This window comes from Amblyomma mixtum, chromosome 3 (assembly GCF_055824585.1).
Source record: "Amblyomma mixtum isolate Tamu chromosome 3, ASM5582458v1, whole genome shotgun sequence".
In the NCBI taxonomy this organism is placed as follows: Eukaryota; Metazoa; Arthropoda; class Arachnida; order Ixodida; family Ixodidae; genus Amblyomma; species Amblyomma mixtum.
The window spans coordinates 290,954,857-291,026,945 of record NC_143014.1 but is presented as its reverse complement, the minus strand read 5'-3'; the positions used below and the strand labels follow the sequence as shown (position 1 = coordinate 291,026,945).

At 46.1% G+C, this 72,089-nt stretch overlaps 1 protein-coding gene across 1 annotated transcript; it reads left to right on the top strand.

Annotated features, from left to right (window-relative positions):
* Positions 1-57,654: 57,654 nt before the first annotated feature.
* Positions 57,655-67,125, top strand: LOC149355147 (uncharacterized). The gene is made up of 3 exons (XM_089576073.1): positions 57,655-57,940; positions 61,358-61,518; positions 67,069-67,125. Exons 1-3 carry the CDS (start codon positions 57,655-57,657, stop codon positions 67,123-67,125), a joined length of 504 nt encoding a protein of 167 aa, XP_089432199.1.
* Positions 67,126-72,089: the final 4,964 nt, after the last annotated feature.

Sequence of the window (72,089 nt, the reverse complement as noted above, 5' to 3'; positions counted from 1 at the left end):
CTGCTCAGAGACAGTCATCACTAAATGCACTGCTTATGACTTTCAGCGAATAATTCTGTACTTATAAACGAGGTAGCGAGCTATTTTTTTTCTTTTCGGAAGGAAGCTCCACATAGCACTCTCTACAACTCTTTGGTATTGGGAAAAAGTGTGCGTCGTTTTATTCAATGCGGAACTGTCGCAAACAAATATACATATAGGTCAAAAAATATTATCAATTATTGTCCAAAAATATGCGTAAACGTGGGACGCGCTTAGCCAGAAAAACAACTAAAATGCGCTGATCTCAAGCCAAAGTTGTATTTCGAGAAGAAACAAACGCTCACAATAAACGGAAACGTTCACAGTAGTGACTGGTTGGGCAAAGGGAGAAAAGAGATACATACATGTCTGACATTAACTGGTGCATCCTACAGTTATCGGATCGTAAAGACGCTTTAGGGAAAGCGTTTTGAAGGAGAATTGAGTGTGATGGCCTTTTTCGTGAGAAGGGCGCGATAAATTAACTCTCAAGCAGGGAAGTAAGTTGACCTGTTCTAGGCTTACATGTTATGTGAGAAAGCCCTGTAGTCAAATCTTTTGATGCGCTGCCTGGTGAGGGTGATGATTACAGTTGGTCGCACTTAGAAGTAGGAGTCTGAATATAGAATTTTTATTTGTTGGAATTTGGCCACTGAATTTTCGGTGTTTAGTTTAGAACAAAACATTCTTTTTTTAGGGAATATTGTTTCTCATGAAAGAATTACCAGATTTTTGTTTTGTTTATGGAGCAGCCCTGTGCGCTCGAAAGAAACACGTAGCATACTTTGCCTTGTTTCTTATCAAGGGCAATTCATGTAGCAGGAATTAATGCGCAGATGGTCGTGTTGGACCAATAGCTGCGGTATAAAATACCATAGTCGTAAAATAAAAGTGACAGCATGGAAGGTAAGGTAAGCAAACAAGCGAGAAAAAAAAATCGAGCGGCAGCAAGAGGTGAGCAGCGCAAATGAAGACTTGCTTTTTAGGCAAGTGGAACCAGGCTTCTTTCTCTAGTCGCCTTCATGTCGATATAGCTGTGTCTAATTTAGATAAATGCAAGTGTATTGGTTTCTTTTCCAGCATTTTATTCCTTGGTTGTGAGGACTTCAGTAGTAGATTGGTAAAGAAACGAACGCTCTAGCTAAGAAGTTGATTAGGATGACCCGTTTTTACACATAAAGCGAAAATAGAGTTCTAGAAGACGGTAAGGACGGACACTTCGCTGTCGTCGGGACGAGAGCCGCCAGTTCCGTATTAGCGTTCACTTTAAACATCAGGACAAAACATTGAGACCAGCCAGCAATCATTGTGTAAGGTATCGAACGGCGCAGAATCTGCCCTGAGTGATCACAATCCTTCCAGAGATCTGGCCTTGTCTCACGAGCGCACTGGCGACAACCTTAGTCTCTTGAAAAAATAAATGCCAGGATATACGTAGGATATACGTAGCGTGAGGGGAAGTGGACACCTGAACCAGAGGGAAGTTGCATAACTGCCCTCTTGGAACAGTGGACACCTAAACCTTGCTTTAATCTAAGTGGCGGTAGTGGCAGGCGTGCGCTGCATGCGTTGGTACTGACAAAGTTGTGCCAGAAATGCGTTTTACACTCCTATTTTTTCAAGAAAAGGAAATCAGGAAGTGGACACCTGAATCGTGCTTATAGGTACATGGGGTGATGAGAGAGAGATGTGGGTTGCAGGCATTGACAAGGTTTTGCCAGAAACGCGGCGCTGAAGCCATAGGCTGTCGGCGTTCATTCTGTTCATTGGCGTTGGCGTTGCAAACGTGTTATGCTCCGATCATTTATGGAAAGGAAGGGAAGCGCGCGCGGCGAGGCACGCCAGCTGTGCGTCGTGACGTCACTTGCCCTCGCGCATGCGCAGCACGGCTCTCCAGGAGCTATGCGAAACTGCTCAACCTCGGCCAGTGTAGCTCACGCTACAAAACAACCTCATGTCGCCGGTGGGATCTGTACCCACTACCTCCGAATTTCGCGTCCGGCTAAATTTTGCGTAATTGTCACAAAAAGCTAGTATAACAATTAGAGATGCTGCCTGACAGACATGCTCCTCTATTTTTGGTTATGTTTTCTGAAGAACGGAAGCAGCGAACCGAACATCTTAAGCTCACTGCCCGCGGTATCCTGCATGGAAAAAGGCGGGACACATTGCAGGAGAAGAAGACCATAGAGCACTACGTCTCATGTTTCCAGCTGAAAGAGGAGTGGGACCGCTACCGCAACGCCCACCTCTCTCGGCCGCTGACACGCCTTCACCAGGACCTGGAGCGGAGGACCCGCGCTGCAACCACACTTGGCGGCGACCAGCTCCGCAGCAAGGGCTCAAAGGGGACTGGCCAATCAGGTCGAAACAAAGACACGCCATCTGCCTTCAGCTGAATGCCAACTCGGACAAGCGTCGTGTGAACGAGCTGCTGCTACACTCTATAGTTCCTTGTGAGTGTGGGATCAGAAAAAAAGCGTCCAGCTTGTTCGCTGCTCTCTCATTACTTCGCGCTACGCTCTTACACTGCATGCTACTTTCAGGGGAGCGCTAGAGGGGATGCCGGCTGTTGCCTGGAAGCCTGAAAGCAGCGGCTATCATGTGGAAAGCACTGCAACAGAACTTAGTTATCGCGGCTACAGTGATGCAGTAGTTTCTATCAGGGTTCAGATCACGGATTAAGATGCCAATCAACCTCTGAATCCTAAAATGCGCCGCCTTGCTCTTATATGCGAAACGCTAGCAGAACAGATTGGAAACGAATTTAGAAGAGCCTCTTCGGTGCGTTTTGCCATCGTTACCGCCGCTTCTACACTCTGAGCGGAAACGTATGAAAAGGTGTAAAGAGTACATCCTGTTGTGCATTAACTCACTGGCATAGTCATTGCTTCTTAAGACTTAACGCGTAGGGTGCTAACTGCTAGTCAGCTGAAAATCATCCTGTATGCTGCAACCACTTGTTCGACGCCGGCAATGTGCGGGTGCATCTGTCCTTACAAAGAGAGGAATGGCTCAAAAGAATGTGATGATATGCTCTTGCTTGAAAGAGTAGGGCGCTGCCTCTTGAGTTGTCAGAGATCGATTCCATCCAGCCTCTTACATTTTCTATACAGGTCTACTGTGTCTGCCTTTTATTACATTGAATTAATCCAGTTCTTCTGCGCCTTGACCTGTCATTTAAAGCGCTCTATTTCTCCATCCCGGTTTCCTGCAGACACAGCAGTTAGCTTTCTAGGCCGTTTCCGCCTCTGCCATCCCACTCTCTTCTGTAGAAGTATTTCAAATACCTTAGCAGCCCATGTCCTCCTGTACTGACTCATTTGTGGTTTTGCGACGGGCGCCTAGTGATAATCTGTCAAATTCTCTCTGATTTATTTCTAGCCGCGGCCCTTAGGCACCAAACCGAATTGATGAAAGTAAGCTCTGGCACGATTATTGCTTTTCAAACGCCTTTTAGTACTTCATATCTGCTATACCCACTCAACGCTCTCTGTTTATTATCACGGCATCTCTTCTGCTTTTGTAAGGAATAGACTTCTCATGAATCTCCGTGCACATCTGTTCATCGTGAACCCATACCTGGAGATATATTTATTCTGCATTCCTGTGTATCTTATTGCCATGTACTGCAAGCACCTGATTTGTGGAATCGTTAAATGTCCCCAAAGGAGCCTTAATAGCGGTAAAAATCAAGCATAGCACTTCTCCACAATTATTAACCAGATTCTTTAAATTTGTCTGGTTATCAGCAAGAGTACAATATCGTCCGCATACGTAATACCAGGGAGCCTGGGCTTTGCGACCGTTCTGCATAATTTGCACAAGAAATCATACCCTAACTTAATTACCTATAACCATTTTTACTTATTTATCATATCAATCATAAATAACAGCGATAATAGGCTTAAACTAAGCCTTAGTCCTCGTGTGGCTTCATTTTTGACGCACTTCTGGCATTTCTATTTATAGATAAAATTCATTCCACTCTCTAGCTTGCATTCGGGCATAAACTTATTAACGTGGAAGCGTTAAGGGTCTCCTGTCGCAGAAGTGCCTGCGTCGTTTTTCCGTGAGCGAAAAATGATCATGGAAAGAACGATTGGATTGGAAAACATTTATTCCGTCAAAAATGCAGATGCGGACGGTCCGCGCTAGATGGCCACCAAACCATGGTTGGCGGTGACCTGAGCGGCCCACTCGGTGGCCAAGGCTTAAATGCCCGGGTCCGAGCTGACCAGCACGGCCTCCCATCGCTCAACAGAAGGAATTCGTACTAGATCCTCCGGTGGAGCTTCTTCTTTACATTGCCATAGTATGTGGTCATACGTGGCTGTTTCGCCACAGAACCTGCACTCGGGGATATAGTCATCCGGGTACATTTTTGATAATAGCTAGGGGGTAAGAAAGGACCTTGTTTGGAGTCTCCTCCAGGTGGTCTCTTGTGCCTTATCCAACGTTTTGTGAGGTGGTGGAAATTTGTGTCTTTCCAATTTGTAATGAGTTGTAATATTATGAAAAGATGTCAACGCCTCCTTGGAGTAATCCATGGATACGGACGACCCACCGACTCGGTTGACGAAACCGCGAGCCATGTTGTGAGCCGCCTCGTTTCCCGGATTCCCCGAGTGAGCCGGCACCCAAATAACCTCAATTTCTTTGCAAGGTTCCCTGGTCAGTTTAAGTATTCGCTGTGCCGCATTCGAGATTCTGCCCGCCGCAAAACTACGGACGGCCAATTTGGAATCCGAGAAGATCGTTTCCGCCTCAGTGGTAGCTATGGCTAGCGCCACAGCCGCCTCTTCCGCTGTTTCCGAAGATTTTGTAACTACCGACCCCGAGGCCCGCAGCCGCCCGCGTGCGTCCAACACCGCCAGTGCGAACGCTCCGTTTTATGTGTATTGTGCCGCGTCTACGTAGACAGCTTCTGCGTGCGTTTCGTATTTTTGTGCAGAGCAAGTGCCCTAGATTTCCGCCTTCCTTCGTGGTGGGAAGGGTGCATATTCTTTGGTAGTGGTTTGATCCTCAGTCCCTTCCTAATGAGTTTGGGTATCTGTGTTTTCTCGTCCGCGGATGGAGGTTCCACGCCTATGCCTAGGCGCTCTAGTATGGTTCTGCCTGCCTTGGTGCGCTTAAGTCTTTCTGTTTGCATCGTGAGATGGGCCTCCTTGAGCTCCTCCAGAGTGTTATGTATTCCTAATCCCAAGAGTCGCTCTGTCGACCTGAAGTTCGGCAGTCCCAAGGCTGCCTTGTACGCTTGCCTAATTATCGCCTCGGCTTTGCCTTTCTCCGCGGCATCTAGGTATGGTAGTGCATACACCATCCTGCTCAGAACAAATGCCTGCACTATTCTACAGAGGTCTCTTTTTTTGACTCCCCTTTTGTGGTTGGCGATCCTTCTGATTAACCTAATTGACATATTAACTAATAATAAAACTCAGGAATAGATCAAATAATGTTCGAATTGACGCCAGATTTCTAATGCAGGCTTCTGTAACCAAAGGAAAGTTATTGAGCTGACAAGTAAATGTGGTTAGCTTGGATTTGGGTGGGAATCAAATTCGACTTTCGGACGGCGAGCCACGTGCGCACTACCTATAAGCAACGAAGACTCGTTGGCTCAAGATAAATAAAGGTGGCCTTAGTTAATGCATCACAGTTTTTAACCTTCTAAACCGCCATAGAGAAATGTTTGGTTTGCATCACTGCGGCTTAACGCCCCAAAGCAACTAAGGCTATGGGGACGCCGTAGTGAAGGGCTCCGGAAATTTTGACCATCTGGGGTTCTTTAACGTGCACTGACACCGCACAGTACGCGGGCCTCTAGAATTTCGCCTTCATCGAAATTCGGCCACCGCGGCCGGGATCGAACCCGCGTCTTTCGGGTCAGCAGCCAAGCGCCGTAACCACTGAGCCACCGCGGCAGGGCCACAGAGACATTTAAATGAGAGATTATGAGTATGCTAATTACGATATAGGCCCGTGTGTGAGTGTTGCGCACGCGATGCGAATGGGTCCCGATGCGCTATCGCGTTGCTAACTTTTTTTTATATATGGCTGTTTGCTGGGCGGAATAGAAATTTCTGTATTTAGCCTTCCTGGAAAAAACATCCATAGTCTGCATTTCATAGACCCAGCATTATACGCCGAAAGATGTACCTGGTGCCAGGCCAGCCCTACACTGTTGCACATTTCGTGGGGAGGGGATGTGGGGACGAACCAAGCAATCTGCAGACACAGAACACGTCTTTTGAGTGGTCGTAGGCGCTGCCTGCCTGCGATAACCAAGAGGACTGACGAGCCCTCATTCAAAAGGTGCGCAGGGGAGCCCAAGCCAGATAAACCCTGGAATAAGCAACCTACCCGTAACCTTAAGCAACTCCTTTTTGTTTAATGACATTTTTCCTCCTCCTCCTTCTCCAGTGCTTTCAACAACGCTTCCTAGCAGTTTAAACCAAATACATTTCGTTTATCCCCCCGGTGGTGCATTCAGAAATATTTTCTTAATGCGTTGCGTCTCCACTCCGGGAGATTGCTTACCATCGCTTCTAAACGATTCAGCTAGAGCTGATGTAATGTATTTCACTGCACAATACATGTTGTGCAATGTTTCTTAAGAACGGATAAAAAAAAGCCCACTTCAACTGGCCCATTACCTTAAATGTAGCAGTGGTTAGTTTCAATCTAGCCACTTTGGTATCATTTTAAAGTTCTTCTCTGTCGAAGCCAATGTACAGCAGACTCGCGAAAATACTAGCGGCTCTAGCGGCATCAATATCTCTTTGGCGCGCAACCATGCCAAGAACCAAGAACGTGCCTTCCTAGCAGTCCAGAAAGACATGCTAGCTTTCTACAAGTGAAATGTTGTAAAACCGAATTCAGAAGTAGTGGTTTTTCTGCAGCTTCCAAAAAAATTTGGCCCGTTCATGTACAGCCAGGTCACAATGAACGGCGAATACGCATATGCCGTACTTGACTACATTGCCGCTAGATAGCACTCTCCAACGGGAGTGTGAATATATAACTTGGTAAACCCTTTACACAAAAATATGGATGACGCCACTTGTGCACTGCAGGTAAATGCATAAAGGCAAACCGCTTGGACTGTTATGTGCTGTTCGCTTCACATCCAGGCCAGACAGTCCATTTACTCCGCTTCTCTTGTGTTGTTTGGTGTATAAATAGAGAGGTAAGTGCAAAGGAAAGAATAATGGCAGTTTCCTCATATATCTTTCATGACACTTAAATATTCATTAGAAAACCTATTACGTAAGAAAGCACAGAATGCAATGCATTCCCTTTAATAGCCATATACAACTCCTAACGTGTTGCATGATGCTGTAACTGCCAGAACTGTATGGCGGGCCGAATACATGGCCTATATGTGCAGCATGCAAGATGTTCGCATAGATCACTCGCGTTTTATCGCATGTATTACTTTACTCGTTGAAAATATGACTGATTTAATGTCACGAGCTTCTGCAGCTAGCAGAGCATATGTGAGAGTCTGCAGACAAAATATGAATAAAAAGTGCCGCTTTGTATCTACTATAGAAACGGGAGCATTTTTGACACCTGGGAGTATTCGGTAGATGTCTACTAACTGCAGCTAGGTAGCCATAATTTAAAACATTGCAGCGAGGACTAATGAGAATAAATAGACACATACCTTGGACTCTCTGGATTACAGGGAAAATATCCGGTCATTGTTATTCCTGTCCATACAGCGGGGAACTGGCAGTGCATCTTGTATCCCCTAAAATATCACCTGTTAAGTTGGTTTAATCCAGACGCATTGTTGCGTTCTTGGGTTGTGTAGATCTGAGTGGATAGCTTCAAAGAAAACTTTAGGGCCCTTCTCGGAGAAGAAGGGCATTTGAAGAGGCCTTCAGTGAGCGGCAGCAGACCAATATGGGAAGAAACTAGTGCATGTGACCGGTTTCTAAGTTGCAGAGTGCACGCCCCTGAATTAGCTAGCTGTTTATACAATGACAAAAACAAAGGCGTGGCACTGCTAACGATTCTGTCCGCTGCAGCAATCGTAGCGACAGCCAGTATCAGGCCCTTGCTGAAAGAGCCGAAGCGCTGAGATGCCAGCACGTATAACCTCTTCTTCATATGCTGGGCTAAAGTTGAGGAGTCTGGAACCGTTGATGGCGCCACTTGCTTCTGGCTACGTTAGCCGCATGGCAGGACAGAAATTTGGGCACGTTGATGTTACTCCTGGGTAGCTTTGGATCCCCTTAGAGAACTATCGTTGCTAAAGTTTTCAGGGCAAAGACCATGCTGCTGAAGTGAGGTTGAACATACTTCCTGAATTTCCTGAATTTCTTCATTCAAATAGCAGAAAACACAAATTGCAACACGTACTGTGCCGACGTAAGGATCCTTGCACATTCCGTTAATAGTAGGCAGCTTTGATCTGGGAAATTTTGAGAAACTTAAATTAAGGAAACTGTACTTAATATTGACGTTCGGAAATTACAGGCAGTTCTTAGGTTTAAAGCATTTCTGCATATTTAACAGTGGTATAGCATATCGAATGTAGGTGCAACTGCAAGCTGTTCTTTACAGTCATATCATAGACAGTTGGTCGAAATACTCACAAAGTCGTCGTATTTAATCACTGAGTTCTTTTTGCTCGTTAATTCTCTTCTTCATTCTTCGCCACAACATTATTTGCTCCCCACGTCGACTGCTCATAAAGTGGTATTCTCCAACAGATTGTTTTCTGCTGCTAGTATAGGTTAGGTTAGGTTAGGTTAGGTTAGGTTAGGTTAGGTTAGGTTAGATCTTTCGTCCCCTTTTTTTGCTACTTAACTTTTAGGAAGTAGATAATTTTTTTCTTGCTTACTACATTGAAGGAATAGTAAAGCAGAACTGGGCAAAATATCCCAATTTTCTTTGTATTGCCACAAATATTCCTACAAAAGCCCACGGAATGCTGAAAAGACACCGTAAGAAGAAGTGGTTTTCCGCTTTGTACCTCAAAAGAAACGTTTCCTAAATGGCGCTGTTGGGCATTCATTTTCTCCTAGCTCGTCACCCAGGCCATGGGAACGTGGTGTCTTCAGCTGGATCGGCCAGTCTCGAAGGATGCCAGCAGGCAGCCTGGCTGCACTCCGAGGCGTCCTGTGCTCTGGAGAGGCTGCTGAAGGGAACCCGCTTGGTTCTCGCCCCTGGACTGCGTGTTGAGTGCGCTGCTGGTGAATGGCTTCACGACCAGAAAACGCACTTCCTAGGCTGTACATTGCTCCCTGGCAGTGACGGTCATGACAGGGGCAGCTGAAACATCAGCGGCGTCTGAACACCCTCGCTGGCTGCTGCTGGAGCTGGGCACGAGCAGGGAGCTGCTCCGACATTTTATTCTGCATTAGAATTTTTATTCATTTAGTTATCATCAGCATATATAAGACACTGAATGACCGCAAAATAAAATGCAAAATTATTAAGCGACCATGACGCGAATGGACTCTTTGATGGTAAAGAATGGTTCGGGAAGCTGGTTTTACACGATGCCTGTTCGGAGGATGGAAAAGGCGTTACACAGCTTCTTCCCGTCAGACTGATGGTCCGTAATTTCAAGGCGTGGTCAGAATGCATAACAGGGCAGCTCAAGATAAAGAGGGCTATCGCTAAATTGTTGGAGAAGAACAAAACATGTTTGTTTACGGCTCATGAATGATCGTGCTGGTATGGCGTTGTTGTTGTCCTCAAGATAATGGTGCGTACCCACTGCGAGCGTTAAGTGTCAGATCTGTGTTGCTTTTGTGTTCGTCTTCGTCTTTTCGCACTGCCTTTCCTGGGAATGCAAACAGATGAAGTACAATTCAAAACCTCACATAAAATTCAACTGCGGAATCAAGTCTTCCGGTCACTGTTATGTTTTACGTTGCACAGGAATAATGAGAGCAACCTCAAAAAGAGAAATGAATGTGACCCTATTCGAAAGTTCGTTAATGATGCCTGCCCAAGGTCCGTGCACGGAGTGTTCGCTCTGTGTTGGAACTGGAACGGAGAATTGTTGACCGACATAATGTTGCTAGGGACGAAATTTTACAACGTCATTCCATTTTGACGTAATGATACTCGTGTAGAGTGTCTAGTGTGAACTCATTACCTTGCGCGCAAGCCTTCGCAGATTACATTACTTTTTTTATCAGGGCTGTTATTGTTGCTCGAGCTTTGCGCACACACGAATGTGTTGAAAAGAGTGAAATTCCGTGGTGTCAGTCACTCAGTCACTTCAAGAATTATTTTAAATGAGAAGGGGCTTCCGCCGTAAATTAGGCTTGCAGAAGATTTAACAACGAATTCAAGGATATGAATAGTTGATTCAGAATCCTTAAACGATTCGTATTGTTTTAGCCGAGCAAATAGCTTCTGCTTAAGCATTTTTTTAAAGCAATACCAAGTTGAACGATACGTAAAGTGCGAGCCAAATTGTTCCAAGGGAAGTGAAACCCGAGAAATACAGAATTCAAACAAGAAGCAATAAATATATGGCTGTAAAGCATAAGCCATGGGACAATACGAAAACTGAGAAAGAGAGTAAATGCACCAGTTGACAACCATGCTTGTGGCTCCGTTAAGATAGTTCTCGAACCTGTATGCTGCTTTCATAGGGAAACAGCCCTTGAGAAAAGAGGCAACTGGTTTCTTGTTCTCAATCGAATACTAAACCCAGCAAAATTGGACTTATCTGATTTACCACCGCCGCAACCATCTTTATCGATTCGTGAAACTCGCATTCTTCGCCGAATACAGTTTAGTCTCCTACATACACCAGCCAAACTGTATACCTATACGGGTACACTTCCACACCTCAGTTCCCAAACTGTCCACACACACACGCAGACATAGAACACTGCCTTACACAGTGCCACACAGCCTTCCAGTCTCATGCCTATTCTTTTCCCCACCCCCACCGTAGCCCATCTGGCTCGTCTCCCTGGATCTGAAGCTGCAATGTGCCCTCGTCGCCTCGGCCCAGGACCTATTGAACGCCTAATAGAAAGGATGTTCGAATAAAAGTGTCACACCACCACCACCACCAACCGAACCTCACTATAACGCTCATCCAAACGTCACCTTTTCCAAACCGTCCACTAATTCCAAAACTGTTGTTTTATCCTCTGTCAAAATTATTAAGCATGAAATGCTTCAGAGTTGTCGTTGTGTCGGTCGCCATTCGATAACGTCGATGTGTGAGGAGATGAAGTGGGAACAGTGGGTGGTACCGTTGGTATACAGATTCTGTACCATCTTATTGGTGTAGAATGCTCGGAGTTATATCTAAAGATTCCCCGCGTTGCGGAGCATGATATTAAAATCGAAACAAAGCGTAGCGTATCATGGTAGAGAGGCCACCAGCCACACGGCTGGCTGAAAGACACTCCACGCTTTGGCTGACTGCTCCTTTTTCGAAGATGAGTTAAAAAAAAATAACGGAAGCCGAGACGTTTCATTCAATTTAATAGCGAAGTAGGGCAGATTGCTTTCTAGTGCACGCTTAAGTGCTCCCCTTGAATGTTTTTCATTGTCTCGATTCGTGGGCATTGTCCTTCGTTCGCGGTGGCATCTAACTGTGCATAAGAGCAAGTTTATTGTCTTCAGCGGCGAAGACCAGGGTTGAAGCTAAGGAGACAACAGTCGCTTCCCGGTCTTTTGGCTAAGATCAGAGCACAGTCTCCTGACTAATGTCTACTGATTTAATCAACTGATTCATCAAAATTCACTGACAATGATGGCCTGAAGGCCAGGGTTATGATATTTGGGTGATATTTCGCATGCCGAACTCCAAAACGAAGTTCAACACGGCACCGAGATTGCGCTTGTTTTCGATACTGGGGAGCGTCCATTCATCGTGTGCCTGAATGTGGAGGGCAGAGGTGTAACAGGCGCGGAGGCTCGCCATTCCAGTGCAGATCCGGATGAGGTGCCGTGAATCGGCGTTGCAGTCAGCAAGGCAACTGGGACAGCCGGTCCTTGTCGGCGCCGTCGACTCATGATGTGCGGTGTGCAAGCGCACTCTAATCTTCTCCGATGGCTGAGCTTCTCAGCAGACCTCCTCCTGTGTCCTTTATGAGCAATCAACAAGCCTAATGGTTTCTTGTCGCCTGTAAGGGAAGTCAACTACGAAAGAATAGCTTCGCTGAGCTAAATAACCTCTCGCCTATATATTATGCACCAAACTCTTTGCCGATTAGGGATTTTCATGATCTCCAAAGCAGCGCTACAAATCATGCCGTGTTGAAGAAAACCAACACCTATCGAGTTTCCCAGGACATTGCGTACCCACATTAATTAGCTACTGCCGCAGGTTACTATATAAGACTTCAGTGGAGACCAGCTTACTGTGGCTTTCGAGCCAAAGAAAAAGCAAATGAGAGGCCCATAAAGGTCTACAGCACCAGAATGTACAGGGGGATTTTCTTCACAAAATCCGATGTGTCCCAACAGGGCAACAATATCAGGAGTAGGAGAGGATTTTCTTCACAAATACGGACCCGTCCCAAATGGATGTTTAACTGTGGTCCGTAATGGGGTTTAACGTACCAAACCGACTATGACTCTGAGGGGCGGTGTAATGGTGGGAATAATTTTGACCACAAGAGGTTCTGTAACTTGCATTGGCATCTTACAGTACCAGGTCAGGGTCACATCTACACCGGCCGACCTCTACATTTTCCTTTCATTAAATTACTTTCTGCCTCCTTCTCTTTCTTCGCCTCCATCGAAATGTTCCCACCGCGGCCGGGATCCAACCCCGCGTTTTTTGGGTCACCATCCGAGCCTATGAGGAATCGCGTCTGGAACTCGCGGTCAGACCATTACCCATTTCTCTGTTCATTTGACCCACATCTAAAATCTTGACTACCATCCAGTTTTCGACACCATCTGGAAACTATCACCGTCATCGTCTGAACACCGCATTTACAAACAGCTTGCGGTGGCGTTTCCGAAAACTGAATGGTCCGCACTGCGACAACTGCGGCTCAATAGAAACAGTACAACATATTCTGTTTGAATGTCCAGCGTATGTCGACGAACGTGCGCACATAAACACTGCGTGGAAAAACTCACCCGAGCGCCTGAGTGGGCTGTGTGTTAGGTCTCTTAACCTGCTTGCTGCTTGATGCAGCGGAGAAGTGCAATAAAGATTTTGTTTGTCTACTTAGATGACGTTTGCTTAATCGAAAATCTCTAATTATTCGTAAATCTCACCATTATGCGCTCTTCAGATTCATGCGCTAAACTTTGTCATCCCCTTTCTCGGAGATTACATTTCACTATGTAGTATCTCCTTGGATTACTTTAAAGGGAGACTGAAGCACTTTTTTTGAAAATCAGGCTGGCAGCGTAGTCCTATAGGTTTTCATGTTGTATACTGGAATATGGCATCCAAATAAGGCAAAAACAAGCGCGAATTGCCTTTTTTAGAAGAAATATGCAGCCTGTGCCGCGGGGCACGCCGTGCGAGCCCCGCCGTGCGAGCCTTGCTGAGCACGCCTCAGGTGGTCTGGCCGCACCTAAGCTGAGGAGAGCGACACATGCTTGAGCCTCTATAAGGTTTCTGCATGGGCTAAGTGTGCATGTTTCTACTTTCAGAAGAGGCGCTTCTTGGGAATGGTGACACGCTGCTCATGCGCGAGAAAATCGAAGGAACTGTGTCATAGTTCAGCTGCGCCTTTTCGACAGAAATCTCCAGAGATCACATTAGGGACAAGCTCTGCATGTAGCCGCTCTTACGAAAGTGCTTCGAGCAGAGTAGGCTTGCTTTGGCCGGCTTGAATTCATCGTCGCAGCAGCGAGCGCTTGCGCTGCGAGCTTATGATCTTGCGGAAAACAGTGGAAGACGACACAGTCGCGGCCGCAGTTGTTCGTGGACACGAACGCAGAGTAGTACCTCGTGTTGAATCTGATTTTCAAGGTCGGCTGACATGCTTTGTACGTCACAACGCATGCAGCACGAGAAACAACGAGCGCTGAAAAGTCGCTAGGGTGCGCCGAAGCATCCCCGGCTCCTCAACGTGACGTCACGTTGGCCGACATGGACGAGGTTTCCCTCTCCGCTGTTCTCCTCTGCAGCGCTCGCGCGGGGGGTGGAGATTTAAACATCGCGTTTTTAATTGGTGACTGCACCACTGTTTTAGCCAACATCGAAAAAATAATTTCACAGACGTGATCAGCAATGACAGTACTTCAAAATCCTAAAAAATTTGCTCATTCGAAAACCGCCTCAGTATCCCTTTAATATCTCCGTAAATATCATCATTATGAGCTCTTCATGGTGTGAACATTCACATCCCCTTTTTAGGACACTGCACTTCGCCGCTTGATTTCTCGTGCCATTACTCGTTCATAAAACTCAGGCCAAATTCAATACCCATTCATTCTATGTTCGTTTCATCACATTTTCCTTATTCGAGGCCCGTGTACTGTGCGATGTCAGTGCACGTTAAAGAACCCCAGGTGGTGGAAATTTCCGGAGCCCTCCACTACGGCGTCTCTCATAGCCTTAGTCGCTTTGGGACGTTAAACCCCGTAACCAAACCAACCAAGATTTTCCTTATTTTTCCTTATTTTACTTGATTACTTAATAAACTTCTGCTCCTCCTCCTTTCCATCTTTCTATCCTCAGTTTCCTTGCACACGCGCAGAAGTACGTCAGCGATTTTTTTTCTGCCGGCTATAATCTCTCCTTGTGGGTAATGACCGTCGGTCTCTATTTCAGGCTGCATTGACTCGCGCGTTGTCAGCTAGAATCTGGGCCGGGGCGAGGGAGGGCGAGGACCAATGAACGGATAGTAGGGGTGATGTCTCATGTTGATTGCAGGGGATGGCGGAGTGAGGTATAATGACGGGGGAAAGGGAAAAGCAAGAACTTTGATATGGCCATTGCTTGATCGATTGAATGCTTTGAGAGTATACTTGATTGCCTTATTCGTTGAGACTCATCAAATATTATTTGCCCAATTCGTTTGCATCTGACTCTATAGTAACTACAAGATTTAAGCGTTTCTCTTTTTTTCACGAATGTGTTGAAACTCTGATGTCCATACACCGCCACCTCATCTCTACAAAGTCAACGGTCAGATAAATGAGTTTGTGACATTCTTGTACCGGAAAAGCACTGCTATCGTATCACTCTGCAGCGCATAACTTTCATCACCACGTAAAGCACATGTTCCAGAGTAGCACCTCGACGATCCGTGCGCCTACATTCACGGCAAGCATAGTGAATAGTTAAGGCCTTTACTCCATTCGGATGTTATGTGGCTCCACAAGGTAAATTTGTGTGAACGAAAGTTCCTTGGTATCCACGTCGTACAGGATACTGCAGCTATACAACATTGTCGTTATTTGTCGGTTTTCTCCGCACGCCTGTCACGAGGGTCTTCAGCCTTGTTGCGTCGTCGATCGTCCGCTACATCGGTTGGAGTACAAGGAACCGGCTCCATCCGTGTCGCAGATCCAAGTCTAGGCACGAGAGGTGAACGACGCTCCTGATCGCGCTGTGCCCCTATCAACTTTTTTTTCTTGTCTTCCGGATCTTTCCTCCTACCTCTCCCCTTTCTGCCTCCTTCACATATGCGCAGAGCTCCTCCGCATACCCCCACCTGTCTTCATGTCCCTCTCTGGCTCCCTCCGTCCTTCTCCCCCCGTTCGTAAAACACTTCCTCTCAACCTGGCTCCCGGTTTTCCTCCCGTCCACTAGCCTGCATTTTGCTTATAGACAGCTCTCGCCACATTCTCTCACAGCGACCATTCTACTGCTGTAAAGCATTATTAATTAGGGTGGTCCGATTTGGACGGGCTCACGTCGAGGCGGCGCCGGTGGTCTTCCTCTGGTGGTGCGCCAGCGGCCTATAGTACATAGAGAGTAGTCCGGTCCCAGGTTCCTTGTGCTCGATATGCGGGGGTACAAGAAACGCGTACCGAGACCTGGGAGGTCTCCGCAGGTAACTGAGGCTATGTGCCTGTGAAGTCTCGTAAGATCGGGCGTTGAGCAACTTGATTATCTTTTACTGTCGGTGTTGATGTGGTTGGTAGTATTGGTTGCGTGTTGCATAGGTGGGTCTGGTGCCAGATAAAGCGCGCTGAAACAGCAGCCAACTTCGCCGGTGTCTAAGCGCGCTTGCGCGTGCGCAGCAGACAATACAGCAGACGATGCCGCTGTGCACAGCGTTTCTATTGGCTGCGCCAGGGGCCGAAGTTTCCCAGTAGACCTTGCGATAGCTTGTGACTTCCGGCGCAGTTTTTTGCGTTCAGCTGGGATAGCGAGGGCGCCTCGTGAGTTTTCCTTCCTCCATGTCGATGGTAGACCAGTGCATGCGACCACTGTGGCTAGTGACGTTCAGTGGAGAGCTCTCCCGACAGAAGGTAGTAGATGCAAACGTGGAGCCACTGTAGTCGTCCTGGTATAAGGCAGCTTCAGTATAAATGCGCAGTCCGATGCGTTGTCATGTGTGGCGCGTACCTGACGGTGAAGGTGGCCTCTGCCAAGTCTATTGGTGTTGGTTGGGAAGGGTTTGGGTTCAGATATCCGAGTGTGTCTCCCCCACTGAGTTACATGAACACTGCTGGCTGCCAACAGATGGCGCTAGATTGTGATACATCATAGAGTCACTGGAATAACTTTCAGAGCAGTAGTATTAGTTGCGGTTTAATAAAATGTTAATTAAAAGGAAGGAAAAGGCTTTTTCTAGCCCCGGCATCTGCCATCGCTACTGGAAGCACCTGAGCTAGGGCTGCGGAACCAAAGGGATAGCAGGCAGTGTGGAGGAATAAAATGAAAGAGGTGAGGGACATACAGAGAGGATAGAGGGGAGAGAGGTACTGTATACAAGCATTCAATATACAAGATAACCGCAAAGCCGCTCTCCCCTCAGACGGTTCTGGAAGGTATATGGCATCCTCTGCATGACACTCGCTGCGTGACAATTACGTCTTTGGTGTCCCGTGTACCTGCCTTTGTAACGTTAGTACTAAAATACAAAACAATCTTCGGCAGAGTCAGCAGAGGCAGGTTTAGTGATGTTGTGAACGAACACTTAGAAGGAACTGGAAGCAATGAATTCTGTAACTCGTCTAAGGGGCAACTTGTGCATGTATGCAGACCCTAGGGAGAAAGCCCACAGGCTTTGGACGGCTGCCGGTCTATACATTTGCCATCAAGCTCTGGTGCTCGTTGTTCCGGCAACATGGGACCATTCTAAGCCCTGCGGAGCGGGGAAAGGAATGCGGTACTCTAAGATTACATCAATCAATGTCATCAATACATCAATCAATATCAAAGACTCTGCTGCGGTTGGTGATTACTCTATGTTGGTGGGGATTAGATTTTCTCTTTTGGCCGGGAGAGCTTGCGCAACTCGAACAATACAAAGGGTCGGTCGATGCATAAATCGTCATCATCATCATCATCATGCTGATCGAAAACTGAGTCAAAGTATTCACCTAGAATCACGATCAGCATCATGGGGAAAGCAGGGCTTCTAATTAACTGCATTTATATACCATAAAAGGATTCATTACGAGAAATTACGCAACACGACAACAAAGGCTGCTCACACTGTGCATTAGGTAAAAACAGACACTCCTATTATGGGGCAGCGGAACTAATGGTGTCGGAACGAAAAATGGCATGTGCATGCGACGGCACCTGCACTAATGAAAATTCATCCATTGTAAAGTATGTGTGTTTTATAGTTATGTATATCGGATCCCACCGGCGGCAGTGGTTGTTTTTTCTTCTGCTTTTCTAATCAATTAGCTTTAAGCGATGACATGTTCAGTAATATTCTAAATTGATCAACACCACAAAATAAATAAATTAATTTAAAAGAAATCCCCTGTGCCCCTTGGTTTCTGTGGCTGTTGGCTTCTTTCATATTTCTAACGAGCCCCTCATTCCCCTTCCCTTGTTTGCTTAATTGCTTAGCGAGGGCCTCGGTTCTGGCAGCCTTGACTCCATAGGAAGCATAAGAGGGTTCTCACGCAGCTTCCACCCTCTCCGTTCGATGACGTTCTACGTCACTACCTGCGGTTACTCAGGACGTTCTACGTCCGCCGCTTATGAACGTGGGTGGCGCTGATGAACACTCTCAAGGTTAGGTTACTTGTAAACATAAATATCCCCGAAAGCAGAAGATTTGACAGCCGTCGCCGTAGCTCAGAGGTAGAGCACCGGACGCGTAATTCGGAGGTCGTGGGTTCGGATCCCACCGGCGGCAGTGGTTGTTTTTTCTTCTGCTTTTCTAATCAATTAGCTTTAAGCGATGACATGTTCAGTAATATTCTAAATTGATCAACACCACAAAATAAATAAATTAATTTGAAAGAAATCCCCTGTGCCCCTTGGTTTCTGTGGCTGTTGGCTTCTTTCATATTTATAACGAGCCCCTCATACCCCTTCCCTTGTTTGCTTAATTGCTTAGCGAGGGCCTCGGTTCTGGCAGCCTTGACTCCATAGGAAGCATAAGAGGGTTCTCACGCAGCTTCCACCCTCTCCGTTCGATGACGTTCTACGTCACTACCTGCGGTTACTCAGGACGTTCTACGTCCGCCGCTTATGAACGTGGGTGGCGCTGATGAACACTCTCAAGGTTAGGTTACTTGTAAACATAAATATCCCCGAAAGCAGAAGATTTGACAGCCGTCGCCGTAGCTCAGAGGTAGAGCACCGGACGCGTAATTCGGAGGTCGTGGGTTCGGATCCCACCGGCGGCAGTGGTTGTTTTTTCTTCTGCTTTTCTAATCAATTAGCTTTAAGCGATGACATGTTCAGTAATATTCTAAATTGATCAACACCACAAAATAAATAAATTAATTTGAAAGAAATCTCCTGTGCCCCTTGGTTTCTGTGGCTGTTGGCTTCTTTCATATTTATAACGAGCCCCTCATTCCCCTTCCCTTGTTTGCTTAATTGCTTAGCGAGGGCCTCGGTTCTGGCAGCCTTGACTCCATAGGAAGCATAAGAGGGTTCTCACGCAGCTTCCACCCTCTCCGTTCGATGACGTTCTACGTCACTACCTGCGGTTACTCAGGACGTTCTACGTCCGCCGCTTATGAACGTGGGTGGCGCTGATGAACACTCTCAAGGTTAGGTTACTTGTAAACATAAATATCCCCGAAAGCAGAAGATTTGACAGCCGTCGCCGTAGCTCAGAGGTAGAGCACCGGACGCGTAATTCGGAGGTCGTGGGTTCGGATCCCACCAGCGGCAGTGGTTGTTTTTTCTTCTGCTTTTCTAATCAATTAGCTTTAAGCGATGACATGTTCAGTAATATTCTAAATTGATCAACACCACAAAATAAATAAATTAATTTGAAAGAAATCCCCTGTGCCCCTTGGTTTCTGTGGCTGTTGGCTTCTTTCATATTTATAACGAGCCCCTCATACCCCTTCCCTTGTTTGCTTAATTGCTTAGCGAGGGCCTCGGTTCTGGCAGCCTTGACTCCATAGGAAGCATAAGAGGGTTCTCACGCAGCTTCCACCCTCTCCGTTCGATGACGTTCTACGTCACTACCTGCGGTTACTCAGGACGTTCTACGTCCGCCGCTTATGAACGTGGGTGGCGCTGATGAACACTCTCAAGGTTAGGTTACTTGTAAACATAAATATCCCCGAAAGCAGAAGATTTGACAGCCGTCGCCGTAGCTCAGAGGTAGAGCACCGGACACGTAATTCGGAGGTCGTGGGTTCGGATCCCACCGGCGGCAGTGGTTGTTTTTTCTTCTGCTTTTCTAATCAATTAGCTTTAAGCGATGACATGTTCAGTAATATTCTAAATTGATCAACACCACAAAATAAATAAATTAATTTAAAAGAAATCCCCTGTGCCCCTTGGTTTCTGTGGCTGTTGGCTTCTTTCATATGTATATATATATATATATATATATATATATATATATATATATATATATATATATATATATATATATATATATATATATATATATATATATATACATATATATATACACATACACCTGGTGTCCCAGCTAAATGTAACCAACCTTTTAAAAAAGACGAAGTGTCCTAATCCAGTGAAACCAACTAAGGGTTGTTCAGAGTCGCATGGCCTAGTCTCGAGTATTTTTTCATTCTTCAAAGTTAATTAGTTAGTTAAGCTTAATTAGCTAACTTTTTATTTATTGACTTCAGGAAAAAAGTGTCAATAAAATGTTGTAGATCGCCTCGAAAAACCGCTAGTAGTGCTGTTTCCATCACGGTACGATTTACGTAGCTTCATTTATCAGCCTTAAAGGAAGTTATCACGTGACCAGCTGCTCGCTCGCATCTCTGCCCTAATGTGAACCCAGAGTCTCATCGAGGAGAGGACTTCAGGAAAACAGGATTTTATTCTCTAAGGTGCATCTTGGGATGTTGAAGTGGCACGGTTGTCACGTGGAAGCTTTTTTTATTGTCCGAATCACGGTTAAAGGCCGGTAAGAAAACTACTTTACGTAAATAGTACGTTTCTGCAAATGTTTCAGTCAGCTGTTTTTCAAAGCGATCTACAACTTTTCCATTGACACTTTGTTCATCAAGTCAATAATTAAAAAGTTAGCTAATTAAGCTAAACTAACTACCTAACCTTGAAAAACGAATAAAAAGCTTGGTTACATTTAGCTGGGACACCTGGTGTATATATATATATATATATATATATATATATATATATATATATATATATATATATATATACAGTCTAGCCGGTTTATAACGAAGCCACTTATAGCGAAATAGCGGTTATAACGAAAGGATTTCAATTTCTCATTCCCATTTTTGCATTTTCAATACATTTTGGGCCGGTTTTAACGAAGTAAATAAGAGCGCGTCAGCGGATATAACGAAGAGATTTAATACCAACCGAAAAATAATCTGCCAATCAACACATTTTTGCGTCCTTGAGGAGATTTTTTCCGCGAAAATAAGAGCAAAATTCGGCTGACGGCGTCCTTTCGTGGCGTCGTCTGCTCTCCTGCGGAGCGAAAGGTTGCTTCACTGCATCGCATGGCACGCCGGTCTCGTGTTGCGCCTAGTGCACTGCACGGGCTCGGGCCAGCCCAAAAGCCCGGGCTCGGCCCGGCCCGCGGGCCGGGCCGGGCCGGGACATGATTTGTTTTGCCGGGCCTGGGCCGGGCCCGGGCCTGAAGTTGCGGGCCGGGCCGGGCTCGGGCTTGAAGCTGCGGACCCGAGTCGGGCTTGGGTCCGTACTGAAACGGCTGGTGTCCGACTATTCATTCACTATTGCAGAGTGAAGTACAGAACTGCGGCATTGGAGCAGCGGCACGGATGAGCTATGGGTTATAGTACGCTGTGAAAAAAAAAGGCTAAGCTTTATTCATTGACTTATTTATTAAGGCGGAAGCCTTTAATGTCTCATCGTTGTAAGCAGCAGCTGTCGACAGAAAATGTCACGCTTTTCAATTGGTGGAAACGGTCGTGACGTCACAGTGCGCGAATTTCAAACGGGGCCAATTGTACTTTGGCTAGTAACCATGCAACCAATTGAAGGGATCGTATAGTGATGCTCCAAGTAAGTGGGAATGAGCTCTGTTAATTACTTAATTACCCAATTAGCCTAATTAGCTTTACTAGTCAGGCCATATAAATAAATAAAACCGATTAAGAAATTGGTCGAGCTCAGGAATCGAACCCCGGTCTTCGGCGTGAGAGACGAGCATGCTATCCACTCCGCCATGCTAGCTCGATGGTTTGGAACGAACAAAGGCGCGTCTAGTGAATACGGTGTCTTCACTCACTCTCATCCTCCTCCATTCCTTTCCGGCGAGGTTTAGGTGCCCACCGACAAGTGAGAGACAGATACATTTCCTTTCCTCAAAAACCAATTTACCGACGAGCGAGGCGTAGAACCGAAAGGGCGATGGCGTCCTATGGACTCCTTGGTAGCGTTGCAAGACGCTGTCGCGTTCCGCTCTTAGGGGCGAAGCTTAACACCTTAACCACACATCAGTGACCACACTTTAGGTCAAAAAGTGCCCCCCTGAATTTTGTGAGACAGTTACTGCGTAATTTCCTTTCCTGAAATACAACTTTCATTTTCTTCATTACGGCTCCTCTTTATCTTCTTTCACTCCCACTTCCTCCCTTCCTCTACGGTGCGGTTCAGGTGTCCACCGAGATGACAGAGAATTACTGCGCCATTTCCTTTCCTCAAAAAGCGTTGCGTTCAAAGGGCAAGGCATCGCGCCGAACGGGTGGTGGCGTTCCGTGGACTCCCTGGCAGCGCTACAACGCGCTGTCGCGTTCCACTCCTAAAGGCGAAGCTTAAGCGTCATTAATTAGCAGTTGATTAATATTCAGGCATTAATTAGTAATTAACCATTGATTAGTGATTTGTCATCACTTAGTAATTAGTACTCAATTATATGTGACGCCACCAGTGCCACAGAAACAGCGAAGGTGGTGCGGAAAACGCTTCCGCCTCTACCCACTTTAGACAGTCAAAGTGCCGCCTGAATTTTTTTTCCTTAATTCCACGCCGCGGTGGTTCAGTGGTCAAGGCGCTTGATTACTGAGCCGTGGAACCAGGGTTTGCACCAAGCCTCGGCGGCCACATTTTTATTTAGGCGGCAAGCATGACAGCCATGTACAGTCGCCGTCAAAAGTAAATGGAAGGTGACTTTGTCAAAAAAATTTAATTTCTTTAAATCTAAAGCATAATGGTCCATGTCTGTTGGTGCACAGTGCAATTCGCACAATCACAATTAGTCTGCACATATGTCTTCAAGGATGCATGAATTGAGCGGGCAATGGTTAATTTTTTTCGTTAATATTGCCTTCCATTTACTTTTGACGGCACCTGTACTTTGCAGTATCATTGCTCGTTGAAGAAACCCAGGTGGTCGACATGATCCGGAGCCCTCTGCTTCGGTGTCTCTCACAGCCTGACTCCCCTTGGGCCCTTAAGCTCCAAAAACACAGCTTTCATTTCATAGCTACATTTTTCTGATGTGAGAAAATTCACAAACTAAAGCGCGTTTCGTTTTCTTTTTGATCAGCTGATCGGAACGTCTCGTAAATGAAATAGCTGCAAAAGCTCGCGAGAATTTGTAAATCTCATCTCATAACCACATCTATTCCTCCTCGCTTCTTCAGCCTGGTTTTCATGAAAAGTGTTTTCCCCTGTAAGTTATCACGTGGTTAGCGCGTTATCTTCTGCTCCACCAGTAAGAGTAAAATTCAGCCGGTCTTAATTGGCCATTGATCGTTCGTCATCCCAAAACATACCTATACACTATTAGAAATGCATTCGGGAGGAACATATTAGTTTAGGACGCTTATAGTCTTCAAAACACACACCGTGAAATACTCAAGCCTTTTAGCTTTTCGTTTCTGCTGAAAGGCGACCAGTTCGGCTATAAGTTCAACCTGTGAGATCGCGTTCACTAAAAAAATTTCATCCGACTGCTTGCTAGGCATCTTTAATGTTTATACTTCCGGGCGGCAAAGTATAACTCATTAAAATCATGGGGGAATGCAAAGTAGTCTATTACGCGCGTATGCAGCCCTTTTTATTTGGCTCTCGGAACTTCCGAGTTTATCTTTGCGCACCTACACGAGATCACTGTCCAAAAGACGGTCCTGACGAGCACTACTCTTAATCACTTCCTTCTGGGTTAAAAAGAACCAACTTTTTGCAAGCCAAGCTGTGGTTTCAGAACCTTTGTCGGCGAGTTTCTTATCGGTCTAGTAGCAGTCTACTTGCTCAGAGTAAGCAGTAAATCTCAAGCATTACTGTGAAACGGGCCGGGCCGGGCCCGGGCTGGGCTTCACTCCGGGATTCGCGGGCCGGGCCGGGCTCTCTAGAGCGATAATTTAGCGGGCCTGGGCCGGGCCAGGGCCTGAAGCCGTGGGCTTGGGCCGGGCTCGGGCTTCAGGTCTCGGGCCCGGGCCGGGCTTGGGCCTCAGATATAGGCCCGTGCAGTGCTCTAGTTGCGCCGTCCTTGAACGGCGTCACGGCGTAGAGCGGTAGAGCACGCCGCGCAGGGGAAAAATGTAAAAAAGAACAGAGACGATTTTTTTTTTCGATGACGTCGCAGAGAGCGGCCGTCTTGGCCAATCGCGGTTCTCTATTTCTCCTAGGCAGTCGGCGCCACGGCTGGACTGCAGTCTGCAGGAGGTGTGGCAGCGCGCGCTTTGTTTTATGTCGGTGCCGCGGTGCGCAAGGCAGGGAGAAAGCGCGGCAGCATTGTGCATGTTGGAAGCGTGGCTCAATTTTATCGTTATTGCGGATCGTTGTATGCTGTTTATAAGAACAAAGTTATTCGACTTGATCTAGCTGGTGAACGGACAACTAAGCGCAGTGTCGCACTGTTCCAGGTTGGGAGCACGGCGAACGCTACTGAGATCGCGCGTGACGCCATTGTCACTTGTTTTCTGCCCGCATTGACGCCCGCATTGACGCCATCACGGTTTCCTGTCTTGTTCCGCTTCTTTTTATATTTCGTGACCGCTTCGCCTCAGCGAAGTCCGCACTCGCGAAACGTGTCCAGGGGACGCTGGACGACTTCTTTCAGCGGCAATAAATTGGTATGCCGATGTTTGCATTTGTTTTCGCAGTCCGCATATTACGAAATAGCGGATATAGCGAAGTGATTTCCGATTCCCGCCGACTTCGTTATAACCGGGCTAGACTGTGTATATATATATATATATATATATATATATATATATATATATATATATATATATATATATATATATATATATATATATATATATATACACATACATATAAACAAAGTGAGAGGTATTGGGCGGGGTGGTTAAAAACTAAAAGTGTGCTTAATATGCAGGGTGACTTTTAGCTATATTTAGAGATGTTTACTTTAGAAATAGTGAGAGATAGGTCGGTGTGGACTGTGCAGATCGGTTTTACAGCATGGTTTACGTCACTCGGCAAACCTAAACATAGAAATCAAAATTTATTGACAAATAGTTATTCAGAATGAAATGAGCAACTTTTAAATTCTGCCTTTAGGGTGCAAGAGTATATTGATAGCCGTCAACTTAATGCCGTCTACATCGGAGGTGGTCCAGTTTTTAAATTTTCTGAATCGGAATTCTGGTTCGAATTATCGAGCGTCAAAAATACTCTCTTCAAGTGCGATTGAGTTGTCTCTCCCGTGTTTCGCACTTATAAAATGGCATTGCTCGTATTTCTAATACTTCAAGTAGAGATGTAGTGTGCATTTTTCTCAATTTTCAAAAATTTCCTGTCATTTCGGCGATGATATCAGGCCCAGCGACGTCATTTAATATACGTTAAACGCGAGACATCAACTGAACGAGCTTTGAAAACGAGCCGATTTGGAGCATTTAAAATTAGGGCTCACCGTCAATTAGACAGCTTTATGTTTTGCAGTATAATCTTGCTCCCTTGAAGCAAAAATGGAAAAAGTTGGTTACTTATCAGCAATTTATATGCCTCTTAATTGAGAACAACACCATAAATAATGTCCGATTTGTTGTACAATCTTCATGCACAGACCACACCAAAGTATCTCTCACGGTTTTAAAATAAATATTTGCAAAGAATAAGTAAAAGCTCTCGGTAAAATAAACGCTGACTTGAAAAAAAAAAAAACAACAACGAAACTTCAAGATCTCCCGTCTTCCCCCGAGACGGGCAAGTGAAATCAATAGGTTATTATCAAGGATATCAAATAACTTCCTGCCGTACACGCACGCTTTGCGCACTAAATGAAATTTTATGCGTATCCTTTGTTAAAATAAACAACTTTTATTTTTTCTTGCACCTGACATTGATTGAATATTATTTCGGCCGTTCTAGTGTTCTATGTTGCAGCTTACCAGAGACCATTCAATTTTGGTCCATCTTGCCGTGTTTTGGCCACCTTTCTGCAAACGGAGCGCTGGCGCGAGGAATCGTCCCACGACTACGAAGAAGTCGCGCGTGCTGAGCGCTGCCACAACCAGCTCGCGCTGCCATCTCAGCCTGCTCCTCCGTCGCCACAGAACGGCCCTAGCAGTCCAAACGCAACACTGCCGTTTTTTCATCGCAGTTTCGGCCTAGTCCGCGGTGCATACCACGCTTCCGGCGCTCTCCGTGTACGGGGAGAGCATCACCCTGTCTTCGGCCCCCGCCGCGTGGCACCATCGCACCACACCAAGTCTGCCGGCTGGGACGACTACGGACACGGTGGCCCTAGCGTCCTCTGCTGTCCCTACAGTCGCATGCGACGGCGTTCTACTCAATCTGCCATCGCCAGCAGCCATATAAGGTAGGGGTGACACCGCGCCTGCTTTGTGGTCTCCTGCCAATACGACAAGCCTTATGCTGCGCCCCGTTTCCAGGCCGTGACTGTGAAACATGGTCTCGGTGCGTGGAATTCGGATCTCCTCCTACCACACGCGGCCTCAACGGGAGTCGCTTCCCGGCGAGCTTGAGCGGCAGCCATCTGACGTGCCTCGGGATGATCCTGACGGGGTCGTTGCAGGGATCGGTCCTGTCTTGGGGCATCAGCAGCTGCGTGCTGCCCTTACAGCCGCTGCCAGGGGTGGCACGCAGTGGCTCATGCTACCCTGTGACCGCATGGTTGACTGCCAGCTGGAAGGCCACGGAGGATACGGGTGCGGCTTCTGTAGCCAGAACACAGGTAAGCAACCTCTGGACAGCTGCTGAGAGATAGTCGTCACTAAAACCACTGCTTATGTATTTCAACGAATAATTCTGCACTTATACACGAGGCAATGTGCTATTTTTTTCTTTCTGGAAGGAAGCGCAACATAGCACTCCCTACATCTCCTAGGTATTGGGAAAAAGTGTGCGTCGTTTTATTCCGTGTGAAATTCTCGTAAACAAATAAACTGTTAGCTCAAAAAGATTATCTGTTATTGCCCAAATGTATGCGTAAACGAGCTATCCGCTTACCGATAAACAACTAAATGCGCAGATCTCCAGCCAAAGTTGTATTTGGAGAGGAAAAAAAAAGTTCACAACTATTTGAAACATTTACTGCAGTGACTGGTTGGGCCAAGGGTGAAAACAGGTACCTAGACGACTGACATTAACCAGAGCATCCTACAGTTCTTGGATTGTAACAGCGCTTTAGAGAAGGCGTTTTCAAGCAGATTTTAACTGAGCGTGAGTGCCTTTTTCGCCAGAAGTAGGGCGCGATAAATTAATCGTACTGTAGGAAAATAGAGATTTTCTGAGCTTACATATTATGCGGAAGCACCCTGTGGTCATATCTGCACCGTGCGCTGGCTGATGATGATGGTTACAGTACGCCTCAATTGCAAGTAGGAGCTGGAATGTGAGGTGTTTTTTGTGTGGAAAATTCGGCGGCGATTTTTCGATATTTAGTTCAGAAGAAAACTATTTTTTCTAGGGAAGATTGTTTGTCATGAAAGAATTACCGTACTTTTATTTCCTGTGGTATGTGGCGCCCTGAGCGCCCACAAGAACCCATAGCTTACTTTTACTTGTTTCTTAGCAAGGGCAGTACGTGAACAAGTAATTAATGCACAAATGGTCGTGTTGGACCAGCAGTTGAAATATGAATATACACATTCGAGTCGTACCAGCTTGGAATCCATACTAAAGGTGCTAATATCGACACCCTTTCCGCAGCAGCCCGCCACATTGAGCGAAGTGACTTCTTCAGCTCCTTTGTGGAACTCCTCCGGCAGCAGGAAGAGGTGAAGGACCTCAGGGCTGTTGAAGAGGCCTTCGTTGCCTGTCATGAAAATGACATTGCATGGAATTGAGCTGGACGTGCTGTTTGCGCGGCTGGCGCTGAAAGACATCCCGTAGGACCAAGACCTACGGGACGTGAACATCCTCAAGAACCTGGACCATAAGTGTGTGCGGAGCCTCAACGGCTTCCACTGTCATGTGGCAAATCGACATTGAAAAGAAATTAAAAACGATGATCGCACCATACTTCTTGAGCGCTGTTGCACTTTTATTGGCTGCACACCGACTTTTACGAAGTGAAGATGCCGAGCAGAAGCAGGGTGCAAACCACTGGAGAGACAATCGAAGCATACTATATCAAGAATGCTGGGCCACGCTGTGTTAGCGATGCCTCAATTGCCTTCTGTAAAGCGGAAAAAAATTTCTTCAGCGGGTTTTGCAGTACTGTTGCTGCACGTGTACTTGTACCTGTACGGTTTGCGCCAGCGCATGCCTGTGAGCATACATAAGCTGTGTGTTTTGCTCCGGAAAAAAAAAGATGAGAGTCAGCGTTGTGTTCGTCCTTTCCGGCCTTCCTTTTTGTCTTCTTTGACCTGGAGCCGTTGCGCTTTTATTCTAGGAGTTTGTCCCAAGTGGCTATTTTTCGTGGCTGAGCTTCAATCATAGCGGAGGCGATTTATGAATCTGCCTGGTGTCACGTGACCCTCTGACGCTTTCGCGGTGGCAAGTACTCGATTCCTTTCACTCGCAGCTTCGTGACGGCGCTCCTCCTTGGCACCTCTGTCACCAGAAGCCGGGAAAGCAGACCATTTATTTCTAAACCCAATAGGCTGTCCGAAAATGAACTCGTAAAGCATTTGAGACAATTCAGAGAAAATAATTCCTGGACTTCGAACAATAATACTCATCAAGCAGCCGCGCTTATTTTCCCATCTTGGAATAACATGCTGATGGGTAAGGAAACGAACGCTCAGGCTGCAAATAATTGATTATCCTGGCCAGTTTGTGCCCTGAAGCGAAAATAGAGTCCTATGCGATAATATGGACGGGCAGTAGGCAGTAATCGGAACGGGAACCCCAGTCTCTGTAGTACCGTTCACAGGCCAAGGGCATGTTACCACCGGCCGACCTCTCCTCCATTTCCTCTCATTTATAATTCCTTTCTCTCTCTCTCTCTCTCTCTCTCTCGTTCCCTTTAAAGATGACAAAAAAGTGAGACAAGCCAGGCATTAATGTGTAAGATATCGAACGGCGCAGCTTCTTTCATGCGTGATCACAGCCTTACTTGAGAGATCTGGCCCCATCTCACGAACGGTATGGTGACAACTCTTTTCTCGTGAACAAAACAAAGTGGTAACATTGCATACCTGGGTCAGCAAGCGCAACACAATGAAAAAACACGCGCAACAAGATTTCTAATCGTGTCTCTACTGGACTTTTTATTGAGCCACGGCCTAAAAAAACCGTCAGGTTGCAGATGGGTGACACCAACGTCATATATTTCACAGCTGTATGGCACTCCGACTGTTTCTTCAAATTTTTTTCTGCTTGCTTATTAGGTGATATTTATGCAAAATTTGTGATATTCATTTCAGTCCCAAGGGCATTTCTGATCACTTTAGATGGTCGGAGTTCGGGAACACCCAATTCATATTATTGCAGAAACAGACCTCCTGGCTGGTCCTTTTTTTGTTGGATTTAATTCAAACGTGCTAATTATGTGAAAAAGAATAAACTTGACCTTGGTCTTGCGCTTCTCTACTGCACCGTTCTCAACTGTGCGTTAAAAAACGAGGGATGAGTGCTGACCGCGTCTGAGTAAGCGGCAGCTCCCCACCTTCTGGAGGAGATTCAATCGCACATCGTTAAACGGTCACACTTTCTATGCGTCTTTTAAAGTTTATTTTGAACTTTCTTCAACACGGTGAGCACGCATACTTGGGTCGTCCAAAATGTGGTATAGAGCGCTACACTACGGTAGGGCAAAAGCGTAGCCATTGGTTTCTTTTATTATTCTGGGGGATTTCTTCAAAAATGCCGAGAGAAGGGCCACGCAGAAGATACGTTGCGACAATAAACTATACTGTGATACAACTTAAGGAAACGGCAGTTGCGAACACTGAGCCATGGACCACGGTATTAATCCATTGGCCGATCGTAAGAGTCAAACAGGCCAGCTTGTGATTAGCTTTTATTTAGGTATACAAGAAATGTTTCAAGAGTGAACTACTTTTTCGTCGACGAGAAATTCTGGGCGGTGGTCCTGAATGTGGGCGGAACTTCACTGCAGTCTCAAGTTGTATCCGACTATGGATCGGCTTTATGCCAACCTCCTCTAGAACTTAATATACCGAGCTTGGGTCTGCAGTGAATATTAAAAATATTGCATAATTATTCCTAACCAATATTTAAAAAAGTCCCAGTTAGCTGTACTGCAGCAAGCATTATGACGTTTTTTCACCCATCTTCGGTGTACCACTCCGTGCTAAGCCTTGGCTCATGTTCCGCGAAACAATCTGTATGCATTCAGCAGGCAAGGGAAGTGAGAAGAGGGGCTCGCTACGACGTACATGACGGAAGAAAACAGTCATTCGAAACCAAGTAGCATAGGGGATGTCGTCATTTTATTTTAATTCATGGCTTTCACCGATGGGAGATAAATAAAAGCAGAAGAATAAACAACCACATCTCGCCGGAGGGATCCGAAGCCATGAGCTCTGAATTTAGCGTCCTGGGAAATTCGGCGAAATTGTCATAAAAAGTTAGTATAACAATGACTAATGCTGCCTGACAGACATGCTCTCCCTACTGCGTTTTGTTCACGTTTTGTTGTGCAATCGTCATGCGCAGACTACGCCGAAGTATCTCTCACGGTGTTGAAAATAACTATTTAAAAAGAATAAAAAAAAGTACTCGGTATAACGTGCGCTCACTTAAAAAAAATGAAACCCCAAGACCTTGCGTCGTCACCCGAGACAGGCAAGTGAAATCAAGAGGTGATTATCAATGATATTGAATAATTTCCTACATTACACGTATGTTCTCTGCACTAAATAAAATTTGTTGCGCATGTCGTGTTACATTCAATAACGTTAATTTTTTTCTTGCACCCGACTTTGATTGAATATTATTTCGGCCGTTCTGTGTTCTACGTTGCTGCTTACCTCAAACCATTGAACTTTGGGCCATCTCTCCATGTTTTGACTACTTTTTGAGATCGTCCCGCGACCACGAAGAGGTCGCGCGTGCTGAGCGCCGCCACGACCAGCTCGCGCTATGACCTCAGCGTGCAGCGTGCATCTACGCTCTTGCTGCCTCCGCCGCTACAGAACGGCCCTAGCCGTCCAAAAACAGCATTTTAGTTTTTTCATTCAAGTTTTGGCCCAGTCCGCTGTGCATAATACGCTTCCTGCGCTCTCCCTGGAAGGGTACAGCATCAGCCTGTCTTCGGCCCCCGCTGCGTTGCACCATCGCACCTCACTGAGCCTGCCGACTGCGAGGACTACGAAGACGGAGGCTCTAGCGTCCTGTGCTGTCCCTATAGTCGCCTGCCGACGGCGTTCAACTCGACCTGCCATCGCCAGCAGCCATATAAGGTACGGGTGACATCGCGCCTGCTTTTTGGTCTCCTGCCAGTACGGCAAGCCTTATGCTGCGCCCTGTTTCCAGGCCGTGGAAGTAAAACATGGTCACGGTGCTTGGAATTCGGACCTTATCCGACCACACGTGCCGGCAGCGAGTGGGTCTTCCGGGCGGGCTTGAGCGGCGGCCATGTGACGTCCCTCGCGGTGATCCTGACGGGGTCATTGCGGCGGTCGGCCCATTCTTGGAGCATCAGCAGCTGCGTGCTACGCATACTGCCGCAGCCAGGGGTGGCACGCAATGGCTCATGCTACCCGGTGGCCACACGGTTTTCTGGCAGATGGAAGACCACGGAGGACACGGGTGCGGCTTCTGTAGACAGGAGCCAGGTAAGCAACATCTGGACACCGGTTCAGAGATAGTCATCTCTAAAAACACTGCTTATGTCTTTCAACTAATAATTTTATGGTTATAAACGAGGTAGTGCGCTATGTTTTTTTCTGCAAGGAAGCGCCACATAGCACTCCCTACATATCATTGGTGAAGAAGGGTGTGTCGTTTTATTCGGTGTCGAGCTGTTTGAAACAAATAATCAGTTAGGTAAAAAAAAGATTATTAATTAGTGTCCAAATATATGCGTGGAAGAGGTGTCCACTTAGCCATATAAAAACTAAAATGCGCTGATCTCTAGTCAAATTTGTATTTTGAGAAGAAAAAATTGCTCACAATCAAAAGGAAACATTCACAGCAGTGCCTGGTTGGGCAAAGGGCGAAAAGGGAAACCTACATGACTGACGTTAACTGGGCATCCTACAGTTATTGAATCGTAACGGCGCTTTAGAGGAAGTGTTTTGAAGTAGAATTTAACTGATCGTGAAGGCCTTTGTCGCGAGAAGGGCGCGATAAATTAACTGTGTTAAGCAGGGAAGTAAGTTGACATGTTCTAAGCTTACATGTTATGTGAGAGAGCCCTGTTGTCATATCTTTATGATGCGCTGCGTGATGATGATGATGGTAGTTGGTCTAACTTACAACTAGTAGCCGGAATTTAGGGTTTTATTTCTGAGAATTTGGCCGCTGAATTTTTGATGTTTTGTTCAGAGCAAAACTTTCTTGTTTTTAGGGAATATTGTTTCGCATGAAAGATTTAGGGTTTTTTTTTGTTTAAGCAACAGCCCTGTGCGCTCGAAAGGAACGCATAGCTTACTTTGGCTTTTTTTTTATCAAGGGCAATTCACGTGGAAGGAATTAATGTGCAGGTGATCATGTTGGACCAATAAGCTGCCGTATGAAATACTACAGTCGTAAAATAGAAGTGACAGCATGGAAGGTAAGGTAAGGAAACAAGCTAGAAAAAAAAATCGAGCGGCAGCAACAGGTGAGCAGAGCAAACATAGACATGCCTTGCTTAGGAAAGTGGAACGAGACTTCTTTTCTAGTCGCCTTCATGTCAATATAGCTGTATCTAAATTCCATTAATGGAAGTGTATTTGTTTTTTTTCCAGCATTTTATTCATTGCTTCTAAGGCCTTCATTGGTAGATTGGTAAAGAAACGAACGCTCTAGCTGGAAGGTTGATTAGGATGACCCGTTTTTGCCCATGAAGTGAAAATATAGTTCTAGGAGACGGTAAGGACGGACACTCAGCTGTCATCGGGACGAGAGCCGCCAGTGTGCGTATTTCCGTTCACTTTAAACTTCAGGACAAAACTTTGAGACCAGCCAGGAATCATTGTGTAAGGTATCGAACGGCGCAGAATCTGTCATGAGTGATCACAATCCTTCCAGAGATCTGGCCTTGTCTCACGAGCGCACTGGTGACAACCCTAGTCTCATGAAAAAATAAAGTGATAAGATAACGTACGTTGGTTAGTAAGCAGAACACATGGAGAAAAGCACGGGCCACAACCTTTCTGGCGGCGTATATAGAGGGCGTTTTATTGAGCCACGGCCTAAAAAAAGCGTTAGGTCGCAGATGGATGAACCCAACAACATATTGTTCGCCGCTTTATGGCACTCAGACAATTTCTTCTATTTTTTCTAATTGTTTTTTGAGCTGATCGATATCAATTTTGTAATTTTTGATATTCATTTTATTCTCAAGCGCATTTCTTTTAGCTTTACAGGGTCGGGGCTCGGGAACACCCATTTCATTTTATTGTAGATACGCACCTCCTGGCTGGTTCTTTTTATTTTGCAGCATTTAATTAAAACGGATGAAATATGAAAAAAGAAACTACCGGACCTTTATTTTGCGCTACTGTACCGCACCGCGCTCAACTGTACGTTGTACGAACGACGGGTGGTCGCTGACCGCGTCGGAGTGAGCGTCCGCTCCTCACCTCTTGGTGGACTTTCGACCACTTATCGTTGAACGGTGGCATATTTTCCATGAGGCTACTGGTGTACTTTCAGGGCGATGTTGAAAGTTGAGCCGGCCGCTCTCTTCGACACGGTCAGCACGCATACATCGCTCGTCCAAAACGTGGTAGACAGCGATACAGTACCGTAGAACAAGAACGCAGCCATTGGTTTCTTCTATTATTTTGGGGTATTTCTTTAAATGCGGGAAGAAGGACCACGCAGAAGATACGTTGCTATAGAAGACGAGATCTGTTGAATCTGAACCTTCTAGAGCTGAATAAACTGAGCTTGGGCCTTCATTGAACATTAAAAATATGCCACAATTATTCTTGACCAACATTTAAAAAAAAACACCGTGTTCACTGTGCTTTGACAAATAATATGACGTTGGTTTCACCAATCTCCTGTGTGCCAGTCTGTTTTAAGATTTTGCTCATGTTCTGTGAAACAATCTGTATGTATTCAGCAGAGAAGGGAAGGCCAGAAAGAGGAGCTCGTCATGACAATTATGACGGAAGCCAACAGTTACCGAAACAAGGGGACGTAGGGGATGTTTTTATTTTTTTAGTTCATTTTTGTCTTCAATGGGAGATTAAAAAAACAAACGAAATAAGCGAACGAAAAAAACTGACAGTGGCTTAGCTCTGCTGTGCCAGGATATACGCAGCGTGAGGGGAAGTCGAGGTGTCCACATTTCGGTGGACACCTGAACCAGAGGGAAGTTGCATAACTGCCCTCTTGGAACAGTGGACACCTCAACCGTGCTTTAAGCTAAGTGGCGGTAGTGACAGGAGTGCGCTGCATGCGTTGGTATTGACAAAGTTGTTCCAGAAACGCGTTTTACGCTCCCATTATTTCAAGCAAAGGAAGTCAGAAAGTGGACTCCTGAATCATGCTTATAGGTACGTGGGGTGATGAGAGAGAGATGTGGGCTGCAGGTATTGACAACGTTGTGCCAGAAACGCGGCGCTGAAGCCATTGGCTGTCGGCGTTCATTCTGTTGATTGGCGTTGGCGTTGTAAACGTGTTACACTCCGATCATTTTTAAGGAAAGGAAGGCCAGCGCGCGCGGCGAGGCACTCCAGCTGTACGTAGTGACGTAACTTGACCTCGCGCATGCGCAGCACGGCTCTCCTGGAGCCACGCGAAAGTGCTGATCTTCGGCCAGTGTAGCTCACGTTACAGAACAACCACATGTCGCCGGTGGGATCTGAACCCATGACCTCTGTATTTCGCGTTGGGCTAAATTTTGCGAAATTGCCACAGAAAGCTAGTGTAACAATGACAGATACTGCCTCACAGACATGCTCCTCTATTTTTGGTTATGTTTTGTGAAGAACGGAAGCAGTGAACCGAAAATCCCAAGCTCACTGCCCGTGGTATCCTTCATGGAAAAACGCGGGACACATTGCAGGAGAAGAAGACCATAGAGCACTACGTTTCATGTTTCCAGCTGAAAGAGGAGTGGGGCCACTACTGCAACGCCCACGTCTCTCGGCCGCTGACACGCCTTCACCAGGACCTGGAGCGGAGGACCCGCGCTGCAACCACACTTGGCGGCGACCAGCTCCGCAGCAAGGGCTCAAAGGGGACTGGCCAATCAGGTCGAAACAAAGACACGCCAGCTGCCTCCAGCTGAATGCCAACTCGGACAAGCGTCGTGAGAACGAGCTGCTGCTACACTCTATAGTTCCTCGTGAGTGTGGGATCAGAAAAAAAGCGTCCAGCTTGTTCGCTGCTATCTCATCGTTCTGCACTACGCTCTTACACTGCGTGCTACTTTCAGGAGAGCGCTAGAGGGGATGCCGGCTGTTGCCTGGAAGCCTGAAAGCAGCAGCTCTCATGTGGAAAGCACTGCAACTGAACTCCGTGGTCGTGGCTACAGTCATGCAGTCTTTACTGTCAGGGTTTAAATCACAGATATAGGTGCCAATCAACCTCTGAACCCTAAAATGCACCGCCTTGCACTTATATGCGGAACGCTAGCAGATCAGATTGGAAAGGAATTTAGCAGCGCCTCTTTGGTGCGTTTTGCCATCGTTACCGCCGCTTCTACATTCTGAGCGGAAACGTATGAAAAGGTGTAAGGAGTACATCCTGTAACTCACTAGCATAGTCATTGCTTCTTAAGACTAAACGCATAGGGTGTTAACCGCTAGTCAGCAGAAAATCATCCTGTATGCTGCAACCACTTGTTCGACGCTAGCAATGTGCTGGTGCATCTGTCCTTACAAAGACAGGAATGGCCAAAAAGAATATGGTAATATGCTCTTGCTAGAAATAGTAGGGCGCTGCCTCTTGAGCTGTGAGAGATCGATTCCATCCAGCCTCTTACCTTTTCTATACAGGTCTACTGAGTCTGCCTTTCATTTCATTGAACTAATCCAGTTCTTCTGCGCCTTGACCTGTCATTTAAAGCGCTCTATTTTTCCATCCCGGTTTCCTGCAGACTCAGTAGTTAGCTTTCTAGGCCGTTTCCGCCACTGCCATTCAACTCTCTTTCTGTAGAAGTATTTCAAATACCTCAGCAGCCCATGTCCTCCTGTACTGACTCCTTTGTGGTTTTGCCACGGGCGCCTAGTGATAATCTGTCAAATTCTCTCCGATTTATTTCTAGCCGCGGCCCTTAGGCACCAAACCGCATTGATGAAAGTAAGCTCTGGCACGATTATTGCTTTTCAAAGACCTTTTAGTACTTCATACCTGTTATACCCACACGATGCTCTCTGTTTCATTATCACGGCATCTCTTCTGCTTTTGTGTGGAATAGACTTCTCATGAATCTCCGTGCACATCTGTTCATCGTTAACCCATACCTGGAGATACATTTATTCTGCCTTCCTGTGTATCTTATTGCCATGTACTGCAAGCACCTGATGTGTGGAATCGTTAAATGTCCTCAAAGAAGCCTTAATAGCGGTAAAAATAAAACATAGTACTTCTCCACAATTATTAAACCGATTATTTAAATTTGTCTGGTTGTCAGCAAGACTACAATATCGTTCGCATACGTAATACCAGGGAGCCTGGGCTCTGCGAGCGTTCCGCATAATTTGCGCGAGAAATCATACCCTAACTTAATTACCTATAACCATTTTACTTATTTACCATATCAATCATGAATAACAGCGATGATAGGCTTAAACCAAGCCTTAGTCCTCGTGTGGCTGCATTTTTGACGCACTTCTGACATTTCTATTTATAGATAAAATTCATTCCACTCCTTAGCTAGCATTCGGGCATAAACTTATTAACGTGGAAGCGTTAAGGGTATCCTGTAGCAGAAGAGCCGGCGTCGTTTTTCCGTGAGCGAAAAATGATCATGGAAAGAACGAAATAATAAAACTGAGGAATAGATCAAAGAATGTTCAAATTTACGCCAGATTTATTATGCAGGCTTCTGTAAACAAAGGAAAGTTATTGAGCTGACAAGAAAATGTGGTTAGCTTGGGTTTGGGTGGGAATCAAATCCAAGACTTTCGGACTGGGAGCCGCGTGCGCACTACCTATAAGCAACGAAGACTCGCTGGCTCAAGATGAATAAAGGTGGCTTTTGTTAACGGATCATAGTCTTTAACCTCCTAAACTGCCATAGAGACATGTTTGGTTTTCTTTATTGCGGTTTAACGCCCCAAAGCAACTAAGGCTATGAGAGACGCCGTAGCGAAGGGCTCCGGAAATTTCGACCACCTCGGGTTCTTTAACGTGCACTGACATCGCACAGTACGCGGGCCTGTAGATTTTCGCCTTCATCGAAATTCGGCCACCGCGGCCGGGATCGAACCCGCGTCTTTCGGGTCAGCAGCCGAGCGCCGTAACCACTGAGCCACCGCGGCGGGGCCTTAGAGACATGCAAATGTGTTATTATGAGTATGCTAATTACGATATCGGCCCTTGTGTGAGTTTTGCGCAGACAATGCGAACAAGTCCCGATGCGCTATCGCGTTCTACTCATAAAGGCGAAGCTTAAGCATCCGCTAACTTTTTTTATATATGGCTGTTTGCAGGGCGGAATAGAAATTTCTGTATTTAGCCTTCCTAGAAATAACCTCCATAGTCTGCATTTCATACACCCAGCATTACACGCCGAAAGATGTGCCTGGTGCCAGGCCAGCCCTAAGTATGTAGCACATTTCGTGGGGATGTGGGGATGAACCAAACAATCTGCAGACACAGAACACGTCTTTTGAGCGGTCGTAGGCGATGCTTACCTGCGATAACCAAGAGGACTGATGAGCCCTCATTCAAAAGGTGCGCAGGGGAGCCCAAGCCAGATAAACTCTGGAATAAGCAACCCACCCGTAACCTTGAGCAAATCCTTTTTGTTTAGTAACATTTTTCCTCCTCCTCCTTCTCCAGTGCTTTCAACAACGCTTCCTAGCAGTTTAAACCATATACTTTTCGTCTATCCTTCCGGTGGTGCATTCAGAAATATTTTCTTAATGCGTTGCGTCTCCACTCCGGGAGATTGCTTACCATCGCTTCTAAACGATTCAGCTAGAGCTGATGTAATGTATTTCACTGCACAATACATATTGCGCAATGTTTCTTAAGAACGGATAAAAAAAAGAAGCCCACTTCAACTGGCCCATTACCTTAAATGTAACAGTGGTTAGTTTCAATCTAGCCACTTTGGTATAATTTTAAAGTTCTTCTCTGTCGAAGCAAATGTACACGCAGACTCGCGGAAATACTAGCGGCTCTAGCGGCATCAATATCTATTTGGCGCGCAACCATGCCAAGAACGAAGAACGTGCCTTCCTAGCAGTCTAGAAAGACATGCTAGCTTTCTACAAGGGAAATGTTGTAAAATCGAATTCAGAAGTAGTGCTTTTTCTGCAGCTTCCAAAAAAATTTGGCCCGTTCATGTACAGTCAGGTCACAATAAACGGCAAATACGCATATGCCGTACTTGACTTCATTGTCGCTAGATAGCACTCTCCAACGGGTGTGTGAATATATAACTTGGTAAACCCTTTACACAGAAATATGGATGACGCCACTTTTGCACTGCAGGTAAATGCATAAAGGCAAACCGCTTGGACTTTTATGTGCTGTTCGCTTCACATCCAGGCCAGACCGTACATTTTCTCCGCTCCTCTTCTGTTGTTTGATGTTTAGAAAGCTAAGCACAAAGAAAAGTATAATGGCAGTTTCCTCATACATCTTTCATGACACTTAAATATTCATTAGAAAACCTATTACGTAAGAAAGCACAGAATGCAGTGCCTTCCATTTAATAGCCATATACAACCCCTAATGTGCTGTATGATGCTCTAACTGCCACAACTGATGTTAGAGGGCCGAATACATGGCCTATATGTGCAGCATGCAGGATGTTCGCATAGATCACTCGCGTTTTATCGCATGTATTACTTTACCCGTTGAAAATATGGCTGATTTAATGTCTCGAGCTTCTGCAGCTAGCAGAGCATATGTGAGACTCTGCGGACAAGATATGAATCAAAAGTGCCGTTTTGTATCTACTACAGAAAGGGGAGCATTTTTTGCCACCTGGGAGTATTCGGTAGATGTCTACTAACTGCTGCTAGGTAGCCATAATTTAAAACATTGCAGCGAGGACTAATGAGAATAAATAGGCACAAACCTTGGACTCTCTGCATTACAGGGAAAATATCCGGTCATTGTTATTCCTGTCCATACAGCGGGGAACTGGCAGTACATCTTGTAAACCCTAAAATATCACCTGTTAAGTTGATTTAATCCAGACACATTGTTGCGTTCTTGGTTTGTGTAGATACGAGTGGATAGCGTCAAAGAAAACTTTAGGGCCCTTCTCGGAGAAGAACGGCATTTGAAGAGGCATTCAGTGAGCGGCAGCAGACCAATATGGGAAGAAACTAGTGCATGTGACCGGTTTCTATGTTACAGAGTGCACGCCCCTAAATTAGCTAGCTGTTTATACAATGACAAAAATAAAGGCGTGGCACTGCTAATGATTCTGTCCGCTGCAGCAATCGTAGCGACTGCCAGTATCAGGCCCTTGCTGAAAGATCCGAAGTGATGAAATTCCAGCACGTATAACCTCATTTTCATATGCCGGGCTAAAGTTGAGGAGTCTGGAAGCGTTGACGGCGCCACTTGCTTCTGGCTACGTTAGCCGCATGGCAGGAGAGAAATTTCGGCACGTTGATGTTACTCCTGGGCAGCTTTGGATCCCCGTAGAGTACTATCGCTGCTAAAGTTTTCAGGGCAAAGCCCATGCTGCTGAAGTGAGGTTGAACATACTTCCTGAATTTCCTGAATTTCTTCAGACAAAAAGCAGAAAACACAAATTGCAACACGTACTGTGCCGATGTAAGGATCCTTGCACACTCCGTTAATAGTAGGCAGCTTTGATTTGGGAAATTTTGAGAAACTTAGATTAAGAAAACTATAGTTAATATTGACGTTCGGCAATTACAGGCAGCGCTTAGGTTTCAAGCATTTCTGCATATTTAACAGTGGTATAGCATATCGAATGTAGATGCAACTGCAAGCTGTTATTTACTGTCATATCATAGACAGTTGGTCGAAATAGTCACAAAGTCATCGCATTTAATCACTAAGTTCTTTTTGCTCGTTAATTCTCTTCATTCTTCGCCACAACATTATGGGCTCCTTATGTCGACTGCTCATAAAGTGGTATTCTCCAACAGATTCTTTTCTGCTGCTAGTAGAGATCTTTCGTCCCTTTTTTTTGCTACTTAAGTTTTAGGAAGTAGATAATTTTTTTCTTGCTTACCACACTGAAGGAATACTAAAGCAGAACTGGACAAAATATACCAATCCTGTTTGTATTGCCACAAATATTGCTACAAAAGCCCACGGAATACTGAAAAGACCGCGTAAGAAGAAGTGGTTTTCCGCTTTGTACCTCAAAAAGAAATGTTCCCTAAATGGCGCTGTTGGGCATACATTTTCTCCTAGCTCGTCACTCCGGCCATGGGAACACTCTGTCTTCAGGCGTTTCGGCGAGTGGCGAAGGATGCCAGCAGGCAGCCTGGCTGCACTCCGAGGCGTCCTGTGCTCTGGAGAGGCTGCTCAAGGGAACCCGCTTGGTTCTCGCCCCTCGACAGCGAGTTGAGTGTGCTGCTGGTGAATGGCTTCACGACCAGAAATCGCACTTCCTAGGCTGCACATTACTCCCTGGCAGTGACGGTCATGACAGGGGCAGCTGAAACATCAGCGGCGTCTAAACACCATCGCTGGCTGCTGCTGGAGCTGGGCGCGAGCAGGGAGCTGCTCCGACATTTTATTCTGCATTAGAATTTTTATTCATTTCGTTATCATCAGCATATATAAGACACTGAATGACCACAAAATAAAATGCAAAATTATTAAGCGACCATAACGCGAATGGGCTCTTTGATGGTAAAGAATGATTCGGGACGATGGTTTTACACGATGCCTGTTCGGAGGATGGAAAAGACGTTACACAGCTTCTTCTGGTTAGACTGAAGGTCCGTATTTTGAAGGCGTGGTCAGAGTCGAATACGTAACAGGGCAGCTCAAGACAAAGAGGGCGATCGCTATATTTGTGGAGAAGAAAAAAAAAACATGTTTGTTTAGGGCTCACGAACGATCGTGCTGGTATGGCGTCGTTGTTGTTTTTGCCCTCAAGATAATGGTGCGTACCCACTGCGAGCGTTAAGTGTCAGTTTTGTTTTACTTTTGTGTTCGTCTTCGTCTTTTCGCACTGCCTTTCCTGGGAATGCAAACAGATGAACAGATGAAGAAGTACAAATAAAAACCTCACTTGAAATTCTACTGCGGAATCAAGTCTTCGGGTCATTGTTATGTTTTACGTTGCACAGGAATAATGAGAGCAACCTCAGAAATAGAAATGAATGTGACCCTATTCGAATGTTCGTTAATGACGCGTGCCCAAGGTGCGTGTACGGAGTGTTCGCTTTGTGTTGGAACTGGAACGCAGTATGGTTGACCGAGATAATGTTCCTAGGGACGAAATTTTTCAACGTCATTATATTCTGACGTAATAATACTCGTTTAAAGTGTCTGGTGTGAACTCAATACAATGCGCGCAAGCCTTCGCAGATTACATTACTTCTTTTATCAGGGTTGTTACTGTTGCTCGAGCTTTGCGCACACACGAATGTGTTGAGAAGAGTGAAATTCCGTGGTGTCAGTCACTCAGTCACTTCAAGAATTATTGTAAATGAGAAGGGGCTTCCGCCGTAAATGACGCTTGCAGAAGATTTAACAGCGAATTCAAGTGTAAGAATAGTTGATTCAGAGTCATATTCATATTGTTTTAGCCGAGCAAATAGCTTCTCCTTAAGCATTTTTTTTAGGTAATATCAAGTTGAACGGTATGTAAAGTGCAAGCCAAAGTGTTCCAAGGGAAGTGAAACCCGAGAAATACAGACCTTCAAACAAGAAGCAATAAATATATGGCTGTAAAGCATAAGCCATGGGACAATGCGAAAACTGAGAAAGAGAGTAAATGCACCAGTTGACAACCATGCTTGTGGCTCCGTTAAGATTGTTTTCGAACCTGTATGCTGCTTTCATAGGGAAACAGCCCTTGAGAAAGGAGGCAACTGATTTCTTGTTCTCAATCGAATACTACACGCAGCAAAAATTGGACTTAGCTGATTTACCACCGCCACACCCATCCTTATCGATCCTTGAAACTCGCATTCTTCGCCGAATACAGTTTAGTCTCCTACATACACCAGCCAAACTTTATCTATACCGGTACACTTTCACATCTCAATGCCCAAACTGTCCACACACATATACAGACATAGAACACTGCCTAACACAGTGACAGGCAGCCTTCTAGTCCCCCGCCTATTCTTTTCCCCACCCCCACCGTAGCCCATCTGGCTCGTCTCCCTGGATCTGAAGCTGCAATGTGCCCTCGTCGCCTTGGCCCAGGACCTATTGAACGCCTAATAGAAAGGATGTTCTAATAAAAGTGTCACACCACCACCACCACCAACCGAACCTCACTCTAACGCTCATCCGAACGTCATCTTTTCCAAACCGTCCACTAATTCAAAACTGTTTTATCCTCTCTCAAAATTATTAAGCACGAAATGCTTCAGAGTTTCCGTGGTGTCGGTCGCCATTCGATAACGTCGATGTGTGAGGAGATGAAGTGGGATCAGTGGGTGGTACCGTTGGTACACAGATTTTGGACCTCCTAATTGGTGTAGAATGTTCGGAGTTATATCTAAAGATTCCGCGCGTTGCGGAGCATGATATTAAAATCGAAACAAAGCGTAGCGTATCATGGTAGAGAGGCCACCAGCCACACGGCTGGCTGAAAGACACTCCACGCTTTGGCTGACTGCTCCTTTTTCGAAGATGAGTTAAAAAAAAATAACGGAAGCCGAGACGTTTCATTCGATTTAATAGCGAAGTAGGGCAGATTGCTTTCTAGTGCACCCTTAAGTGCTCCCCTTGAATGTTTTTCATTGTCTCGATTCGTGGGCATTGCCATTCGTTCGCGGTGGCATCTAACTGTGCATAAGAGCAAGCTTATTGTCTTCAGCGGCGAAGACCAGGGTTGAAGCTACGGAGACAACAGTCGCTTCCCGGTCTTTTGGCTAAGTTCAGAGCACAGTCTCCTGACTAATGTCTACTGATTTAATCGATTGATTCATCAAAATTCACTGACAATGATGGCCTGAGGCCCAGGGGTATGAGGTTTAGGTCATATTTCGCACGTCGGACTCCGAAACGAAGTTCAGGAAGGCACTGAGTTCGCGCTTGGTATCGCTACTGGAGAGCGCCCATTAATCGTGTGCCTAAATGTGGAGGGCAGAGGAGTAACAGGCGCGGAGGCTCGCCATTCCAGTGCAGGTCTGGATGAGGTGCCGTTAATCGGCATTGCAGTCAGTAGGGCAACTGGGACAGCCGGTCCTTGTCGGCGCCGTCGACTCATGTTGTGCAGCGAGCACGCACAATCACATCTTCACCGATGGCTCAGCTTTTCAGCAGGCCTCCTCCTGTGTATTTTATGAGCAATCAACAAGCCGAATGGTTTCTTGTCGCCTGTAGGGGAAGTCATCAACTATGAAAGAATAGCTTCGCTGAGCTAAATAACCTCTCGCCTATATTATGCACCAAACTCCTTGCCAATAAGTGATTTTCACGGTGTCTAAAGCAGCGCTACAAATTATGCCATGTTGAAGAAAACAAGCCCCTAGCGAGTTTCCCAGGACATTGCGTACCCACATTAATTAGCTACTGCCGCGGGCTACTATATAACATTTCAGTGGAGACCAGCTTACTGTGGCTTTCGAGCCAATGAAAAAGCAAATGACAGGCCCACAAAGGTCTACAGCACCAGAATGTACATGAGGATTTTCTTCCCAAAATCCGATGTGTCCCAACAGGGCAACAGCATCAGGGGTACGAGAGGATTTTCTTCACAAATACGGACCTGTCCCAAATGGGCGTTTAACTGTGGTCCGTAATGGGATTTAACGTACTAACCCGACTAAGGCTCTGAGGGGCGGTGTAATGGTGGAGATAATTTTGACCACAAGGGGTTCTGCAACTTGCACTGGCATCTTGCAGTAGCAGGCCAGGGTCACCTCTCCACCGGCCGACCTCTACATTTTCCCTTCATTAATTTACTTTGTCTCCCTCTCTTTCTTCGCCTCCATCGAAATGTGCCCGCCGCGGCCGGGATCCAACCCCGTGTTTTTTGGGTCAGCAGCCGAGCCTATGAGGAATCGCATCTGGAACTCGCGGCCACACCATTACCCATTTCTCCGCTCATTTGACCCACATCTCAAATCTTGACTACCATCCAGTCTTCGACACCATCTGGAAACTATCACCGTCATCGTCTGAACACCGCTTTTACAAACAGCTTGCGGTGGCGTTTCCGAAAACTGAATGGTCCGCACTGCGACAACTGCGGCTCAATAGAAACAGTACAACATATTCTGTTTGAATTTCCAGCGTATGTCGACGAACGTGCACACATAAACACTGCGTGGAAAAACTCACGCGAGTGCCTCAGTGGGCTGTGTTTTAGGTCTCTTAGCCTGCTTGCTGATTGATGCAGCGCAGAAGTGCAATCAACATTTTGTTTGCCTACTTAGATGACGTTTGCTTATTCGAAAATCTCTAATTATTCGTAAATCTCACCATTATGCGCTCTTCAGATTCATGCGCTAAACTTTGTCATCCCCTTTCTCGGAAATTACATTTCACTATGTAGTATCTCCTTGGATTACTTTAAAGGGAGACTGAAGCACTTTTTTTAAAAATCAGGCTGGCAGCGTAGTCCTATAGGTTTTCATGTTGTATACTGGAATATGGCATCCAAATAAGGCAAAAACAAGCGCGAATTGCCTTTTTTAGAAGAAATATGCAGCCTGTGCCGCGGGGCACAGTGGCCAAGCCCAGTGGCCAAGCGCTGCTAGGCATGTGACCACAGGATAGTGACGCAATCATTGTGCGCCGGAAACCAAGCCAAATACGCGCACAAGGCTGCTGCTTCACTCGTGGCGCGTTCAGCAGATGCCAGAAAATATTAATCGCTGCCTCGGAAAACGTTCGCCCTTCCTAGATTTTAGTTTAGGTTCAGTGAAGTAGTGGCCAACTACATGTGTGTTTAAAAGCAAAGCTAGCTGCAACTCGCCTGCTGCCACAACTTGATCAAGAAACCGAGTAAGGTTGCGAAACATGGTTTTTTTTTTTCAAAAACTTGGTTGGCATTCATTTCACTCTTAAATCTGCATCCGAAATCAGAACGTGGAACGCTTTCATTTTAATCGCTTAGCTACGATTAAACGAGATGCCGTATATGAAGAACTTCGATGCTTGCTTGCTTTGCTTTATTGTGCTTTTCATTGCTTGCTCTCTTGCTTGCTTGGACACGTCGAACCAAGTATAAAATCACTAAACCGAGCCTTGCTGAGCACGCCTCAGGTGGTCTGGCTGCACCTAAGCTGAGGAGAGCGACACATGCTTGAGCCTCTATAAGGTTTCTGCATGGGCTAAGTGTGTTTATACTTTCAGAAGAGGCGCTTCTTGGGAATGGTGACACGCTGCTCATGCGCGAGAAAATCGAAGGAACTGTGTCATAGTTCAGCTGCGCCTTTTCGACAGAAATCTCCAGAGATCACATTAGGGACAAGCTCTGCATGTAGCCGCTCTTACGAAAGTGCTTCGAGCAGAGTAGGCTTGCTTTGGCCGGCTTGAATTCATCGTCGCAGCAGCGAGCGCTTGCGCTGCGAGCTTATGATCTTGCGGAAAACAGTGGAAGACGACACAGTCGCGGCCGCAGTTGTTCGTGGACACGAACGCAGAGTAGTACCTCGTGTTGAATCTGATTTTTAAGGTCGGCTGACACGCTTTGTACGTCACAACGCATGCAGCACGAGAAACAACGCGCGCTGAAAAGTCGCTCGGGCGCGCCGAAGCATCCCCGGCTCCTCAACGTGACGTCACGTTGGCCGACATGGACGAGGATTCCCTCTCCGCTGTTCTCCTCTCCAGCGCTCGCTCGGGGGGGGGGGGGGGGGGGGATTTAAACATCGCGTTTTTAATTGGTGACTGCACCACTGTTTTAGCCAACATCGAAAAAATAATTTCACAGACGTGATCAGCAATGACACTACCTCAAAATCCTAAAAAATTTGCTCATTCGAAAACCACCTCAGTATCCCTTTAATATCTCCGTAAATATCATCATTATGAGCTCTTCATGCTGTGAACATTCACATCCCCCTTTTAGGACACTGCACTTCGCCGCCTGATTTCTCGTGCCATTACTCGTTCATTAAACTCAGCCCAAATTCAATACCCATTCATTCTCTGTTCGTTTCGTCACATTTTCCTTATTTGCCCTTATTTTACCTGTTTACTTAATAAATTTGCGCGCCTCCTTCTCTCCATCTTTCTATCCTCAGTTTCCTTGCACACGCGCAGAAGTATGTCAGCGATTTTTTTCTGCCGGCTACAATCTCTCCTTTTCGGTAATGACCGTCGGTCTCCCACTCAGGCTGCATTGACTCGCGCGTTGTCAGCAAGAATCTGGGCCGGGGTGAGGGAGGGCGAGGACCAGTGAAGGAATAGCAGGGGTGATGTCGGGCAGCAAAGTCTCGCAATAGACCCCTGCACACATGTTAAATACAGGGGATGGCGGAGTGAGGTATAATGACGGGGGAAAGGCGAAAGCAAAAATTTTGATATGGCCATTGCTTGATCGATTGAATGCTTTGGGAGTATGCTTGATTGCCTTATCCGTTGAGACTAATCGAAGATTGTTTGCAGAATTCCTTTGTATCCTTTGTATCAGAATTACTATCGTAACTGCAAGATTTGAGCGTTTCTCTTTTTTTCAAGAATGTGTTGAAACTCTGATGTCCATACACCGTCACCTCATCTCTACAAAGTCCACGGTTCGTGACATCCAAGTACCGTAAAAACACTGCTATAGTATCCCTCTGCAGGGCATAACTTTGATGGCCGCGTAAAGCACATGTTCCAGAGTAGCACCTGGACGATCCGTGCGCCAACATTCACTGCACGTCATAGTGAATAGTGAAGGCCTTTACTCCATTCGGATGTTATGTGGCTCCCCAAGGCAAATTTGTGTGAACGAAAGTTCCTTGGCATTTTCGTCGTACAGGATGCTGCAGCCATACAACATTGTCGTTCTTCGTCGGTTTTCTCCGCACGTCTGTCACGAGGATCTTCAGCCTTGTTGCGTCGTCGATCGTCCGCTACATCGGTTGGAGCAAAAGGAACAGGCTCCATCCGTGTCGCAGATCCAAGTCCAGTCACGAGAGGTGAACGACGCTCCTGATCGCGCTGTGCCTCTATCATCTTGTTTTTTCTTGTCTTTCGGATCTTTCCTCCTTCCTCTCCCCTTTCTACTTCCTTCACACAGGCGCAGAGCTCCTCCGCATACCCCCGCCCGTCTTCATGTCCTTCTCTGGCTCCCTCCGTCCTTCTCCCCCCGTTCGTAAAACCCTTCCTCTCAACCTGGCTCCCGGTTTTCCTCCCGTCCACTAGCGTGCATTTTCCTTATAGACAGCTCTCGCCACATTCCCTCACAGCGGCCATTCTAATGCTGTGAAGCATTATTAATTAGGGTGGTCCGATTTGGACGGGTTCACGTCGAGGCTTCGCCGGTGGTCTTCCTCTAGCCGAGCGCCAGCGACCTATACTACGTAGAGAGTAGCCCGGTCCCAGGTTCCTTGTGCTCCATACCCGGGCGTACAATGAATGCGTACCGAGACCTGGGAGGTCTCCTGCAGGTAACTGAGGCTATGTGCCGGTGACGTCTCGTAAGATCGGGCGTTGAGCAACTTGATTATCTTTTACTGTCGGTGTTGATGTGGTTTGTAGTATCGGTTGCGTGTTGCAAAGGTGGGTCTGGTCCCAGATAACGCGCGCTGAAACGGCAGCCAATTTCGCCGGTGGCTCAGCGCATTTTCGCGGGCGCAACAGACAATGCAGCAGACGATGCCGCTGTGCTCAGTGTTTCTATTGGCTGCGTCAGGGGCCTAAGTTTCCCAGTGGACCTTGCGAAAGCTTGTGACTTCCGGCGCAGTTTTTGCGTTCAGCTGGGATACCGAGGGCGCCTCGTGAGTTTTCCTTCCTCCATGTCGATGGTAGACCAGTGCATGCGACTACTGTGGCTAGTGACGTTCAGTGGAGAGCCCTTCTGATACGAGGGAGAAAGTGTAAAACGTGGAACCAGTGTCATCGTCCTGGTATAGGACATTGTCAGTACAAATGCGCAGACCGATGTGTTGGTCCTGCGGGGCGTGTGCCTGACGGTGAAGGTGGCCTCTGCCATGCCCTTTGGTGTTGGTTGGGGAGGGTTTGGGTTCAGATACCCTGGCATGTCCCCCCACTGAGTTACATGAACGCTACTGGCTCCCAGTAGATGGCGCTAGATTGTGGTACATCATAGAGTTACTGGAATAACTTTCAGAGTAATAGTAGTAGTAGCGGTTTATTAAAATATTAATTAAAAGGAAGGAATAGGCTTTTGCTAGCCCCGGCATCTGCCATCGCTACTGGAAGCACCTGAGCTAGGGCTGCGGAAACAGAGGGATAGCAGACAGGGTGGAGGAATGAAATGAAAGAGCTGAGGGACATCCAGAGAGGATAGAGGGGAGAGAGGTACTGTATACAAGCATTCAATATATCAGAGTACCGCAAAGCCGCTCTCCCCTCGGACGGTTCTGGAAGGTATAAGGCCAGGGTTCTCAAACGTTTTTGCTTGGAGGAACCCCAAAAGGCTTCAATAAGTTCCAGGGAACCCCTCCCCCCACCCCCACCCCGCTTTCACTTACCAGCAATGTTGTCGAGTGCATTTTTGCAAAGAGAGAGTTGCAAAAGTTAAATGTTTATTGAACCGATTAATACAAATACTAATGTGATGGGTGGTACTGCTTCCCTTTTGAGAGCAAGTCAAAGCGTGGCTCAGTTGCACTCAGAGCCAGTCTCATATCAGCTGCCGGGTCAGGGCCAGTGAGGGTTCTCGCGGAACACAAGAAGACAGCCCGCGGAACCCCTGTGTTCCGCGGAACCCAGTTTGAGAACCCCTGGTATATGGCATCCTCTGCGTGACACTCGCTGCGTGACAATTACGTCTTTGGTGTACGGTGTACCTGCCTTCGTAACGTTGGTATTAAAATACAAAACAATCTTCGGCAGAGTCAGCAGAGGCAGGTTTAGTGATGTTGTGAACGAACTCTTAGAAGGAACTGGAAGCAATGAATTCTGAAACTCCTCTAAGGGGCAACTTGTGCATGTATGCAGACCCTAGGAAGAAAGCCCACAGGCTTTGGAAGGCTGCCGGTCTATATGCCATCAAGCTCTGGTGCTCATTGTTCCGGCAACATGGGACCATTTCAAGCCCTGCGGAGCGGGGAAAGGAAGGCGGTACTCTAAGATTACATCAATCAATGTCATCAATACATCAATGAATATCAAAGACTCTGCTGCGGTTGGTGATTACTCTATGTTGGTGAGGATTAGATTTTCTCTTTTGGCCGGGAGAGCTTGCGCAACTCGAACAATACAAAGGGTCGGTCTATGCATAAATCGTCATCATCATCATCATCATGCTGATTGAAAACTGAGTCAAAGTATTCACCTAGAATCACGATCAGCATCATGGGGAAAGCAGGGCTTCTAATTAACTGCATTTATATACCATAAAAGGATGCATTACGAGAAATTACGCAACACGACAACAAAGGCTGCTCACACTGTGCATTACGTAAAAACAGACACTCCTATTATGGGGGGCAGCGGAACTAATGGTGTCGGAACGAAAAATGGCATGTGCATGCGACGGCACCTGCACTAATGAAAATTCGCCCATTATAGAGTATGTGTGAGTATGTGTGTGTGTGTGTGTATATATATATATATATATATATATATACACACACACACCTGGTGTCCCAGCTAAATGTAACCAACCTTTTAAAAAAGACGAAGTGTCCTAACGCAGTGAAACCAACTAAGGGTTCTTCAGAGTCGCATGACCTAGTCTCGAGTATTTTTTCAAAGTTAATTAATTAGTTAAGGTTAATTAGCTAACTTTTTGTTTATTGACTTCAGGAAAAAAGTGTCAATGAAATATTTTAGATCGCCTCGAAAAACCGCTAGTAGTGCTGTTTCCATCACGGTACGATTTACGTAGCTTCATTTACCGGCCTTAAAAGAAAGTTATCACGTGACCAGCTGCTAGCTCGCATCTCTGCCCCAATGTGAACCCAGAGTCTCATCGAGGAGAGGACTTCAGAAAAACAGGATTTTATTCTCTAAGGCGCATCTTGGGATTTCGAAGTGGCACGGTTGTCACGTGGCAGCTTTTTTTATTGTCCGTATCACGGTTAAAGGCCGCTAAGAAAACTACTTTACGTAAATAGTACGTTGCTGCAAATGTTTCAGTCAGCTGTTTTTCAAAGCGATGTACAACTTTTCCATTGACACTTTGTTCATCAAGTCAATAATTAAATAGTTAGCTAATTAAGCTAAACTAACTACTTAACCCTGAAAAACAAAAAAAAGCTTGGCTATATTTAGCTGGGACACCTGGTGTGTGTGTGTATATATATATATATATATATATATATATATATATATATATATATAGAAGAAGGGGTCACAACCTTGCAATTATCTTAATTTAATACCGACAGTTTCGGACGGAGGACCGTCCTTCCTCAGGGTATACACAAGAATTCTTGTGTATACCCTGAGGAAGGACGGTCCTCCGTCCGAAACTGTCGGTATTAAATTAAGATAATTGCAAGGTTGTGACCCCTTCTTCTACAAGTCTTCCTGGCCCATTGAACGACAAGACTTCCTGCAACTATATATATATATATATATATATATATATATATATATACATATATATATATATATATATATATATATATATATATATATATATATATTAGCTATATTTAGAGATGTTTACTTTAGAAACAGTGAGAGATAGGTCGGTGTGGACTGTGCAGATCGATTTTACAGCATGGTTGACGTCTCTCGGTAAACCTAAACATAGAAATCAAAATTTATTAACAAATAGTTATTCAGAATGAAATGAGCAACTTTTAAATTCTGCCTTTAGGGTGCAAGAGTATATTGATAGCCGTCAACTGAATGCCGTCTACATCGGAGGTGGTCCAGTTATTAAATTTTCTGAATCGGAATTCTGGTTCGAATTATCGAGCGTCAAAAATACTCTTTTGAAGTGCGATTGAGTTGCCTCTCCCGTGTTTCGCACTTATAAAATGGCATTGCTGGTATTTATAATAATTCAAGTACAGATTTTGTGTGCATTTTTCTAAATTTTCAAAAATTTCCTGTCATTTCGGCGATGATACCACGCCCAGCGACATCATTTCATATATGTTAAACGCGAGACATCAACTGAACGAGCTTTGAAAAGTATATTTTTCGCGCTGAAAACTTTGAACTACAGAACCGATTTGGAGCATTTAAAATTAGGGCTCCCCGTCAATTAGACAGCTTTCTGTTTTGCAGTATAATCTTGCTCCCTTGAAGCAAAAATGGAAAAAGTTGGTTACTTATCAGCAATTTAGATGCCTCTTAATTGAGAACAACACCATAAATAATGTCCCATTTGTTGTACAATCCTCATGCACAGACCACACCAAAGTATCTCTCACGGTTTTAAAATAAATATTTGCAAAGAATAAGTAAAAGCTCTCGGTAAAATAAACGCTGACTTGAAAAAAGAAAACAAAAAAAAACCAACGAAACTTCAAGATCTCCCGCCTTCCCCCGAGACGGGCAAGTGAAATCAATAGGTTATTATCAAGGATATTCTATAAGTTCCTTCCGTACACGCATGCTTTGTGCACTAAATGAAATTTTATGCGTATCCTTTGTTAAAATAAGCAAATTTTATTTTTTCTTGCACCTGACATTGATTGAATATTATTTCGGCCGTTCTATTGTTCTACGTTGCAGCTTACTTGAGACCATTCAACTTTGGGCCATCTTGCCGTGCTTTGACCACCTTTCTGCAAACGAAGCGCAGGCGCGAGAACTCGTCCCACGACTACAAAGAAGTCGCGCGTGCTGAGCGCTGCCACGACCAGCTCGCGCTGCCATCTCAGCCTGCTCCTCCGTCGCCACAGAACGGCCCTACCCGTCCAAACGCAACACTGCCATTTTTTCACCGCAGTTTCGGCCTAGCCCGCCGTGCATATTACGCTTCCGGCGCTCTCCTTGGACGGGGAGAGCATCACCCTGTCTTCGGCCCCCGCTGCGTGGCACCATCACACCACACCAAGTCTGCCGGCTCTGAGGACTACGGACACGGTGGCCCTAGTGTCCTCTGCTGTCCCTACAGTCGCATGCGACGGCGTTCTACTCAATCTGCCATCGCCAGCAGCCGTATAAGGTAGGGGCGACACCGCGCCTGCTTTGTGGTATCCGGCCAATACGGCAAGCCTTATGCTGCGCCCTGTTTCTAGGCCGTGACTGTGAAACATGGTCTCGGTGCCTGGAATTCGGATGTCCTCCTACCACACGCGGCGGCAGCGGGAGTCGTTTCCCGGCGAGCTTGAGCGGGAGCCATGTGACGTGCCTCGGGATGATCCTGACGGGTTCATTGCGGCGGTCGGTCCTGTCTTGGGGCACCAGAAGCTGCGTGCTGCCCTTCGAGCCGCTGCCAGGGGTGGCACGCAATGGCTCATGCTACCCTGTGACCGCACTGTTGACTGCCAGATGGAAGACCACGGAGGACACGGGTGCGGCCTGTGTAGCCAGGACACAGGTAAGCAACCTCTGGGCAGCTGCTGAGAGATAGACGCCACTAAATGCATTGCATATGACTTTCAGTGAATAATTCTGTACTTCTACACGAGGCAATGCGCTATTTTTTTTCTTTCTGGAAAGAAGCGCAACATAGCACTCCCTACATCTCTTAGGTATTGGGAAAAAGTGTGCGTCGTTTTATTCCGTGTGAAATTCTCGCAAAAACATAAACTGTTAGCTCAAAAAGATTATCTGTTATTGCCCAAATGTATCCGTAAACGAGGTATCCGCTGAGCCGATAAACAACTAAATGCGCAGATCTCCAGCCGAAGTTGTATTTGGAGAAGAAAAAAAAAGTTCACAACTAATTGAAACATTCACTGCATTGACTGGTTGGGCCAAGGGGGATAACAGGTACCTACACGACTGACATTAACCAGAGCACCCTACAGTTCTTGGATTGTAACAGCGCTTTAGAGCGTGAGTGCCTTTTTCGCCAGAAGTAGGGCGCGATAAATTAATCGTAGAGTAGGAAAATAAAGAGACATTTTCTGAGCTTACATATTATGCGGAAGCACCCTGTGGTCATATCTGCACCGTGCGCTGGCTGATTATGAAGGTTACAGTACGTCTCAATTGCAAGTAGGAGCTGGAATGTGAGGTATTTTTTTGTGGAAAATTCGGCGGCGATTTTTCGATATTTAGCTCAGAACAAAACTATTTTTTTTAGGGAAGATTGTTTGTCATGAAAGAATTGCCGTACTTTTATTTCCTGTGGTATGTGGCGCCCTGAGCGCACAAAAGAACCCATAGCTTACTTTTACTTGTTTCTTAGCAAGGGCAGTACGTGAACAAGTAATTAATGCACAAATGGTCGTGCTGGACCAGCAGTTGAAATATGACTCTACGCATTCGAGTCGTACCATCTAGGAGTCCACACTAAAGGTGCTGATATCGACACCCTTTCCGCAGCAGCCCGCCACATTGAGCGAAGTGACTTCTTCAGCTCCTTTGTGGAGCTCCTCCGGCAGCAGGAAGAGGTGAAGGACCTCAGGTCTGTTGAAGAGGCCTTCGAGCCTCTTTACCTGCGATGGAATTGAGCTGGACATGCTGTTTGCGCGGCTGGCGCTGAAAGACATTCCGTAGGACCAAGACCTACGGGACGTGAACATCCTCAAGAACCTGGACCATAAGTGTGTGCGGAGCCTCAACGGCTGCCACTGTTATGTGGCAAATCGTATATTGAAAAGAAATTAAAAACGATGATCGTACCATTCTTCTTGAGCGCTGTTGCACTTTTATTGGCTGCACACCGACTTTTACGAAGTGAAGATGTTGAGCAGAAGCAGGGTGCAAACCAATGGAGAGACAATCGAAGCATACTCTATCAAGAGTGCTGGGCCACGCTGTGTTAGCGATGCCTCAATTGTCTTCTGTAAAGCGGAAAAAAATTTCGCGAGTTTTGCTGTACTGTTGCTGAACGTGTACTTGTACCTGTACGGTTTGCGCCGGCGCATGTCTGTGAGCATATAGAAGCTGTGCGTTTGCTCCTGAAAAAAAAAAAAAGATGAGAGTCAGCGTTGTGTTCGTCCCTTCCGCTCTTCCTTTTTGTCTTCTTTGGCCTGGAACCGTTGACCAGTTATTCTAGGAATTTGTCCCAAGTGACTGCACCGTCCGTGGCTGAGCTTCCATCATTGTGGAGGCGATTTATGAAGCTGTCTGGTGTCACGTGACCCTCTGACACTTTCGCGGCGGCACGTACTCGAATACTTTCACTCACGGCTTCGTGAGGGCGCTCCTCCTTGGCACCTCAGTCACCACAAGCCGGGAAAGCACACCATTTTTTTCCAAACCCAATGGAATGTCCAAAAATGAACTCTCCAAGCATTTCAGACAATTCAGAGAAAATAATTCCTGGAATTAGAAGAATAATACTCATCATGCTGCCGCGTTTATTTTCCCATCGTTTCCAAGCTCATGGGTAAACAATCAAACGCTCGGGCTGCAAATCATTCATTATCCTGGCCAGTTTGTGCCCTGAAGGGAAAATAGAGTGCTATGCGATGATAAGGACGGGCCGTTGGGACTAATCGGGACGGGAACCCACAGTCTCTGTTCTACCGTTCACAGGCCAAGGCCATGTTCCCACCGGCCGTCCACTCCTCTATTTCCTCTCATTCAGATTCCTTTCTCTTTCTCTCTCTCTCGTTCTCTTTAAAGATGGCCGAAAAAGTCAGACAAGCTAGGCATTAATGTGTAAGATATCGAATGGCGCAGCATCTTTGACACGTGATCACAGCCATACCTGAGAGATCTGGCCTCATCTCACAAGCGCAGTGGTGACAACTCTTTTCTCGTGAAAAAAACAAAGTTATAACATTACATACCTGGGTCAGCAAGCGCAACGCAGTGAAAAAACACGCGCACCAAGCTTTCTAATCATGTCTCTACTTGACTTTTCATTGAGCCACGGCCTAAAGAAACCGTTAGGTTGTACATGGGTGAGACCAACGTGATACAGTTCGCAGCTGTATGGCACTCGGACTGTTTCTTCAAATTTTTTCGGCTTGCTTATTAGCTGATATTTATGCAATATGTTTGATATTCATTTCAGTCCCAAGGGCATTTCTTATAACTTTAGATGGCCGGAGTTCGGGAACACCCATTTCATTTTATTGCGGAAACAGACCTCCTGGCTGGTCCTTTTTTTGTTGGATTTAATTAAAACGTGCTAATTATGAGAAAAAGAATAAACTTGACCTTGGTCTTGCGCTTCTCTACTGCACCGTTCTCAACTGTGCGTCAACAAACGAGGGGTGGCACTGACCGCGTCTGAGTGAGCGGCAGCTCGCCACCTTCTGGAGGAGATTTAATCGCTCTTCGTTAAACGGTTGCACTTTACATGCGGCTTTTGAACTTTCAGGACGATGCTGAAAGCGGAGTCGGCCGCTCTCTTCGACACGGTCAGCACGCATACTTGGGTCGTCCAAAATGTAGTATAGAGCAGGACACTACGGTAGGGCAAAAGCGTAGCCATTGGTTTCTTTTATTATTCTGGGGGATTTCTTCAAAAATGCTGAAAGAAGGGCCACGCAGAAGATACGTTGGGACAATAAACTATACTGTGATACAACTTAAAGAAACGGCAGTTGCGAACACTGAGCCATGGACCATGGTATTAATCCACTGGCCGATCGTAAGAGTCAAACAGGTCAGCTTGTGATAAGCTTTTATTTTGGTATACAAGAAATGTTTCAAGAGTGAACTACTTTTTCGTCGTGGAGAAATTCTGGGCGGTGGTCCTGAATATGGGCGCAGCTACAAAGCAGACTTAAGTTGTATCTGACTATGGATTGGCTGTATCTGAACCTCCTCTAGAACTTATAATATACCGAGCTTGGACCTGCAATGAATATTAAAAATATTCCATAATTATTCGGAAACAACATTTACGAAATTCCGAGATCGGTGTACTGCGGCAAACAATATGACGTTGGTTTTACCCATCTCCGGTGTACCACTCTGTTCTATGCATTGGCTCATGTTCCGCGATACAACCTGTATGCATTGAGCAGGGAAGAAAAGTGAGAACAGGGGCTCGCTACGACGTACATGACGGAAGAAAACAGTCATTCGAAACTAAGGAACATAGGGGATGTCTTTATTTCTGATGGGAGATAAATAAAAGCAGAAGAAAAAACAACCACATGTCGCCGGAAGGATCCGAAGCCATGACCACTGAATTTAACGTCATGATAAATTCGGCGAAATTGTCATAAAAAGTTAGTATAACAATGATTAATGCTGCATGACAGACATGCTCTGCCTACTACGTTTTGTTCGCGTTTTGTTGTGCAATCGTCATGCGCAGACCACGCCGAAGTATCTCTCACGGTGTTGAAAATAAAGATTTAAAAAGAATAAAAAGCACTCGCTATAACGTGCGCCCACTTAAAAAAATAATGAAACCCGAAGACCTTCCGTCTTCACCCGAGACAGGCAAGTGAAATCAAGAGGTGATTATCAAGGATATTGAATAAGTTCCTACATTACACGTATGCTCTGTGCACTAAATAAAATTTGTTGCGCATCTTGTGTTACATTCAATGACTAATTTTTTTTCTTGTACCGGACTTCGATTGAATATTATTTAGGCCGTTCTAGTGTTCTGTGTTGCAGTTTACCTGGTACCATTGAACTTTGGGCCATCTCTCCGTGCTTTGACTACTTTTTGGCGAAATGAGCGGAGGCACGAGAATTAGTCCCACGATTACGAAGAGGTTGCGCGTACTGAGCGCTGCCACGACCAGCTCGCACTGCGAGCTCAGCCTGCTGCGTGCATCTGCGCAAGTTCTGGCTCCGCCGCTACAGAACGGCCCTAGCCGTCCAAACAGAGCATTTTTGTTTTTTCATCGCAGTTTCGGCCTCGCCCGCCGTGCATACCACGCTTCCTGCGCTCTCCTTGGACGGGGAGAACATCAGCCTGTCTTCGGCCCCCGCTGCGTGGCACCATCGCACCACACTGAGCTTACGGGCTGCGAGGACTACGGACACGGAGGCTCTAGCGTCCTGTGCTGTCCCTACAGTCGCCTGCGGACGGCGTACTGGTCGACCTGCCATCGACAGCAGCCATACAAGGTACGGGTGACATCGCGCCTGCTTTGTGGTCTCCTGCCAGTGCGGCAAGCCTTATGCTGCGCCCTGTTTCCAGGCCGTGACAGTAAAACATGGTCACGGTGCTTGGAATTCGGACCTTCTCCGACCACACGTGCCGGCAGCGAGTGGGTCTTCCGGGCGGGCTTGAGCGGCGGCCATGTGACGTCCCTCGCGGTGATCCTGACGTGGTCCTTGCGGCGGTCGGCCCATTCTTGGAGCATCAGCAGCTGCGTGCTACGCATACTGCCGCAGCCAGGGGTGGCACGCAATGGCGCATGCTACCCGGTGACCACACGGTTTTCTGGCAGGTGGAAGACCACGGAGGACACGGGTGCGGCTTCTGTAGCCAGGACACAGGTAAGCAACATCTGGACACCGGCTCAGAGATAGTCATCTCTAAAAACACTGCTTATGTCTTTCAACTAATAATTTTATGGTTATAAACGAGGTAGTGCACTATGTTTTTTTTCTGCAAGGAAGCGCCACATAGCACTCCCTACATATCATTGGTATTGTGAAGAAGGGTGCGTCGTTTTATACGATATGGAGCTGTTTGAAACAAATAATCAGTTAGGTAAAAAAAAGTTGATTAATTAGTGTCCAAATATATGCGTGGAAGAGGTGTCCACTTAGCCGTATGAAAAACTAAAATGCGCTGATCTCTAGACAAATTTGTATTTTGAGAAGAAAAAATTGCTCACAATCAAAAGGAAACATTCACAGCAGTGCCTGGTTGGGCAAAGGGCGAAAAGAGAAACCTACATGACTGACGTTAACTGGGCATCCTACAGTCATTGAATCGTAACGGCGCTTTAGAGAAAGTGTTTTAAAGTAGAATTTAACTGAGCATGAAGGCCTTTGTCGCGAGAAGGGCGCGATAAATTAACTGTGTTAAGCAGGGAAATAAGTTGAAATGTTCTAAGCTTACATGTTATGTGAGAGAGCCCTGTTGTCATATCTTTATGATGCGCTGCGTGATGATGATGATGGTAGTTGGTCTAACTTACAAGCAGTAGCCGGAATTTAGGGTTTTTATTTCTGGGAATTTGGCCGCTGATTTTTCGATGTTTTGTTCAGAGCAAAACTTTCTTGTTTTTAGGGAATATTGTTTCTCATGGAAGAATTACCGGATTTTTGTTTTGTTTAAGCAGCAGCCCTGTGCGCTCGAAAGGAACGCATAGCTTACTTTGGCTTGTTTCTTATCAAGGGCAATTCATGTGGAAGGAATTAATGCGCAGGTGATCGTGTTGGACCAATAGCTGCAGTATGAAATACTACAGTAGTAAAATAAAAGTGACAGCATGGAAGGTAAGATAAGGAAACAAGCGAGAAAAAAAAAATGAGCGGCAGCAACAGGTGAGCAGCGCAAACATAGACTTGCCTTGCTTAGGCAAGTGGAACCAGACTTCTTTCTCTAGTCGCCTTCATGTCAATATAGCTGTATCTAAATTCCATTAATGGAAGTGCATTTGTTTCTTTTCCCGCATTTTATTCATTGCTTCTAAGGTAGGTTGGTAAAGAAACGAACGCTCTAGCTGGAAAGTTGATTAGGATGACCCGTTTTTGTACATAAAGTCAAAATATAGTAGGAGACCGTAAGGACGGACACTTGATTGCCATCGGGATGAAAGCCGCCAGTGTGCGTATTACCGTTCACTTTAAACATCAGGACAAAACTTTGAGACCAGCCAGGAATCATTGTGTAAGGTATTGATTGGCGCAGAAACTGTCATGAGTGGTCACAATCTTTCCAGAGTTCTGGCCTTGTCTCACGAGCGCACTGGTGACAACCCCAGTCTCTTGAAAAACTAAAGTGATAAGATAACGTATCTGGGTTAGTAAGCAGAACACATGGAGAAAAGCACGGGCCACAACCTTTCTGACCTTGTATATAGAGGGCGTTTTATTGAGCCACGGCCTAAAAAAAAGCGTTAGATCGCAAATGGGTGAACCCAACGACACATTTTTCGCCGCTGTATGGCACTGAGACTATTTCTTCGAACTTTTTTCTAAATTCTTATTTAGCTGATATTTCTTATGCAAAATTCGTAATACTCATTCTAGTGTGAAGCGCATTTCTTTTAGCTTTAGAGGGTCGGGGTTCGGGAACACCCACTTCATTTTATTGTAGGAACGCAGCTCCTGGCTGGTTCTTTTTATTTTGCAGCATTTAATTAAAAAGGGGGAATATGAAAAAAAGAAACTACCGGACCTTTATTTTACGCTACTATACTGCACCGCTCTCAACTGTACTTTGAACGAACGACGGGTGGTCGCTGACCGCTTCGGAGTGAGCGTCAGCTCCACACCTTTTGCTGGACTTTCTACCACTCATCGTTAAACGGCGGAATATTTTCCATGAGGCTACTGATGCACTTTCAAGCGATGTTGATAGTGGAGTCGGCCGCTCTCTTCGACACGGTCAGCACGCATACATCGGTCGTCCAAAACATGGTAGGCTGCGGTACAGTACCGTAGAACAAGAGCGTAGGCATTGGTCTCTTTAATTGTTGTGGAGTACTTTTTATTGCGAAAGCAATATTGCTCGAGGTTTCCGCTCTTGGCTGTCGTCCCGGAGAATCCATCATTGACCTTTAGCGTGACCTATGTGTGACGTCATACCAGCTGTGGAAATGCGGGGCCCCAACTCGGCTCGTCGCGATCGTCCCAGCGAATCCTCCACGCGCCGCTGCCGTGGGGGAGGCGCTCACGTGACCAGCTAAACCAGGCGCAGCCAGGGCTATAGCCTTGCGTTCAAAGGGCAAGGCATCGCGTTGAACGGGTGGTAGCGTTCCTCCCTTCCTGTACGGTGCGGTTCAGGTGTCCACCGAGGTGACAGAGAATTACTGCGTAATTTTCTTTCCTCAAAAAGCGTCGCGTTCAAAGGGCAAGGCATCGCGCCGAACGGGTGGTGGAGTTCCGTGGACTGCCTGGCTGCGCTACAACACGCTGTCGCGTTCCACTCCTAAAGACGAAGCTTAAGCATCATTAACTAACTTTGATAACATAACCCTTACTAAGAGCACCACCAAGACACATCACCAGCCAACCTAGGCGCAGCCAGGGGAAATTGCTTTCGCAATTACCGGGCTTAACCAAGCTAAGCCTCAGCCAATTTTTTAAATATCGGAATAAGGACCACGCAGAAGATACGTTGCTACAGTAGACAAGATCAGCTGTATCTGAACCTTCTAGAGCTGAAAAAATCGAGCTTGGGCCTGCAATGATTATTAAAAATATTCCATAATTATTCTTAAGAAAACATTTAAAAAAAACTCCTAGTTCGCTGCAGTGTGGCAAACAATATGACGTTCGTTTCACGAATCTCCTGTGTACCACTCTGTTTTAGGATTTTGCTCATATTCCGTGAAACAATCTGAATGTATTTAGCAGAGAAGGGAATTGGAAAGGAACGTAGAGGATGTGTTGTAGGGGAACAAAGGAACGTGGAGGACGTTTCTTTTTTTAGTTCGTGGTTTTAATTAATGGGAGATTATTACAAGCAAAGAAGAAAACGACATGTCACCGATGGGATCTAAATCCATGACCTCCGAATTTCGCATCCGGCTAAATTCGGCTAAATTGTCACAAAACGTATAACAACCACAGATACTGCCTGAAGGACATGCTCCGCAATTTTTGGTTACGTTTTCTGAAGAACGGAGGCAGTGAACCGAACTTCTCAAGTTCACTGCTCGTGGTATCCTCTATGAAAAAAGGCGGGAGATATTGCAGGATAAGAAGACCATAGAGCACTATGTTTCATGTTTCCAGCTGAAAGAAAAGTGGGGCCACTACTGCAACTCCCACGTCTCTCGGCCGCAGACACTCCTTCACCAGGACCTGGAGCGGAGGACCCGCGCTGCAACCACACTTGGTGGCGACCAGCTCCGCAGCAAGGGCTCAAAGGGGACTGGCCAATCAGCTCGAAACAAAGGGGCTCCAGCTGCCTCCAGCTCAATGCCAACTCGGACAAGCGTCGTGAGAACGAGCTGCAGCTGCTGCCTAGCTCCTCGTGTGAGTGTGGGATCCGAAAAAAAGTGTCCAGCTTGTTCGCTGCTCTCTCATTACTCCGCACTACGCTCTTACACTGCATGCTACTTTCAGGGGAGCGCTAAATGGGATGCCGGCTGTTGCCTGGAAACCTAAAAGCAGCAGCTCTCATGTGGAAAGCACTGCAACGGAACTCCGTGGTCGTGGCTACAGTCATGCAGTCATTACTGTCAGGGTTTAAATCACGGATTAAGGTGCCGGTCAACCTCACAACCCTAAAATGCGCCGCCTTGCACTTATATGCGGAACGCGTGCAGAACAGATTGGGAACGAATTTAGCAGAGGCTCTTCGGTGCGTTTTGCCATCGTTACCGCCGCGTCTGTACTTTGACCGGAAAGGTATGGAAATGTGTAAGGAGGACATCCTCTCGTGGATTAACCCGCTGGCACAGCCATTGCTTCTGAAGACCAAACGCATAGGGTGTCAATCGCTAGTCAGCAGAAAATCATCCTGTATGCTGCAACCACTCTTTCGACTCTAGCAATGTGCGGGCGGTCTGTCCTCCCATAGAGAGCAATGGCAAAGAAGAATATGATAATAGGCTCTTGGTTCAAGGAGTAGGGCGCTGCCTCTTGAGTTGTCATAGGTCGATTCCATCCTGCCTTTTACATTTTCTAGACAGGTCTTTTGAGTCTGCCTTTTATTTCATTGAATTAGTTCTGTTCTTCTGCGCCTTGACCTCTCATTTAAAGCGCTCTATTTCTCCGTCCCGGTTTCCTGCTAACTTAGTAGTTAGCTTTTTAGTTTGTTTCCCTACTGCGATTCAACTCTCTTTCTGTGCAATAATTTCAAATACCTTAGCTGCTCATTTTCTCATGTGCTGACTCATTTATGCTGTTGTCACGGGCCCCTGTGATAATCTATCAAGAGCTCTCCGATGTATTACTAGCCGCAACTAAACATCTGCCCTCAGCCGCAAAACCGCATTGACGAAAGTAAGCTCTGACACGATTATTGCTTTTCAAACAGCTTTTAGTACTTCATACCTGCTGTACCCGCACAATGCTCTCTGTTTCATTATCACGGCATCACTTCTGCTTTTGTGTGGAATAGTCTTTTCATGCCTCTCCATGTGCATGTACCCTTAGTTAACACATTCCTGGAGATATTTTTACTCTGCCAGTCTGGCTATCTTATAGCCTTGTTCTTCAAGCCCCTGAGCTGTGCAATCGTTAAATGTCTTCAAGCCTGCCTTAATAGCGCTAAAATTAATAGCATAGCACTTCTCGACAAGTATTAACTAGATTCTTAAAATTTTTATTGTTATCAGCAAGGGTACAATATCTTTCGCATACGTAATACCAGGGAGCCTTGGCTCTGCGACCATTACGCATAATTTGTACAAGAGATCATACCCTAACTTAATTTCTGATAACCATCTTTACTCATTTATCATATGAATCATGAATAACAGCGATGACAGGTTTAAACCAAGCCTTAGTCCTCGTGTGCCTCGACAGTTGTCGCACTTCTGACATTTCTATTTATAGACGAAATTCATTCTACTCTATAGCTAGCATTCCGTCTTAAACTAGTTAACGTGGCAGCGTTACGCGTCTCCTGTCGCAGAAAAGCCGGCGTCGTTTTGCTGTGAGCGAAAAACCCTGATGGAAAGAACGAATTAATAAAATTCATGAATAGGTCAATGAGTGCTCGAATGGACGCAAAATATTTATTCAGGTTTCTGTAACCAAGGGAAAGTAATTAAGCTGCAAGAAAATGGGATTAAGTTGGTCTTGGGTGGGAATCGAAGCCGAGACTTTCGGACAGCGAGATGCCTGCGCGCTACTCATTGGCTACGAAGGCTCTTTCGCTCAAGCTGAATAAAGGGAACCATAGGTAATGCGTCTTGGTCTTTAGCTTGGTACTCTGTATTATAGATATGTGTATGAGTGATTATGAGCATGCTAATTAGGATATATGCCTTTGTGCGAGCGTTGCGTAGGTGATGCGAATGGGACCCGATACGCTATCGCGTTCTACTCATAAAGGCGAAGCTTAAGCATCCCGTAAGTTTTTTATATGGCTGTTTGCGGGGCGGAAAAGAAAGCTCTGTATTTATCCTTCCTGGAAATAACCTCCATAGTCTACATTTCATACATCCAGCTTTACACGCGGAAACATGTCCCTGGTGCCAGGCCCGCCCAACACTCTTCCACATTTTGTGGGTAAGTGGGGCCAAACCAAACAATCTGCAGACGGAAAACACGTCTTTTGAGCGGTAGTAGGCGCTGCTTACCACCGATAACCAAGAGGACCGACGAGCCCTCATTCAACAGGTGCGCACGGGAGCTCAAGCCAGAGGAGCCCCAGTATATGTAACCCACCTTTAACCTTAAGCAACTCCTTTTTGTTTAATAAAGTTTTTCCTCCCCCTCCTCCAATGTTTTTAACAACGCTTCTTAGCTACTCAGACCAAGTTCATTAATTAGCTTGATTGGAATTTCGTCTACCGCTGGAGTGGTGCGTTTAGGAATGTTTCCTTCCGCATTTTGACAGTCAAGGTTGATCAGTTCAAAACTCCTTTGCGTCATGCTGTCCTGCGCTCTGTCTGCACTCAAGGATATTACCTATCGTGGCTTCTAAACGATTCAGCTATGATTCATGTAATGTCTTTCACTGCAGAATACATGAGATGCAAAGTTTCTTAGGGACGGTTAAAAAAGAAAAGAGGCCCACTTCAACTGGCGAACCGGAGCCGAAAATTCCTCAAATGCAACAGTGGTTCGATTCGATTTAGACACTTTGGTATAATTTTCTTGTTCTTCTGTGTCGCAGCGAATGCACACGTCGACTCGCGGAATTATTTCCGGCCCTAGCGGGTATCAGTGTTTGTGTGGCGCAGAACCAAGCGCGCCTACGAAATGCTGCGTAGACCCAGGAGCAAGAACGCGCCTTCCTAGGAGTACAGAAATGCATGTTCAATTGTTTCTAGCTTTCTAGAAATTAAATATTCTGCAAAGGAAGGCAGAAGTAGTCCTTTTTCTGCAGCTTCAAGAAAGATTTGGACCGTCAGTCAGGTCGGAATGAACGGTGAATGCTCATATGCCGTACTTTACTACTTTGTCGAGAGTTACCCCTTTCGAACGGATGAGTGGTTATATAATTCAGTAAAACATTTACCCTGAAATATGAATGACACCAATTGTACACTGCAGGTAAATGCACAAAGGGAAACCGCCTCGATTGCTCATATATACGGTTCGATGTACATTCAGGCCAAACCAGACAGTACATTTTCTTCGCGTCCCTTCCGTTGTTTGATTTATGGAAAGCAAGGTACAAAGAAGACAATATTGACAGTTACCTAACACATTTTTCATTCTATTTAATAATCAGAAAACCTATCACGTAAGGAAGCAAAGAATGCAACGTCTTCCCTTAAATAACCATATGCCACTCCTAACATGTGGTATGATGCTGTAACTGCCACAACTGATGATGGAGCGCCGAATGCGCGGCGTATATGTGAAGCATGCAAGATGTTCGCATAAATCACTCGCGTTTTATCGCATGTATTACTATACTCGTGAAAAATATGGCTGATCTAACGTCACACGCTTCCGCAGCAGAACATATTGTTACAATATGTTAGCTTCTGCGGGTGAAACATGAGTCAGAAATGTGCTTGGATATCTACTATAGAAAAAGGATTCGCAAGATATCCAATAACTGCTCCTGGGCAGCCATAATTAAATATATTGCGGTGAGGACTAATGAGAATGAATAGGCTCATTCCTTGGGCTCCCTTGATTACAGGGAAAATATCTGATCATTGTTTTTCACGGCCTATAAAGCAGGGAACCGGTGGTAGATCCAGTATCCATTAAAAAATCAATTTTAAGTTGGTGAAACTCGGACATATTGTTGCTGTCTCGGTTGTGTATATCCGACTGGATAGTTTGACGTGAAGAGAGCCCTTCTCGGAAAACAGCAAGAGGTAACCCTATCATGTTAGGTGCTAGATAGGTAGTCATGCCGTTCAATATTTGTAGAGGCATTTAGAGAGCGACCGCAGACCAATATGAAAAGAAACCAGCTCATGCCAGCTGTTTTTGTTGCGAAAGCAACACTACGCGAGTAGCTGAGCCATTTCGCGGAGCTGGGGAAAGGGCATACTGTGCATGCGCGAGGAGCAGGACGTCATATGGCGCTCAGCTGGCGCGCCGCTGCTGTGCTGCGCGGGTGACTCAGAGGTGCCGCCGCCGCGCTCGCCAACTGCGCATGTGCAGTAGCGGCGCATAGCTAGCGTGCCGGGGCCGCCGCCGCTGCCGCGCGCTCTCCACCGCCTCTCTCTATCTCTCTCCTCGTTGCTTTCGCAATCCTCCAGGTTTAACCAGATCTAAGCCACTGCCAATTTTTTTAGTCTACAGGCTGCGCGCCCCTGAATTAGCCAGCTGTTTATACAATGACAAAAATGGCGGTGTGGCACCCTCAATGATTCTGTTCGCTGAAGCAATCGTAGCGACTGCCAGTATCAGGCCCTTGTGTAAAGGTCCGATGCGCTGAAAGGCCAGCACGTATACCGTCTTTTGAATATGGTGGGCTAAATTTGAGGAGGCTCGAAGCCTGGACGGCGCCACTTGCTTCACTTGCTTTTCACGTGGCCGCATCGCAGGGCAGAAATTTGGGCACGTTGATGTCACGCATGGGCAGCAAGGGATCCCCGAGGAGAACTATCGTTGCTAAAGTTGTGAGGCTAAAGCCCATGCTGTTGAACTTGAAGTGAGTTCGTGTTCGTGTGTTTTTAAAATACTCCCTAAATTTCTTCAAATACCACGGTTGAAAACACAATAAATTGCAGCACGTACTGTGCAGATGTAAGGATCCTTACGCACTCCTTTAATAGTAAGCAGCTTTGATCTGGGAAGTTTTGGGATACCTGCAGCTTTTTTTTTGGAGGGGGGGGGGCAAGCGCAGGCAGCTTCTAGGTTTGCAGCATTTATGCAAATTTAAGTAGTCGTGTACCATATATAATGCAGAGGCAACTGCATGGTGATCTTTACTCTCATAATACACAGTTCTTCGAAATACTCGCAAAGTCATCGTATTTATTTGTTCGGTTCATTTTACTCGTTATTTCTCCGCTTGATTTTTCGCCTCTGCATGATGTGCTCCTCACGATGTCTGCTCATTAAAGTGGTAGTCTCCACTACATCCTTTTCTGCTGCTAGTAGCGATTTCGTGTCCTTTTTTTTTCGTTACTCGAACAGCTTCAGGACAGCGGTGTTTTTTTTTTTTTACTGTTTACCATTTTGAACAGATACTAAGGCAGAAATAGACAATATAAACCAATCCTGTTTCAATTGCCACTAATATCGCTAGAAAGTGCCGACTAACTACTGAAAAGACCGCGTAAGAAGTGGTTTTTCGCTTTGTACCTTAAAACAAACGTTTCCTAAATGGCGCTGTTGGGCACGCATTTTTTCCCAGCTTTTCACCGCGTCCATGGGAACATGCTGTCTTCAGGCGTTTCGGCGAGTGGTGAAGGATGCCAGCAGGCAGCCTGGCTGCATTCCGAGCCGCCCTTTGCCCCGGAGAGGCTGCTCAAGGGAACCAGTGTGGTTCTCGCCCCTCGACAGCGTGTTCAGCGTGCTGCTCGTCGATGGGTTGAGGGCAAGAAATCGCACTGCCTCAGTTATTCAGTTGCTCCCTGGCAGTGACGGTAGCGCGCATGACAGGGGCAGCTGAAACGTCAGCGGCGCCTAAACGTCGTCGCTGGCTGCTGCTGGAGCTGTGAGAGCTGTCTTGACATTTTATTCTGTTTTACGATTTTTATTGATTTCGTTATCATCAGCATATATAAGACCATGAATGAGGACAAAATAAAATACAAAATTATTAAGCGACCATGATGCGAAGGGCCTCACTGATGGCAAAAAATGGTTGGGGAAGGTGGTTTCACACGATGCCTGTTCAGAGGATGGAAATGCCTACAAGGGTAGACGTGAGGGCAAGTTGGTAGACCATGATTCCTTAAAACAGCGCAAAAGACAAGGACACAGAAAGCCGTTACGTAGCTTCTTCCCGTCAGACTGATGGGCCGTAATTTGAAGGCGTGGTCAGAGTCGAATACATAACAGGTCAGCTGAAGATGAACAGGACTATCGCTAAATTGTGGAGAACAACAAAACATGTTTGTTTACGGCTGATAAACGATTGTGTTGGTATGGCGTTCAGCATCAGTCCTGTCTGCCTTTTTGTGCTGGTCTTCGTCTTTTTGCTCTGCCTTTCCTGGCTATGCAAGCAGACCAACAAGCACAAACCAAAATCTCAGGCAAAACTCTAGTGCGAAATGGAGTCTTCCGGTCACTGCTTTGTTTTACATAGCGCAGGAATAATGAGAGCAGCCTCAGAAATAAAAACGAATGTGACCCTATTCCAAAGTCCGTTAATGATGCCTGAGCAAGGTCCGTGTACTGGGTGCTTGCTCTGTGCTGGAACAGAATTTTTGACCGTGATAATGCTCCTAGGGGCGATATTTTTCAATGATATTACATTTTGACGTAATTATCCTCGTGTGAGGTGTGTGCTGTGCTCACATTCATTACCATGTGCTCAAGCCTTCGCGGACTGCATTATTAGTTTTTTTCTATCAGTGCTGTTATTACTGCACGAGCTTTCCGCTCACATGAATATGTTGAAAAAGTTAAACTCAGTGATGTCACTGCTGTCACCCTCAGCCTATTTGTTGAGGCGCACAGCAACAATTGTTGTAAATAAGAAGGGGCTTCCGCCGTGGTTGAAGCTTGCAGAAACTTTCTCTGACGCTCATCTAAACGCAACTGCCTTCAATCCGTCATGTAATTCCAGAACTGTTGTTCAATCGTCTCTGAAAATTAAGCATGAAATGCTTTGGAGCTGCCAGTGTCAGCGACGTTTAGGTGACGTCGAACTAAAACTGCATCCCCCGGGCATCAGAATGAATTTAACTAACAAGTTCCCCGCTCTCCAAGGACCGTTAGTATGCCGTACAGAACCGGCATACAAGCGTTAAGTGTTGCCTAAACGAGTTGCAAAAATCATTGCTCCTAGTTCCATCTCAATGGTCGTTGAGATATTCTAAGTTGTGCATTAAAAATGCTCAGAATTTTAATATGTCATTTTTAATAACGCCGTGCAAAAGGCAGATACATGGCAACATACACTTAATCCGTTGGGTGTCAGGGCCTTTGGGAAAGGATGGCGGTGGTGAAAAGCATTTGGCTATATTTACAGAAGTGCTCGGAAAGAGGCCGCTAGTGGGTCTCGCCCTTTACTATGCAAAGCGGAGTCCCTCATTCCAGGATCCCGTTGGTTTTGACCGTTGCGCAGGTCCGCAGAACGAGGTCATGGTGGGCCAATAGCTCCTGGTAGCCGAGCAGGGCCGCCTCTTAGTCCTGTCGGGTAGGGGAAGGGGCGATGAGGGGAGAGAAGGATTTTTTTTCTCCACACGCAAACCATGGGAAGGTGTCGGCCGCATCACCACAGAATGAGCAGCGGCCGTCAAAAGAAGGGTCCAAAGTGGTTGAGAACCGCAGGCACAGCAAGGTGTTTGTCGCTGTATGGTAGCAGGGTCGCTGCAGGGTGAGAGGGGCGCAACGCGGAACAACCGCTTCCGCGCCATCCTCAAGGACGGCGCCATGGTCCCGCACACTCACGCACGTAGAAGGTCACCCGATGCCGGCGGTCGAGTCTATGCTCGTAACCAGGAACTCACACTGCGTTTTCCTCCCGGCAGCCACGAACTGCCAACGGTAGCGCCGATTCCCCCTTCAGTTACGTTCATAACGGTTGGCGGCTCAGTTACAGCATAATAGTATCCGTAAAAACGGACTACCTAAACACTCAGGAGGGGAGGGGGGGGGGGGGGGGGGGGGAGTGTTCGCATGGGATCTGCTTCACGCCCGGACTGGTCCAAAATCGGGTACGCTGGGGGAGGTAGGTGGACGAATTGTTGTCCGCCTGCTGCTCACGGCCGCGCCGTGCTTTGCTTGGGTTTTCGTACGCCTTTTCCTTAGTGTTGTGGCATGTTACAATTCGTTGCGCTGCTGGTCATCAGAGGTAACTGCAGCGCTCTTCAATACATGCAGAACAGAGAAGATAGTTTTCTTGCTTTTATTAACACATATATCCTTCCCGTTCCCGTTACTTTCAGTCTGAAATAGACATTTCTCAAAATACACTAAGTCTACTTTACAGCACTCCGTACAGTACAGATAATGTGTGTCGACGCGCCAGAGGTGTAAAGTTTCTCTTATGGCGCAGCTGACATTTTCAGTACATCATTCCGCGCAACACTCACGCACCACCTGTGCGATCATTCCGTTCGCAGTGTCCACGCAGTACAGAAGGATCAAGGATCATTCTCTATGCAGTGAGTGCGCGCAATTTAATGCACGCATGATGTGTCTTACAATCGTAGATAATTGTAAAAAAATTGCTTACTATTTATGTAAACGTGTGAAAGCAAACCACTATCACACAAGGCCTTCACTGTCTATGCTAATATATGCGACACCAATAAAATTCAGTTTGCATAAAGTTGCAAAATCAGTTCTCAGGATGTGCCAACTCTTCTGCGGACCAAACACAATGACTGCTTCATGAACAGCACTTCATAGTTTATGATCCACGGAGCCCAAATGAGCGGTGGCTCCTGAGTATGCGAGCGCAGGTAGCGGTTCCCGTCGTATCCGTGCCGGACTCGCTGCACTCTTCTCTATTTCGAAGGTCACAAGCTCAAAACCAAGCACCGCTGTAGTTGTTGCAACACCGACATAACTAACACGTGAAGGAACACGGCGCCAAAGTGTATCTGACCGGTGCCGCAAAGCAGGCGACAGCACCTGAGATAACGCCACTGACAGGGTTTCCGAAACACGCAAAGTGTGCGCGACGGTTGCAACGGCCGCGCCGGTCAGAAATTCAAAAGGGATAGAAAGGGAGAGAGATCTTTTCGCCTTTCAGAACCTTCTTGCAGTTAAATCTTGTTCTGTACTCCAGACGCTAGCGCCAATTCCTTCTTCAGTTGCGTTCATAGCGTCGTTCATAGGCTTCATCGGAGGTTTCTCCAATTATTCGGGACGGAAGTTGCTCGCGCTTTCTTCCCCCTTCCGTAACCATTTCATACTTACATCTAATCTCGATTACAGCGGAGAACTGTGTGTCTCGCTGCTACAGTTTGCAAGGAGCTGCTGTTTGTGAGGTGCGACTTTTTTAATTACAGAAATCCAGACTTGCAATTGCTAGTGAAAAACACAGCCAGGATGAGATATCATTGTAGTACCAGGACAAAAAGTTATGGTGAAAGGGTGCAACTTTGACGTTTTTACTATTCTTACTACGAAAAAGTTAGCATTTGTTCCATTACCACAAAGCAACAAGTGTTCAAGCTAAAAAAAATGACAGAAATTGCATCAAGAATGCTTCATGAAACGTAATAAAAACCGTGCAGCCATCGTTATTTGCAAAGATTTAGGAAAGTGTCGGTTTTGTCATTTGAAACAATATTTACATTGATGAGATTCTAGAGATATGATTGGGCAGTTTCGAACGCAGTTGAATATAATGCACTGTAATTAATTTCAGAAAAGTGAATGCCAGCACTGCTTTTTAACAAGTTTTCGTGTTGATAAATAACTAGATAATATTTTTCTGCCTGCCATTGTGTTCCTTACCCTACACGCAGAGTATAATAAATACTGTTGCGTTAGGCGATACACAGAATTGATAGCTTTTTTGTGGAAAATTATGACTAGTTGACTATTGCTCAAGAGCGTCAAGGTAATATTCATAAATATTGTTTATATCCTAAACAAACCCGTGACGTTAGCACTGCAGTTGTTCTTAAAAATGTGTACATCTTTTGAAAGCGACTGACCCTCATTTCTGGTGTGCCTGTATCGGTGTACCCTTTGTGTTAACAAATGTTATGCTCAGTGCTATGACATATTTTTCCGTTGCGCCTCATGCCAGGGATTCCGTGGAGGCGATCACCCCTGGTTGACCCCAAGGTGAAATCATCCAGCACTTCTCTGCGAAAAATTAAGCGACGAATAAAATTCACTCTGAGAATGCGCTTGAATAAAATATAAAAATTTCAAAATAACTGCGATCTCATCATCAAGATTTATTTTATCGGCAGCTATTCACATACTTTCGCATATGTTTTCGAACACCTGGGAAGCCATTCGGGCAGGCCTGCTTTCAAGGTAAGGGCCAGCCGCCAGCAAAAGCCTGCCTGCACGACCTGCCTTCGTTTCCTCGGACGAAGTTTTACTTCCAGGGTATTGCAGGGCCTTCTTTGCACTTAATATATCGCTATGCTGCTACATTGGCCAATTTTCCCAAAAGATTTTTTTTGAGGTTCAGTCTCAGCACGATTTCACGATTTTTGAGAAATTTCCAAGGGGAAGGCGAAAGCAAGCAGGTTATGTGGGCACGCGTAGGCAAAGAAGGAAGTATCATTGT

Coding starts and splice junctions, on each gene's coding strand:
- LOC149355147 (XM_089576073.1), top strand. CDS start 57,655: ATGGTCACGGTGCTTGGAATTCGGACCTTCTCCGACCACACGTGCCGG. Junction 57,941..61,357: donor CTTCTGTAGCCAGGACACAG/GTAAGCAACATC, acceptor TCATGTTTCCAG/CTGAAAGAAAAGTGGGGCCA. Junction 61,519..67,068: donor GGCCAATCAGCTCGAAACAA/AGGGGCTCCAGC, acceptor GCATTTTTTCCC/AGCTTTTCACCGCGTCCATG.